Source organism: Pezoporus flaviventris, unplaced genomic scaffold (assembly GCF_033815535.1).
Source record: "Pezoporus flaviventris isolate CSIRO_AGI_PZ_B2104156 unplaced genomic scaffold, CSIRO_AGI_Pfla_v1 ptg000164l, whole genome shotgun sequence".
In the NCBI taxonomy this organism is placed as follows: Eukaryota; Metazoa; Chordata; class Aves; order Psittaciformes; family Psittacidae; genus Pezoporus; species Pezoporus flaviventris.
The window spans coordinates 992,481-1,064,569 of NW_026892712.1; the positions used below are offsets into that span (position 1 = coordinate 992,481).

The following is a 72,089-nucleotide window of genomic DNA, read 5'->3' on the forward strand; positions in this document are numbered from 1 at the left end:
ACAAGTCTCAACAGCATTAAAAGGCCATTCAAAAAATTCAAAACTCTCAAATGTAAATGGTCTGGGGGGACGACTAGGAGGGTAAAAGGATGTCTCCTTCACAGGTTGAGCACCTGAGGAGGAGAAAAAAGATGTGTAATTGCTAAGCACCTCCATCATATACCTCCCAAAGTATAAAGGTGGTGACCACACTGGGAACATAAGCCAGATCAGTTTCATGATCAATGATTCTATTGTATTACAAGTCATTACCATAAAGTACAATGGGATAAAAACCTTAGCCCAAGCCCCACACTTGAAAAACACTAATACAGCAAATACCGGATGGACGTAAGATATGATATACTGAAACTGTGAGATCAAGAGGAACAACCTTGAGAGCCAATAAATCAGCATTGTGACGAGTGACTATCAATCCAGTCAGATCTGTTCTTATCTCAACCCCTCGTGCCCCACGTTGGGCGCCAAAAAGAACTGTCGTGGTTTAAACCCAGTCAGGTAACTTGTTCACTCACTCCCAGTGAGTGGTGCCGAGCTGACAACAATCGAGGTCCGTGTCCGTCTCCCCCCCCTGCACCGTGGCTCTCCCCTCCCCCGCTCTCGGAGGAACGGGGAGGAGGATCAAGAGAGTGCAACTCCTACGGGTTGAGACAAGAACAGTCCAGCAACAAATCGCCACCGCTACTATCAGCTAAAACAATGATAAGGGAAAATAACAAGGGAAGAGAATACGATACCCCCAGCCAAGAAAGCGAGTTCCACCCGGAAGCCCCTGTCCTTCCGGGTAACTCCCACTTACCCCCCACCCCGGGCATGACGTGCTGTGGTATGGAATACCTCCCTGGCTAGCCCGGGTCAGGCGCCCCGTCTCTGCTTCCTCACAGCTTCCCCTCCTCCCTGGCAGAGCATGAGCCTCACAGAGTCCTTGGTCAGGGTAAACATCACTTAGCAACAACCGAAAACATCGGCTTCACCAACACTGTTCTCAAGCTAGAAGTCAAAACACAGCACTGCACCAGTTAACACAAAGGAAAAACATGACTGCTACTGCTGAACCCAGGACAATCTGTTTTTCCTTTTTTTCTGGGGCTTGCTCCCTCTCCTCCCCCAACTTGTCCTGATGGTCCCGCAAGTCCTGCAATTGTTTATCTAAGGATTTTGTCCATTGCCCCCTGTTCCACTCATTTTGCAGCTCCAGTGGGAGCGATGCAAGCGGTGGTGTATGTGGTGGAGGTGGGTATTTATTTGGAGTTACATTCTCCTCCTTTGGAGACTCCCACCCCAGCAAAAATTCTTGGAGATTAAGTTTAGGGGCAGTAGCAACATGAAAAGGGTTAACATCAGTTTGTTTCGGTTGCTCAGTAGCCGCTACTGGCTCCCGAGTATCAGCTGGAGCTACCGCCGGTAAAGGCGTTGTCGACACAGGATAGGGGAAAGGTGCAAGGTCCTCAAACTTTCATACTGTACTGCGCATTGGTTTTTGACTAGAATGTTTTATGCCCGAAATAGACGACACTGCCATGGCTATAGCACCGGGTGCTGAATCTAATGTAGGTGCCAAGCCCTGCTGTTGTGAAGGCGAGTCAGAGAGAGCTTTAAAAACAGATTTTGCTGCCTGTTTCTCAGCCTTCATTGCAGCTAGAGTCCCTTTTAGTAGTAACCAGGGGGCAGCCTCCTTAAACCCACAAGTAACTTGATCCCACAGGTGTGCCCCAATTTTTTTCCAAGTCCCGAGATCAAAAGCTTCATTAACCCCCTTGATGAGCTCTTTTTCTTTACTCCAGAGCAACAATCTTTTTAACAGATTATTGTCATATTCTATCCCTCTCACTGAGAGGATATGCTGGAAGAGCTTAAGGATGACCATTTTTTCTTTACTTAATTGGTTCCCCATCCTAACCCTCTTCCAGACCCCGTCGGCTGTTACCTTATTTGCACTGCGCAGTGCCTTCCGGGCTCACTAGGCTCCGTTCCGAGTCGACTACCTCCCGATCCTGGTCCTGCTGGATCGAACCCAGCCAACATGCCTGCGGCTCCCCGTTTTCCACTTTCTTTGGTGCCACGTGCTTTAATTCCTTCAGTTTCAATATGAAAAATATGGGGGGTCCCTGTTCGGGCGCCATTTGCCGCAGAAAATATATGGACTCAGTCAGAGATCAATATGATCAGACAAAAGCCATTTATTACAAAGCTTTAACCCCTTAAATACTATTTCTTACATGCACTTACAGTGATTTGGCATATTATGATTGGATACATGTCCTGAAGACCCTTTGCAACTAGCATATAATTGGTTAAGCACAGGTGTGAGAACTTGACCTCGAAAGCTTGCCAACAGTCCACAGTTCTCATTAACTCAGTGAAATCCAGCTTCTTCTTATCTTGTTTGTTTAGGCTTCCTCAGGCCTCTCATGGCCTTGCTGTATCTTTCAGGATTTTCAGAGTTTATGTACCAATTATCCATTCTCCTGTGAGAACACTGTCTCCACATATTTCCAAGCATGTTGTTAGCTTTGCCTAAGGGAGTTTTTTTGATTTGTGGGGATTGTGCCTGGCAAGGTATCCCAAAACATCCCCTTGGTGGAACATGTTATTTGGGACGTCTTAGTCTTGTAGGTCCATCGGTATCTCTGTTCAACAAAACTAATTTGGTTCGATCTCGTAGATTTCTTACTAAGCTGGAGAGCACCTGTCAGACGATTGGCTAGCTCAGTTGGGATTTAGCAGCTGGCTGTGACCTTTACTGTATAGCTTAGCACAATTGTTAATCACGTTGTTGTGTTCTTACTTATTGGTTGTGGAACTTTTTCATGTTGGAAGGCTTTGTGTATGAGGTTCATTCCGAAGGCTTGGTTTGTTCAACAATCACACATTGAATTGGGCCTCGGCACCGAATATAAAGAGATCACTGCGTTATATGAAGATATTGACTAACGCGCCCGCCTCAAAACAAAAAGGGAGAATTGTTGTATGGGACTCAGCATGAGTCGGGCTTCTCAGTTAGGATAAGTAGAGCTTCAGTTAGCATAAGTAGAACTTCTCTATAAGTGGAAGACTACTAGGCCAGAGGGGAGGTTAGCCAGAGATAGGAGTGGAGGAAATGAAATTGCAACGTTAGCAATGGAATTGCAACGTTAGCAATGTTAAGAACAGATGTTAAGACAAAAAACAGGATGTAAAACTGCAGTGTATGGATGTTGAGGTTAGTGCTAAACATAGGTAACTGTTGTAACTTATATTAAGCAACTTTGTGTAAAACCCAATCAGAAGCTTGTTGGCAAGGCATGTTAACCAATCAGCGTGTAATCAATGTGTGGATTTGTGTATAAAAGATCGTGTCTGATGCTCAGTAAATGGCAATTGCTTGATCATATTGATTGTCTCTGCGTTGTCCACTACTCCCATGTCAACAGTTGGATATATTATTCAGGAATTAAGAAAGCACCAGAGCCAGAGAAGACATGGCGGATCGAAACTTCAAGACCCTTACATATGAAATTGCATCGGTCATAATTTGGACTCTTATGATAACTGGCACACAAACTTGGGGCCAGAACTTATACTTGAAATTAGTACAGAATGTTACTAATGTTTTTAACCGTAGTGATTGTTGGGTGTGTGCACAGTTGCCTAAATCAGGAGAAAGCCTGGATCTCTCATTAATTGGAGTTCCAATTCCTTACACTATCTGTATTTGAGGGAAAGGTTAAAATTTGGAATAGTTAATCCTAATCCTGGTAATAAATATTACACCTGTCCACAAAGATGTATTACACCAGGAACCAGGGTAGGAAATCTTGCTTGTTTAAATGCCACAGATGTAGGTCACCATTCAAATTCCAATTAATATAGATGATATCATAGTTCAGTGGTGGCCCATTCCTAAAGGGAAAGGATGGTATTGGTTATGTGGAAAAAATGCTTATAAGACTCTAACCCCCAACTGGAAGGGGGCATGCACCTTAGGTGCTGTAATACCCAATTTTAACCAGCCTCTCTAAAGTGGTTTTACAAAACCGAATGGCTCTAGACATGTTATTGGCATCACAAGGAGGGGTTCGTTTCATAATCAATGAAAGCTGTTGTTCCTATATAGACCGAAGTGGCAGAATCGAAAAAGATCTGGAGGAAATTTGGAAAAAAACTAAGATATTTCATGAAATGGCCATGGATGACACCTCCTGGGGTTTTGAAGAAATATGGAAAAAGTTAACATCATGGTTACCCAATCTCTCCTGGTTGAAGCAACTGGTTGCAGGAATATTGATGGTAATTATTTTAATATTGATTTCTTGTGGTATGATACAATGTTCCCTCTGGTATTGTAAACGGTCTATGATTGGAAAAGGAATGAAATTAAGCACCAAGTAGAAACTTTAAGCACTTAATGAAATTAAGCACCAAGTAAACTTTAACGGATACCCGCGGTCTATAAGCACCGTAATTTTCCAGTAACTATTAAGCAAGCAAGTAACTCTAAGCAAGTAACGCCTAAGCAAGCAAGATTTGATTAACAAACAGAAATTTACTCATTACAGTTATAAAAGTCTGTCACCAAAACCAAAATCACAAGACCAAAATCATAACTGTAACAATCTACAACATAAGTCAAATACCAGTAAAATCTAAAACCTTTACTACAAGATGCCCACTGCGTCTTGCAGGACCCAAACCACAATATGCTCCCTGCTTCTTGTGATTGTACACCGGTAAAACCAAAACCTTTTCTACAAGACACACACTGTGTCTTGCAGGACCCAAACCACAAGATGCCCTCTGCTTCTTGTGGGTGTATACCAAACAGCCACTAGCAGCCGGGTATACACCTTTACCCACGAGATTTCCTATCTCGATTTACGGAAGGCTTCCACACCATGCGTACGCTTACCAAACCAATTTACCAAACCGAGATGCCCCCTGCACCTTACAGACTATACAAAAGAAAAGAATACCTTTTATGAGATGGTCCTTGTCTGCTCCCTCAGCAATCCAAATGAGTCGAGGGGTCCCTCTGAGAAAAACTCCCGCGGGCCCTAGGGAGCCCTGTCCTCAGCGGGTCCTGCAGCCGAGCAGAGAGGGTCCCATCTGGGGTGCCAAATTGATTCGGAGAAAACTCCAGGAACAAACTTGCCAACAGAGTTTGAAGTTGACAAGCAGGTATTCTTTATTGCGGTGCTGGGAGACACGGGGGATAGCTCTTCTTAATGTGTGTCCCCGAATTGCTATAGAGGTCATCCTTATATGGTCACTGAGCATAATACATCATTTTCCAAAAAGTTTCTGGCATGCATACAAAAATGTGATGGTCTTTAAGGGCTGTTTGCTTAACTGGGGGTCGTTTAAGCTTAATTAAGATTACAGACATAGCAATCATCCTGGCCTTCTACTTATCAGTTAGTTTAACTGCTCTCATCCTGGACATCTGCTAGTCCCAGACACTCCCCATCCCCAAGTCCTGTCCTTCTATTCTGCTTTTCTCACACCTTTTGTACTGAGGTCCTGAGGGCCTGAAACTATGTCAACTACCTTCAAGCACCGCAGTTATTTTCCATTACAAAGCCATCAAACTTAAAATTACTTAGAACTGATTACATTTTGTACTTTTGTGCCTCCTTGTCTCAGGACAAAGACACCATAGTCCTGATGCTCCCTTTCCTGCTGCTGGCTGTGTTCCCAAAACTCCTTGCCAACACCCCCTGTGTAGGAAGGTGCTTCCACATGGACAGAATGGTAATGCCTGGAAAGGCAGAGCAGAGAGAATAAAAGCTCAAGAGTGCTGAGGAATAACTGGCTACCTCTGCTATAGCAGAAGATTATGGCTAAAAGTGCTCTCTCCATCCTTTGCTAACAGACCACCATGTCTGCTGGTGCTCTCACTTGCACTTCTGAGCAGGTCACTGCCTCCAGGCATCAAGAAGCAGGAAGCCTCACAACTGGGATGGCCTAACAGCGCCTAACAGCACTCTTACCAGTAACGCCCCAGGGAGGGCACCAGCAAATTAGCTTTGCCAGAGCTCCTCAGAACTAGAGGTGCCCCCAGTCCTACCACGAAGAGATCCCCAGCCCTACCTGTCACAGGGCGCAACCCTGCTGATGGGACTCACACCCCATCCTCATGCTCATTTCCCTGGTGGGGATCCAATGGCCGTGGAGCACCTGGTGCCGCCGTCAGCACCAGCACCACCCCACAGACCTCACCTGTGAGACAAAGAGGTACAAAATGAAATATAATATTTTGTAAATAAGTAAATTCAGTTCTAAATAACATTAAGGTTGATGGCTTTGTAACAATAGCAACGGAAAGTAACAGGTAAATGTTTCACAAAAACTAGTCAGAATACAGCCAAAGAACATAATGAGAATCCTTATACAAGATAAATCGCTGTAGTTGGCATAGTTTTAGGTCTTTATGGCCTTAGTACAAAAATAACTGTAAGAAAACCAGGACAGAAAAACAGGACGTGTAGATAAAGAGTAGCTGAAACTAGCAGATGTCCAGGATGGGCTGCAGCTAAGCTAACTGATAAGTAGAAGGACAAGATGATTATGTCTGCAGTGTTACTGAACTAATTAAGCTGGTTTAAGCATTTATCTACTGCGCATGCTTCAAAGATTGCCAGAAGTGATGAAGATTGTTGGAGGAAGTAAACGACCTCCAAAGACCACTACCAAGTTCTTGTGTGCATGCGGAAATGGGCGTAGAATTATGTAAAGCAGTTCTCAGATGGTTAATGAATATGTATGACATTTAATGATTATGTATGTTAAGCAACAATATAACCACAGTCTGTTTCAGGTTTGGCTGATATATGCTAGGAGGAGCTATCCCCTGTGTCTCCCAGCGCTGCAATAAAGAATACCTGCTTGTCAACTTAAAGTTTCTTGGTGAATTCTTAGCAAATTCTATGAATCACCTGTCCTTGCAAGCATCACAGCTGCTCCAAACGATCTCCTCATCCCCGTCCTCCTCCGGGCTGCTTGCTTCGTTGTGGCCCTCTTCCCAGTCCTTGTAGGAAGAGACCTGGGACCACTTTCCACCAGCCACCTCCTCCTCACGGTCCTGCTGCATCTGGGTCACCAGCACGTCCAGGCCCAACAAGGAGGCCCGTGGTGTCAGTGCCTTGAAGACATGCTGCTTGGCAGCAGTGCTCCCCTGCTGCAGCACCAACCCATCGGCCTTGGCATCCGGGCTCCTCCCCACCAGCCAGTGCATAACTCCTCGGTTGCCTCAGCCATGGCCATCACCATGAAGCGCTACCATGCAGGGAGGGCTGGCAGGCGTGACCCAGCTTGTGGTTGCCTTAGCGACCGTATACCGACTCCCCGAGCACTGCCATGGCTGCCCCACAGTGCTCCACGAAAAGAGCTGCTCTAGCCACTTGCACCATGGACACAGCAGCCGGAACCTATAGGGATGACAACCACCATAGAGTCCAGGGCTGCTAGACAAGATGCACTGCCAATCCCTTGTCAGACTTCTGGAGTGGAGAAACGGTATGGGGTCATGTGGCCACCGGAGGACTTCCGGGTCTGGAGGGTGTGGTCGGAAGCTAGCGAGCACGGTACTGGGACAGCCCTGCACTGGGTGGGGGAATCATGAACCAACCGGGTGGGAAAGAGCTTCAGATCATCAAATACAACCTTTACCCCAGCACTGCCAAATTCACCACTAAACCCCATCACTAAGAGCCTTGTCTACATGGTTTGTGAACGCTTCCAGGGATGGTGATTCCACCACTGCCCTGGGCAGCCTGTCCCAATGCCCGATAGCCTTAGGGTAGCCAGGATGCAGCACCACGTGCTCAGTGGCCAAAGCAGGCTGCTCCTGGCCACCCAGGAAGAGCTGCAGCATAGGGGCAATCTCCTCCAGCTTGGTGTTCTCGTTGTGGTTCAGGTACATATTCCTGCCAGTGGTCAGTTGCCACTGGTCACTGATGAGCATGGCCCCCATGGTGAGGTTGTGGAAGGTCACCAGCCAGCCCTGCCAGGGGAAGATGCCCTTCTCAGCCAGCAGGTGCCTGATGATGTGCTGCATCTGCCGGGGGGGTGGGGGGCTCTTCAGCTTCCCACACACTGCATGGGGCAGAGCAGGGCTCTGGTGAGCCCCCTGAGGCTGCCCTAGGGAGCATCCCCTTCAGCTGCCCAGGCAGACCGCTGTCATCTCCCCACTCTGCTCCTCGCAGCTCCTGCTTCTCTTCTCTTACCTGGCTTGCAGATAGGTGCCTCCTTGCCAGTTCCAAGGCTCACCCACATGCGGTTCTCATCACACTTGTATGTCCCTTTGGAAGGAAACCAGAGTCAACACCACTGCCCTGCATGGGGGAAAGCCCTGCAGCCAGGAAGGCACAGAGGTACTTGTACCCCCTGAGCTTGGGTGAGTAGGGGAGCTACTTGTACCCCCAAGGAAGCCGAGGGGATGGGACAGAACTGTGTTATCCAGCACTGGATCAGGGGCAGCTCCATGCAGCCCCTGGAGCAGAGGAAGACAGCACTTTATCTTGTGTAGGATATGTAGTAGAGAACCACAGATGGAGACAAGCCTCTAGGCAAATTAACACTAAAATACCACAAGATCAGTCCTCTAAGAAATGTAATTCGAATCTTTCCCTCAGGGGAAAGATAGAAGAGGGAATTTATTTACAGTAAATGGTTGGACCTGATACTTAAGAGTTACCTGTAAGACCTTGCTGGGGGAAATACTCCACAACAATATCTGTTAATAATAACACCCTGTCCTGGGTTCAGCAGTAGCAGTCATTTTTCTCCTTCTTAGTAGCTGGTGCAGTTCTGTGTTTTGGACTTGCAGCCTGGGAACGCTGATAGCACCGATGTTTTTAGTTGTTGCTAAGTAATGTTTTCTCTGACCAAGGACTTTCTGAGTCTCATGCTCTGACAGGGAGGAGGGGAAGCTGGGAGGAAGAAAAGACAGGACACATGACCAAAACTAGCCAAAGGGGTATTCCATACCACAGCACGTCATGCCCACTGTATAAACTGGGGGCAGTTACCTGGAAGGGCTAGATCACTGCTTGGGTTGGGCTGGGAATCGGTCAACGGGTGGTGAGTGGTTGTATTCTCTTCCCTTGTTATTTCCCTTATCATTATTAGCATTGCTGGTAGCAGTAGTGGTTTTGCGTTATACCTTAGTTACTGGACTGTTCTTATCTCAACCCATGGGAGTTACATTCTTTTGATTCTCTTCCCCACCCCTCTGGGAGTGGGGGAAGAAGTGCGGGGAGTGAGGAGCGGCTGCATGGTTCTGGGTTGCCAGCTGGGCTTAAACCATGACACACCCAAATTCTGATATGTGCCCAAAGATATGGAAACATATCCTATCCTAAACTTTTCTTTAAGGGTCCTAAAAACTATACCCCTGAGTTTACAATATCCCAAAAAAGACCAGATCAAAATCAAATTTTAATTAACTGTTCTTATAGGGAAACTTGCCAACTTAGTCTTGCAGTGACCGAACCAAATACTCTAGCATTTTACTGGAAACAAGGACTTGATAGAATAACAATTAGATTGAGAGTGGAAGTCACCACACGTACCACACCTACTCCCTTCTCCCCTACAGACTTCTCCCCTTTAGAATGCGCAGTCAAATATCACAACCTCTCATTTGCAGGACCTTATGTGGTAAGGCAATCAAATGAACAAAAATTGATGCTAGACCCCAAATACTCTTTAAAGGAAGTGGTGGTAAAGCTACAAGTTTTATTAACCAAGGCCTTATAGGATGGAGAACCTGGATTCAGTCTAGAACACCCTGTACTAGACTTAGAAGGGATTTGACAGGATGGTTTGGATCAGGAATGTGAGTCTTAAACTCCATTGATCAAAAAGTCTTAAGAACAGTCACTTCAGAGTTAGGAAATCTAGAAATTCCTCTCAGATCATCTCTCCTTACCATTGCTGAAACACAGCAACTGGTAAGTAATCTTACAACGGTGTTAGCAGAACACACCTCCCAGGACCTATATCACATTACTAACTTCCTAGGGAATTCGCGAGGAAAAGTGTCCCTAACTTTAAGCTGTATTCAGTCACAACTTTGGTTACAATCTGTTGCAGTGACTACTATTAGGGAAGGAGAAACAGGACTTTTGCCACCAGAGGTACAAATGATTATTGCTCGAAATTATACTACCACAAAGTTCAAGAAAACATATCAAGCATGGTGGAAACTAGTAAATTTCACATATAACCCATTTCAAAGAGAAATTACTGCTTTTGTATTGACAATTGAACATGTCAAAGTATTAGATATATTTCCTGTATTGTCTCTAGGGACCATACACCGGGATGTTGCAGTGAGACCAATGGGCCGCAATGTATGGGCAAGATTTAACACTAGGACCCAAAACTGGCAAACTATAAGTACAGAGGCATGTACCCCAAAAGAACAGTTAGGGTTTATCATCTGTGAAAATGCTATAACTGAAAATGAAGATCTCTGTCTTGATACTGAGGATAGTACTTGCATTTTCAAAATGACCCCTGTCACTCATGCAAGCTCCCAAGTTTATTATATTGGAAAAGGGAACTAACTTTGAGCAAAACTCTGTAATTTTAGCTCTTTGGGGGACTAACCTCTAGCAAGAAAAGTGGAGCAAAGAAGCGGAACAAAGGGGACGAAAACGAGAAGTAGAAGAAGGAACTGAGAAGTGAGGAGAAGGTCGAAAGGAAGATGTCAAAAAGGCAGACTAACCAATTAAAAACTTGCATTGTGCATGTGGACAGCAGCAACTAACCAATCGCATTGTAGCTCTGAGCGTGTGGACATAATCTAAAACGTATATAATTGTAATCTGAAGTAAAAAGGTCTTCGACTTGCAATCAGAGTCCGTACCTTCAATCCCCTCAAAGAACTGCGTGTGAGAATGTAACAATTGATAGCTGTATTGAAGAAACAAATGCTACTAACTTTTGTGTGTGCAATTTTACCAAAATCATTGGATGTGATTTTAACTACACCATCCCTGTAACTACTAACCAACTAATACAAGATAACTATGTGTAATACCATGATATATATGTGTATACCTGTTCTACAAATTGGAATGAAAACAGAAATGCTAAAGAAAATCTTGTATCACCCAGACCTCAAGAAGATGCTACAGAAGGTCAATGAAACTTCCCAACAAGCAGTACGGACTGTTAAGCATAACATAGAAGAAATTAAAGAAATCATCACTTACACCAAGAAAACTGGAGTGCACCACTGGTGGGAAATTTTCTTGGTAGGGACAAAATGGCAATCTCCTACAGCAACTCAACTTTTTAATATTCTGGTCCACCCCATTCTTGTGCTACTACTGACTATGGCTTTATTAACAATTGTTAATTTCTGGATGTGGTGGAAAGTTTGTACGGTAGCTCAACAAGTGTGCATACTATGGACTGTGCAAAAGAATTTGCACAATTTTAAAAAAAGGGGGGAAATTGAGACCAAACCATTAGGCCTTAGCAGAAATAACTTTACTTTTTAGCATGAGTATGGCTTAGCACTTAAGTGTGACTGCTTGCTCAACAGGGAGCCCCTCTGAGAGTGAGAACCTGAACTTCTGGTGAAGCATGATAAACAGTGCATTAGAATTCGGGCCGGTAGATGGCTTGCATCTGCTTCTGTAAATCACTTCTAAGCAGGACATCCCTAATGGTAAGATATAACAATTTGAACAAAGAACTAAGTACATAGCTCACAGGTATTAGCAGTTGATCAATACTACTAAAGCTAAAAGGTAAACACCTGTAAGAACCCTGATTAATACCAACCAATAGACTGTTATTGTAGCCCTAACCCAAGTGTGCAGTAGGATAAGAGAACTACAGTTATATAACTTACCAAATTGTATGTGTGGTTGTTTTAGATAAAATGATATTGTCGTGGTTTAAACCCAGTCAGGGAACTTGTTCACTCACTCCCAGTGAGTGGTGCCGAGCTGACAACAATCGAGGGCTGTCCCCCCCCCCCACCGGGGTTCTCCCCTTCCCCGCTCCCGGAGGAACGGGGAGGAGGATCAAAAGGGTGCAACTCCTATGGGTTGAGACAAGAACAGTCCAGCAACCAATGTACAACACAAATCACCACCGCTACTATCAACTACAACAATGATAAGGGAAAATAACAAGGGAAGAGAATACGATACCACCAGCCAAGAAACGAGTCCCACCCGGAAGCCCGTGTCCTTCAGGGTAACTCCCAGTTACCCCCCACCCTGGGCATGACGTGCTGTGGTATGGAATACCTTCCTGGCTAGCCCAGATCAGGCGCCCCGTCTCTGCTTCCTCACAGCTTCCCCTCCTCCCTAGCAGAGCATGAGCCTCACAAAGTCCTTGGTCAGGGTAAACATCACTTAGCAACAACCGAAAACATCGGCTTCACCAACACTGTTCCCAGGCTGGAAGTCAAAACACAGCACTGCACCAGTTAACACAAAGGAAAAACATGACTGCTACTGCTGAACCCAGGACAGATATCAAGATGAGAATATAAAGTTAAAAAAACCCTGTAATTTACTGTGCTTTGGAGATGTGTATGGAAGTTTGAACCCCCATGTGCTCCCAGCACCAATAAAGGTCTGTGCTTTACTGTACAGTATGTACTGTGAAGTGATTTCTTTGAATCAGGACAAGCCCCATCCCTGGGTGCTGTGCCCAGGCCCTGTTCCTCCCCATCACCAGAACTGTGCAGCTGGCAGTACCGGTTGCAGCAATACTTGACCAGGTGCTCCACTTATCCATGTTCAATCTCCGCAGGCTTTGCACAGCTCCACTCTGCAGAAAGAGGAGGTTCATCCGGTCCAGAGGACCCAGCCCAGGACAAAGTCCCCACCTCCAGCAGGTCCCTCCCCAGTTCCATCATTCTTGCCCCATGCCTGCTTCCTGCCAAGATGCTCCTGGCTTTGTCCATGCCCCAGTGCTCCCACCCTTGCCCTGGAAGTTACTGGTGGCATTTGCTATCTCCAGCACAGGCCAAGCCAGGCCAACAATCAGCAGCATTGCAGGTCTGCAGGGAAGAAAGGGCACACTCAGCAGGGGACTCCTGCCCCCTGCTCCCAGTCTGGGCTCCACCAAGACCAGTGCCCTGGCCAGGCTCATGCCCTGTCCTGGGGGCTCCGGGCATTAGACAGCCTGGAGAAGTTGCCTGGGTCAAACCTGGACCCTGCTGCTGTGGAGGACAAGGCTGCAGTGCTGGGGCCTGGAGCACCTCCAGGTCCTGACACAGTACGGCCAGGTCCTCAGCCAGACAAGCAGGACAGACACAGCACCAAACACATGCAGGGGCACAGCAACATTTTAGACATACATGTATATGCAAAGCTTCTTGTTTATCTCCTAACCATAATATTGCAGATTCTAAAGCATCTAAACGAATCATCATCTGTTCATCAATTGTGGTTTGAATAATAAGTTTATTAGTGACATTTTGCAAAGCCTGGCTAACAGTGTGAGCTATTTGTACTGATTTTGTTAGTGATGCTGTAGCAGTAGACGCAGCAGCTAATATTACGATAGCCAATATTATAGTAAATAAAAGCCAACCTATAAAATGCTTAATTCTACGCTTTCTGTCTTGAATATCTGTTTGTAACAATTGAACAAAGTGATCAAAACCTCCTTCACTTTCCCATTCTCGGGTGAGATTCACTGGTAGTCATGCAGAAGCTCTTCGATTAAAAGGTATGATACAAGCATTTTCTGTGACATCAATAGGAGAAATAAATGTCTTAAAACTTTTTTTTTCTGCTTTTATTTCATAGGTTAAGTTCCCTGAATTAATAGTTAAGCCCATCGCAATTCCCAGCACATATGGATGTGTAGTACAAATGCATGATTGATTCCAGGAATGAATATGGTGTGCTATCTTAGAACTAGCATGTATTCTAAACAAATCAGCTCCTGTAATATTAATAAAAGGTAGGGTCAATCTTCACATATAAGTTTTAACGTTTGAACAATTGTGAGAGGCAAATAATTGTAATACAGGGCCAGATAGACCCCCATTATAGAATCATAGAATAGTTAGGGTTGGAAAGGACCTTAAGTTCCAACCCCCCTGTCATGGGCAGGGACACCTCACACTAAACCATGCCACCCAAGGCTTCATTCAATCTGGCCTTGAACACCGCCAGGGATGGAGCATTCACAACCTCCCTGGGCAACCTATTCCAGTGCCTCACCACCCTAACAGGAAAGAATTTCCTTCTTATATCAAATCAAAACTTCCCCTGTTTAAGTTTTAACCCATTCGCCCTTGACCTGTCACTACAGTCCCTAAAGACGATTCCCTCCCCAGCATCCCTATAGGCCCCCTTCAGATACTGGAAGGTTGCTATGAGGTCTCCACGCAGCCTTCCCTTCTCCAGGATGAACAGCCCCAATTTCCTCAGCCTGTCTTCATACGGGAGGTGCTCCAGTCCCCTGATCATCCTCGCGTCCCTCCTCTGGACTTGTTCCAACAGTTCCATGTCCTTTTTATGTTGAGGACACCAGAACTGCACACAAATACTCCAGGTGAGGTCTCACAAGAGCATAGTAGAGGGGCAGGATCACCTACTTCGACTTGCTGTTCATGCTCCTTTTGATGCAGCCCAGGATACAGTTGGCTTTCTGGGCTGCGAGCACACACTGCCAGCTCATGTTCAGTTTCTCATCAACCAACACCCCCAAGTCCTTCTTTGTAGGGCTGCTCTGAATCTCTTCTCTGCCCAACCTGTAGCTGTGCCTGGGATTGCTCCGACCCAGGTGTAGGACCTTGCACTTGGCATGGTTAAACTTCATTACACCTTACAAGCATGTCAAGGTCCCTCTGAATGGCATTCCTTCCCTCCAGCATATCAACTGAACCACACAGCTTGGTGTCATCGGCAAACTTGCTGAGGGCGCACTCAAACCCACTTTCCATGTCAGCGACAAAGATGTTGAGCAAGACTGGTCCGAACACTCATCCCTGAGGGACACCACTCGTTAGTGGTCTCCAGCCGGACATTGAGCCATTGACCACAACTCTTTGTGTGCGGCCATCCAGCCAGTTCTTTATCCACCGACTGGTCCATCTATCAGACTGATGTTGTTTGAGAGACAAGGATGTTGTGTGAGACAGTGTCGAACGCTTTGCACAAGTCCAGGTAGATGACGTCAACTGCTCTACCCCGTCCATCATTTCCATAGCCCCATCATAGAAAGCCTCCAAATTGGTCAGGCAGTATTTCCCCTTAGTGAAGCCATGCTGGCTGTCACCAAGCACCTTGTTGTTTTTCATGTGCCTTAGCATGCCTTCCAGGAGAACCTGCTCCAAGATTTTGCCAGGCACGGAGATGTGACTGACTGGTTTGTAATTCCCTGTAATTATGACAGATTAAATTATGAAGAGTGCCATTAGGGCCCCAATCAATGACCTCTCCTGCTGCCCAATTTATCATTTGGGGTTTCTCCCCCAGAGAGGAATTCCATTGAACTTGGCATAATGACTTACATACTTTCAGGGAACAAACAGGCAAAGAGGGCTGTCCTGTATTGTTAACATAACCACTCACTACTCCAGGCAGCATTATTTCAGTAAAATTAGTCTGATCTGAATCACTTGAACCCCTATAACATGTGCTATACCAGCGAATCCTACACACCATTCAAGAGTCTGATTTGTTTTGTATTTGTTAACACAAGTCGGAGGAGTATCCGTATAAAATGTACCATTCTTCAATGCTACATTGTCACTTAAATCATTAGGACTGGGTGGAATTAATTTTCCACCAAGCCATGTTTTTTCTTCGTGTAAAATTGGTGTTTCCTTGTTCCACCATGTAACAGGTCAGAATAATGGAGTATTTAATAAATCTGCCCAGTATACTTGTCCATTACCCATGGTCACACATAATAGAATACATATTACAAAGATTTCTGTCATTGTCATTTCTTTATGTTGTTGAGTTCTGAGGCTTTATACATTTCGCTGGCAGCCAGTATGGTCCTGTCAATAGCTGTACACAGCCGTGTCATCGACCCCATGTCAGCAATGGCACTGGTCCTTTTCACTCATTATCATGTAGGTCTTTATATTGAGACAAGGGGGGCACAAAATCACCAAACGGAATATAGAAACCTTTAGAATTAGTTTTAAGTAATGTTAAATTTGATGGCTTTATAACAGTAGCAATGGAAAATTACTGAGGTGCATGATACATAGAGAAAAAAAAAAGAGTACAGCTAGAGAACATACTGAGAATTCTCACAAGATAAATCGTTATAGTTGACATAGTTTAAGAAAAACAGTCTAGAAGAACAGGACACAGGGATAAGGAGTATCTGGGAACGGCAGGGGTCCAGGATGGACTACAGTTAAACTAACTGATAAGTAGGAGGATTATTATGTCTCTGGTGCTAGCGAACCAATTAAACTGGTATGAGCATCTACTGCACATGCTTCAAAGGCTGCCAGAAGTGATGAAGATTGTTAGAAGAAGTAAATGACCTTCAGAGACCACCACCACAATTCTGTACGCATGCGGGGAACTTTCTGGAAAATGATGTAAGGAATTGTCCATCAGACGTCACAAGCTCTGTACTGCAGAAAGAAAATCAAAACTAGACAAATTTAAAAAATTTAGTACAAATTGTGCTTTTGGTAACTCTTCGTGTGGAGAAAAGCCATGCATTCCCCTTTTCTGATTTTGCAGCATGCGCTTTAAGGTAGAATGCATGTGCTCCACAATGCTCTGTCCCGTAGGTGAGTGAGCAATACCAGTTTTATGGAGAATACCCCAAGTTCGTAGACAATGTTGAAAGGTGTTGAACTGATTTCCTTTGGAAAGCCCATTGTAGCAATAGCACGGAGAAGATGCTGGCGCACATCTCAGGCCTTTTCACCAGAATGTGCTGTAACAACACAAAAACTAGAAAAGGTATCAACAGATACATGGACATATTTTAATCTGCCAAATTCAGGGATATGTGTGATATCCATCTGCCAAATGGTGCTGGGGACTAAACCTCTAGGTACAGCCGATAACTGTGCCCCTAGGGGTGCTACAGCTTGACAAACAGGACATGCTTTGACAATGTTGTGTGCATCATGAAGAGGAATATTAAACTCCTTATGTAAAGCATGTGCATTCTGATGATAAAAATCATGCGATATTTTTGCCTGTTTGTAGTTATTTGGTACCTGAGATACTGCTGTTAATGCATTGGTGCAATGATTGCCGTCGACAATACTCCCAGGAAGTGAGGTATGTGAATGTACATGTAATACAAAATAAGGTTCCGTCCTTTCAGAACAAAGAGATTTCAAGGTTATTAACAAGTGAAACAAATGTTTGTTAGACACAGCTTTTCTATATGCAGAGTCAAGATGTTGTAGAATACCATGAACATAATAAGAATCTGTGACTATGTTTAATGCAGTCATTGAAAATTTAGACATTGCTTCAACAGCTGCACAGAGTTCTACAATTTGTGTGGAGCCTGTCTGTTTTACCACGTGTGATTGCCATTCATGTGTATCATTTTGCCATACAACAACCGCATTATGTGATTTATCAGTTCCATCAATGAAGGCAGTAATGGCTGGTGAAAAAGGCTCAGGAGAACACAGAGGAACTGCAGTTATTCGTAGAAGTTTAAAGGACTGTAACAATTTATGGCTTGGTACATTATAAACAAACTGTCCTAAAAAATCTGCTAAGGTGACTTGGAAATTTAGAGAATTTTGCAGTAGCAATTCTACATAAGAGACTTGCAGCTCAAAGACCAAAATATCTGGGTCCTTTGTGAACATAGCTGTACATCGACATCTTGCTCGTAAAATTATTTCTGCAATCATATCTACTCTAGACCAAATCGGTTTTGGAGATGTGTGAGGGAGAAAGACCCATTCTAAGGTAATCAACATGTTATCATCAAATTGTTCTATTAATCCAAAAGCTTGAAATTCTACATTAAATAGGAAACACTGCAATTTTAAATTCTTTAGAAACCAACCTCCATAAACATTTTGTATCTTGTCTTCTACTGTCTCTAATGCGTGTTTTCCACGTATTGTCAATTTTCTTGTTGAAGTCAAATCAGAATCACCTTTTAGTAGGTCAAACAAGGAGGCTAATGTTTCTGTTGTGATATCTAGTAAGGGTCAGATCCAATTAATTGCTCCTAACAGCTTTTGTAAATCATTGAGAGTGTTAATATTATGGTTAATTTTCACCTTCTGTGGTGTAACACTTTGATCAGCTACTCACCAGCCAAGATATTGCCACAGCGAAGCAAGTTGTACCTTTTCATCAGCTATCTTTAAACCTGTGGCTTCTAATTGCTTTGCCAAGAATGAAAAACAGGCGTGTAATACCTGTTCATCTAAAAATGCAAGCAAGATGTCATCCATATAATGATAAATTAGAACAGCAGGAAATTTAATTCTTACGGGTTGTAAAACAGTGGCTATTACATACTGACAAGTGGTTGGACTATTTTTCATACCCTGTGGGAGCACTGTCCATTCATATCTTTGCATAGGTTCACCATAATTAATAGAAGGGAAAGAAAATGCAAAATATTTAAAATCATCGGGATGAAGCTTGGTGGTAAAAAAACAGTCTTTCAGATCAATAACAATTATTTGATATTCATGTGAAATGGCTGCAGGCCATGGAATGCCAGGCTGCAATGCTCCCATATCTTCCATGACAGCATTCATTGCCCATAAATCTTGTAATAAACGCCACTTCTCAAACTTTTGGGGAATAACAAAAATAGGAGTATTCCAAGGGCTTGTAGAAGGCCTAATATGCTGGAATTCTAATTGCTCTTTTACCAATTGTCTTGCATGCAGCAATTTTTCTGATTTGAGGGGCCACTGATCCACCCAAACAGGCTCTGTCATTTTCCAGGATAATTTAAGAATGGGCTGCTGCACATCAATGACACTTCTTATAAATTTGTTGTAAGTGTTAAACCCCACTGTTTTAAAAGATCCCTGCCCCACAAGGTACAACTTGATTCCAACACAAAAAGTCTGATATAGCCAATTTTTCCATCTGGTCCTTTAACAGTCAATAATTCTGTGGACTGAACTGGAATTTGTATACCTCCAATCCCTTCTATGGTTGCCATAGAATCTGTGGTAGGCCAATCATCTGGCCATTGATTTTTTGCTATAATTGCAATGTCTGCTCCCATATCTACCAACCCAGTCATTTGTATTCCATTGATGCACATGGTAAGAATCGGATGATCACCTGTTACTGTCTGGGTCCAATAAATTAATGGTTTTCCTGTACTACCAAATCCATAGGCTCCTCTATTTTCTTGCTTACCCTCAATATTTTCTAGTAAATCTGGCAAAGGCACCAACTGAAGGCCGTTGCCCTTTTGGAACATGACAAGGCGGGTTTGGTGTCCATAACATTATTTTTTTAACACCAGTATAATCTTAATCGATAACACCAGGAAGCACAAATAAACATGATTTCATTGTGGAAGAGCGTCCTAACAGCAAAGCATGAGTACTGAATGGCAGTGGTCCCTTGCATGTGGTATATATTACATGCACTGCAGAATCAGTTATGTTGAGAGATTCGGCAGTGATGACATCCAGGCCAACGCTACCTTAGGTGGCCTTTGTACAGGCGGGAGATGTGTGTCCAGCAGAAGGGGTGTCGGTCCATCCAGCAAGGAGGCCATGGCCCTGTTGGTTTTCAGGGCACTGAGCCTCATGCCCTGCTTCCTGTTTCCCTGTGGTGGGAGGGTATTGCCCTGGGTGTCAAACTTTGAATGGCATTGATTAGCCCAGTTAAATCCCTTTTTGCATCAGGGGCAGGGTTTATTAGGTTTCTTTTGCTGTGGTCTATTACTATGAGGACAATTTCGCATAATATGACCCTCTTGTCCACAAGAAAAACACTTTACCCCTGCCCTGTTTACTGTGAGTTGTTGTGCCAATGCAGAGGCAAGCATGTCACATTTATACTGTTCTGTGCCAACGTGGGCACATGCCTTAATAAAATCTGCAAGAGTCACAGCTTTATGAGAAAATTTAACAGACTCGAGAATGCGATGGCAGTCAGCATTAGCATTTTCTACTGCTAATTGTTTTAACAATGCATCTGCTGCTTCTGTCAAATCTACCTGCCTCTGTATGGCACGTTAGTCTATCTATGAATTGAATATAGGGTTCCTGTGGCCCCTGTCTTATTGTGCTAAATGATTTATCTGCCTTTTTAGTATCTGGAATTTTTCAAAAAGCTTTAATAGCCAGCTTGCCAACTGCTTTGAGTAAATCATGTTGCAGTTGTGATTGTGCAGTAGTAGAAGCAAACTGCCCTTCCCCTAGTAATTGGTCAGGATTTATAGGTTGCTGTCTCTGCATAGCAGCCATTGCTGCAGCTATACACAACTCCCTAAATTCCACATACCAGAGAGTATATTGACCAGCAGTAAGAATAAGCTTAAAAATTAACTTCCAATCATGTGGTATCCATATGTACGCTTCTGAAATCGCCTCCAGTAAATTTTCCATATATGCAGATTGCAACCCGCTCTCCGTTACCATACACCACAGTTCCTTAATTATATCATAACTCAAAGTTTCAAACTCAGGAGGTTGTCCCAGACGCACAATAACAGGCATAACTTGTAATAAATCAGACACAGGTAAATGCTTTAACAATTCCTCATCCCGATTCGCTACGATATCTTTCAAGGACACTTGTAATTGTGTACAGCTAGCAGTTGTTCTAACAGCCAAAGACAGAAAAACTTGAAGCGGATATGGAGGAGGGCAGTAGGCCTCTTTATACACAGCTCGGGAGGCTCGAAGGATTTCAGGTGCCATCGGAGCTTTTGCTGCAAACTCCCGAATGGGAGTGAGGGGAGGATATAAGTCAGGTGCCTGTCGCGGATCAACCGGGCCTGTATCAAAAGGATCATTTGATTTCTCTGAGTCAGAATTAGCACCATCAGTCTGATGAACGTGCATAGGCTCCTCATAAATATGTTCTGGAGTTTCATTTGTATCAGTCATGTCAGCATTATCAAGTGCAATTAAAACATTTTCTCCCTCAGGTATCAGGTGATCTGAGAGTACTGTAATTGAGTCAGTTTGTGAAAGATTATCATCCACTACCCGTGGCTGAGGAGAGCACAACGCAGCAAAAACGATGCACCAAGTAATTAAATAATCAGGATTAATATCATGGTCATCGGATTGTACAGTTTGTAATTGCTGTCCCACACGCTTCCAATCCCATATTTCATAAGAGCCTGTAGGAGGGTGCCAAGGACAATTACGTTCTATCCATAACAGTAAAAGAGTCACTTTCGGGGGGGCCACACGATACCCTTTCTCCTTTGTAATCCACATCAACATTTGAGGATGTAATTGCTGTGATTTAGTTGCATTCTGCCCCATTACGCTACCCCGGCTGCCTCCTTATACCCGTGCAAAATACCTGCAGGGAAGGATGGACGCATCGTCATTCTCTCTCCCATTCAGCTCACTGGTGGTACATTGCTCAGTGAGTGAAGAATCCCTGTTCAGGGCGCCATTTGCAGCGAAGTATGAGACAGAGACAGCATGCATGAGCAAACTGAATCACTTTTACTGAGTTTCTTGCCATATTTATACAAAATCACAGAGGCTGTTTTTAGACAAGCTATTTAAATATTATCCTTGGTTTTGTACTAGCTAAACTTTGATCAGTTCCAACACTACAATTTACACCATCCCTGCTTATCAGCTCATGTCCTCCCGTATAGTATATGCTGCATACCGATGTTTGCTATTCACATCTGTGATGTTTTATGGCTGCTCTGGTTACATCCCTCATGTCTTCAACTGCCTGAGTTTTTTGGCAGGCCACCTGCATTTCCTCATAACCACATCTCTCTCCAAGCATCTATGTACCATCAGCAAAGGGAAGAAATGGCACCCAGCACCTCCCAAGGGCCCAGCCTCAGGCAAAGGTCTCTGAGAAGGAAGCCCTAGTGAGTTTTGTGTGATTCCATCCCAGAGCCCAGCTACCCTGCAGCTTCTACCACAGGGACCAGGAACAACATAGATATAAGGAAAGCAAGTACCTGGAAAACATAGGGTTAAAATACTTTTAACTTAACTTAGGTCTAAGATAGAGAACAATGTTTGTGTTGTAAGCCTGTGGTGTGATAACAGAATTTAGTAGTCTTACTAACAAGAGTGAATTGTTTCCTTTCATCCGTCTAATGAGTGAATTATTTCTTACCATCCTTCTAATTATCAGTTAGTTTGGAGACAGTGACTCCGGAACATCTGCTAGCTTGGGAGGCAATAAATTTTGTAGAGGAAGGTCACACTGTTTTAAATCGTTGCCAGCTATCAGAAACTTGCAGATACGGCTGGTTTCAGCTAATTTGTGATTACTGGGTGTCGTGGTTTAAACCCTCGCCAGACAGCTCGTTCACTCACTCCCCCCCTTCTTGCCCTCCCCCTACTCCTGGAGGTATGGAGAGGAGAATCGAAAATAATGCAACTCACACAGGTTGAGATAAAAACAGTTTAGTAACTAAGGTATAACACAAATCACTACTGCTACCACCAATAATAATAATGATAAAGGAAATAACAAGGGAAGAGAATACAACACCTCACCACCAGCCAACCGATAACTCACCCCCCCAGCCGACCAAGCTCTGACCCATACCTCCTCCAACCCTGCAGTCCCAGACTTTCTGGGTAACTCCCAGTTACATCCTGGGCATGACATGCTGTGGTATGGAATATCTCTTTGGTCAGTTTGAGCCAGGTGTCCTGTCTGCTTCCTCCCGGCTTCCCCTCCTCCCTGGCAGAGCATGAGGCTCACAAAGTCCTTGGCCGAACCAAAACATCAGGCCGAAAGTCAAAACACAGCACTGCACCAGCTACTAAGAAGGAGAAAAATGACTGCTACTGCTGAACCCATGACATTATCCACCCCTTATTCCATACCATTCACGTCATGCTCAGATCCCACATTTTCAATATACCATCACTCTTATCTTAGTGCATGGACCAGTCCCTATAAAGCTGCTGAGTCCATCTGGTCCATGATGTCAGGCTCCATCTCTTGTAACAGTCTTCCAGAGCAGGAGAGGCTTTGTGCAGTGTTCACACTCATTAATAATCTATGCAACAGTGTCCATTGCTAAGTCCACCCCTCAATCATGAGTATGTTGCATCTCTGTTCTGATGGCCTGAATGTCATGGGCCCACCAGGCTCAAAATAATTCACTGTCCCCTTCAGCAGTTTCTGCAGCTTGTTGCTGGGGACTCCATACAGCTGCCTTCCATCTCCAATGCTTCCAAAGCACTGGAGGGGCTCAGTGGACTAGATACTTGCCCATACTGTCCCACACACCCTGCCACTCATGACTGTCCAGCTTTGAGGAAAATCTCCTGGTCCCCCTATATCCTTGTCTACCCCCAGACAAGACCCAAACCTGACACTGCTTAACTTTTGAGATCAGACAAAATGGTCGTGGGTAAAACACAGTCTGTGTGTGTGCCAACATGCTGATCCCCATCACAATCAGCAGGCAGGTCCCAAGGGTACCCAAAGGCCATTCAAAACCTTCAGAACTCTCAACTGATGCTGCTGTACTTGTCACTGAGGCTGGTGTAGCTGCTGTGCTTGCCGGCTCTCCCACCACCAGCTTCTCTTTTTCTGAGTCCAGTTCTTCCTCCCTCTGCCTTGCTGGGAAATGCTGCGTGGTCTCCTGCATCCTCCTGGGGCTCGGCGGGCGGCTTCCGGGGAATGATCTCGGCCGTCGCGGGCTGGGCTCGGCCGCGCGGCTCGGCTCCTCCGCGGGGCTCGGCTCCTCCGCCGCCTTCTCCGTCTGCTCGGCAGCCGCCTCCTTCCGCTCCTCGACCGCCCCGACCTTCTCCACCGGCAGCCGTCCCCTCGCGGCCTCCGGCCCCGCTCCCGCCGCCGCTTGGTCCCCGGGGCCGCTCTCCCGGGCCGCTTCAGCAGCCGCCGGCTCCCGGGGCCACTCGCCCTCGGCTCCCCGCGGCCTCACGAAGACGGAGGCGAGGACGACAGCCAGGACGGTGAAGAGCAGCCTGACGGCCAGGTACAAGTCCACGGCCACGTCCGTCTTGCCCTGCTGCTGGAGCAAGTCCGTATTACAAGTCATTGCCATAAAGTACAGTGAAACAAGAACCTTAGCCCAAGCCTCACTCTTGATAAACACTAACACAGCAAATACCGGGTCTAAGTAATGTACTACATTCTGAAACTGTGAGATCAAGAGGAACAACTCTGAGAGCCAGTAAATCATCATTGTGACAAGTGATTATTAATCCGGTCAGATCTGTCGTTATCTCAACCCCTCGAGCCCCACATTGGGTGCCAAAAAGAACTGTCGTGATTTAAACCCTAGCCAGACAACTCGTTCACTCACTCCCCCCCTTCTTGCCCTCCCCCTACTCCTGGAGGGACAGAGAGGAGAATTGAAAAGAATGCAACTCCCACAGGTTGAGATAAGAATAGTTTAGTAACTAAGGTATAACACAAATCACTACTGCTACCACCAATAATAATAATGATAAAGGAAATAACAAGGGAAGAGAATACAACACCTCACCACCAGCCAACCGATAACTCACCCCCCCAGCCGACCAAGCTCTGACCCATACCTCCTCCAACCCTGCAGTCCCAGACTTTCTGGGTAACTCCCAGTTACATCCTGGGCATGACATGCTGTGGTATGGAATATCTCTTTGGTCAGTTTGAGTCAGGTGTCCTGTCTGCTTCCTCCCGGCTTCCCCTCCTCCCTGGCAGAGCATGAGGCTCACAAAGTCCTTGGCCGAACCAACACATCAGGCCGAAAGTCAAAACACAGCACTGCACCAGCTACTAAGAAAGAGAAAAATGACTGCTACTGCTGAACCCAGGACACTGGGGCATCCAACTGTGCCAAAGGTGAAAAGTGCACCCTGAGGAACTGTTTACTTCATCTTGAAGACCTCTGCCCACGACCATCGGAGGGCAGTGCCCAAGCGCCAAAAGGGAGGAGACTTATGATAATGAGTACTTAAACTAATTGTAATATCCCCACTGAACTCTCGGGAACCTAATGATTATGCATGTCTGTGTGAAATAAATATCTGCTTGCTTAACCCCTCGGCGTGCAAGTTAGGAGGAGTGATCCCTCTTGCACCCGGAGCCATAATAAACATACCTTCTTTATAACTCTCTCTGAGTTGTAGAATCTGATTCTGTGCTTCAATTTGGCACCCCAGATGGGACAATCTCTGTCCAGTTGCGGGACCTGTTGAGGACAGTACTCCTCTGGGCACCCCTGAGATTTCTCGGGAGGACTCCCCCACTCACCCAGACCACCACAGGGTCAGACAAGGACCATCACTAGTGAATCATCAGGTATGTTTGAACCAGGTAAAGGGGATACCTATAAGTCATAATTTTGCATCCTACATGAGGTAAAGAGTGCAGGTGCTTGCCCCAAGGGTTTGGTGTATCAATACACAGGTGGTAGGTAAGGGCATATACCTGGATGCTGGTATACACCCACAAGAAGCAGGGGGCATCTTGTGGTTTGGGTCCTACAAGACACAAGGGGTGTCTTGTGGAAATGGTTTTGGTCGACTTATTTTAGGTAAAGGCGTATACCCGGCTGCTAGCTTCCATTTGGTATACACCCACAAGAAGCAGGTGGCATCTTGTGGTTTGGGTCCTACAAGAAACAGGGGGTGTCTTGTGGAAATGGTTTTGGGTCTTATTGGTATTTGACTTATTTTGTGGCCTGTTACAGTAATGATTTTGGTCTTGTGATTTTGGTATTGGTGACAGGATGTTATAACTGTGTTATTAATTGTTGCTTGTTTGATTGAATTTTAGTCTCTGTCTCAAGTGTTGTAACTGTGTGGAGTGTGTCTGTGACATCCCGTGTGTATATGAATGTGAGAAGTGGGTGATTGAGAGATGGGCCCTTGTGTGAATGAGTGTTTTGTGTGACTGAGACGTGGCATAGCTATGAAGAGAGTGTGGAGTCCTGATCTGCGGTTCTGTGTTCCATTACAAGATCCTTCATGGGATCCTAATAGGGGAGCCCATATGAAGATGTTAAATGCACATAGAAATTGGATTATTACAGGCATGGAATGAGGTATTCCAAAAACAATTACTTGGGTGGTCCTATATGCTGTCTGTCAAGGACCAAAAGAAAGCCCCTTGGAATTTTTAGACAAATTAAGGACACTATGAGGAGACACACCCCCTTGGATCCAGGATCAGAAATCGGAATTCAGCAGTTAATAACCTTGTTTATGGGACAGTCCACAAGTGTTATCAGAAGAAAGTTGCAGAAATTAAGGATGACTGAAAGTAGGAATTTGGAGACTTTACTGGATGAGGCATGGAGAGTGTACAGTAACAGGGAGGAGGAGGATCGGAGAAAAGACAAGCGGGCACTGGTAGCAGCACTAGAGGGAGGCAAAGGATTCAGAGCTGGAGAGCCTAGGAAACATTTGGGAAGGGATCAATGTGCGTTCTGTAGACAGAGGGGACATTGAAAAAATGAATGCCAGAAAAGATGAATAGGGAACGGAAGGATACAAGCTTCAGTTAAGGGGGATTAAGGGGGACCGGGGGAATCTACCCTAGGGGATCCACTAGTTATAATAAAGCTAGGGAAACAACAACAGGGTGTGGAATTTTTAGTTGATATGGGAGCAACTTTTTCAGTTTTAAATCAAGCCTTAACACCTATAGATAATGATTTTGTAACAGTAAAGGGAGCTACTGGCCAGAGTGAAAAGGCATATTTTTTGAAACCTCTCAAATTTAAATTGGGAAAACAATTGGGCATATACAAATTCTTATACTTGCCTGACTCACCAAAACCTCTGTTAGGGCGAGATTAGTTAGAACAATTGGAAGCAGAGATAAAATTTGAAAAAGGAAAAATAGACCTTTGGGTGGGGGATGACCAGTTGGTTGAAGTTCTGAGCCTAGCCCTCATAAATACTCCAATTGATTCAGGAATACCTGAGGAAATTCAGAGCCAAGTGTATCCGGGAGTATGGGTTTCAGAAATACCAGGAAAGGCAAAGAATGCCCCCCCCCAATAATAATCAAACTTTGACCAGGAGCACGGCCTGTGAGAATTAAACAATACCCCCTCAGAATGGAAGACAGGGAGGGAATCGGACCAACTATTGACTGGTTCATCAAATATGGGTTATTAAAGGAGTGTGAATCAGAATATAACACCCCTATTTTACCGGTCAAAAAGTCAGATGGGAATTATCAAATAGTGCAGGATCTTAGGGCTATTAATAAAATTGTGGAAGATCTACACCCAGTTGTTGCCAACCCAAATACATTATTAACTAAATTAGGACCTGAATTGGCTTGGTTTACCGTGCTGGACCTAAAAGATGCTTTCTTTTACATATCCTTGAGCCCAGAGAGCCAGTTGCTGTTTGCATTTGAATGGGAAAACCCGGACTATGTGAGAAAGACACAGTTAACCTGGACTGTGCTACCACAGGGATTTAAAAATAGCCCCACTCTTTTGGGGAACCAATTAGCCAAGGATTTGGAACAATGGGTGCAGCCGCAAGGAGTCAGAGTGATATTGCAGTATGTAGATGATCTGTTGGTAGCCACTGAAACACAGGAAGGGTACATGGAATGGACAATCAGCCTGCTAGATTTTCTCAGACTTAATGAGTATCGTGTTTCTCCGCAGAAAGCTCAAGTGGCCCTACAGCAAGTCACTGAGATCACTGCAGGCCAGTGAACCCTTGGGACAGCAAGAAAGGAAGCTAGAAATGGGGAAAAATGGGTTAGAAATGGCCAAAAATGTCTGAAACCATGAAAGAAGTGGGTAAAAATTAGTAAGACAAATAAAAAAACGGCTTAAAATGGATTGAAACGTAGCAAAAATAAGATAGAAATGGCCAAAAAAGGCTTAAAATGAGTTTCAAATAGGCAAAAAGGGGATAGAATTGGCAAAAATTGTTTAGAAATAGCCAAAAGTGACTTAAAAAGGGTTAGAAATTGACAAAAAATGAGGTAGAAAAGTGTTGCAGAATGGCTCCAAGAGCAAGGCCATGGATCCTTAGAGGCCTTGTGTGAGCAAAGCAAGGTGTAGGCCTCACAGGTAACCGGATACCGGATGTGGGAGGAGAATGTGAAGGAAGCTGTGTAGAACTAACCAATACTGTTGTGACTAGTAGGCGTGGCTAAACACCGCGCAGATATAAGCGAAGTGCACCACAAATAAAGCAGAAGCTTGCTTATCACCCGTATTGGATTGGTGTGCCTTGCTTCTCCTCACCGCTAACAAATGGCGCCCAACATGGGGCCAGGACTACAGGGCCCCAGTTACCGGGGACCCGGAATACCGGGCCCTGGCTACCGGGGACCCGGAATACAGGGCCCCGGCTGACGGGGACCTGGAATACAGGGCCCTGAGTAACAGGGACCCGGAACAGCGGCCGGGGAGCGCGGGCAGTGCTACTGCGGTGGCGTGACTGACCCGGGTGCTTGGACTGACCGAAAGGAGTCCGCCGCTGGGACGAACCAGATACTGCTGCATCGGGAGGACGATCCAGTCTTGGACGATCCAGAAGAGGACGATCCAGAAAAGGCCGGCCATGAAAATGGAGCGAGAGGTAGCCCCTGATTTATTACAGTGCTTTTTATAAAAGCGGGGAATTAAGCCTGAGACTCTAAAGCAGCTAGCAGGTCTAGTGGCTGTAGGGAAGGCTAAGGGATTTTTGTAGATCCTAATACAGTTTTTGAGGAGAGTGAGTGACGAAAGTTTGGTGATGAACTATTTGACTCAATGCTTAATGATGATAAAACGGCAAAGAAACTCGGTAAACCACGGAGAGAAGTAATAAACTGCACAAAAAGATACAAGGCAGAAAAGAAAACTGCCGCTGTAGCAACGGAGAAACTAGGAACAGATGTCCCCAGTCGGTTGAAGCCTGCTGGGGGAAGATTACAACTCGTTTCCCCCAACTCGCGGGGCGCTCCCTGTGCTTGGAGCACAGGGTTCCCCCCCCCCCCCTCCTTTTCTCCCCCTCCTTCTTCATCAGAAGGTGCAGCGGAGGAGGTGCAACTCCCTGCTCCCCCACCACCCCAGTTCCGAAAGTAGGGACTTTGAAAAGGACAGAGAGAGTATATTAGAAGGGATACACATGATGAATGTCGAGGAAGCTGAAAGGAAGAGGGTGGTGCCTCGGCGCCGTATCGATTGGGGTGCCATTTTGAAGCACGCAGTAGAAAATAGAGATTATGCGCTAGCGGGAGATTTGGAGGAACTGCGAGCCTTTCCAACCCATTATGCCCTAGAGTGGAAATTTTTAACTCAGTTACGGAGGAGCCAGGTTTCCAGATGGCCACATACCAAAGGAGAGACATCTGACAAGAAAGACATAGCTGCGAAAAATGGAGACCCTGAGTTAGGCCCAGGATCAGCCCTTGAATCCCCTGAATCCGAGCCAGATTTATATCCTCTGCTTCCAGACTCTGACTCTTTGTCTCCGGGGTCGGTCTGCTCGGACTCACTGGCCCTGGAGACGCTCAGCTGTAACAATGGTTAATCAAAGATGCGATCATTACTGGTGAATTTTCTGCAATGGGCATCTCTGCATATCCTGTGTTTACTACACAGCAGGGACTAAAGAGTGGGAAGCTCTTGATCTCAAAATAGTTAAGGAGGCCTGACAAACAGTGACCAGGTCGGTCTGCTCAGCTCATCAGCAACTACTCACTGGCGTTGGAGACGCTCAGCTGCAACAATTGATGAAAAAGCTTGAAGCCCTCGAGACTCGGATTGACACATCTCCATCAGCGCCTCCACCTTATCCTCCGTAAAACCCCTTCCTTAAAGAAGGCAAGCAGGGAGAGGAGGTGGGAGAGGTATCGGGGGGCACAAATCCTGCGCACTGTTGGCATGGGTTAATCAAAGATGCAATTATTACTGGTGAATTTTCTGCAATGGGCATCTCTGCATATCCTGTGTTTACTACACAGCAGGGGGCTAAAGAGTGGGAAGCTCTTGATCTCAAAATAGTTAAGGAGGCCTGACAGGCAGTGAACACGTATGGGTTAAAATCCTCTTATACTCAAGCTGTATATGTTATGATTTTTTCTTGCAATTGACAGGGGGAGCCCATACAGTTTCTCTGTGACACTCATGTACTAGAAGTTGGTAAATATAAGTATGTCCAGGTTTCTATCAACCCTTGGAGACCTTTGTAGATACTGCTGGCCACTTCTTCCAGCAAAGGCTGGCCACCTGTGTTGGAATGAGTGTGCATTTTGGTCAGTATAAAAGCCCAAGCCTCATGCGATGTGGAGGAGGCAGAGCCTCTGCGGGGACGCCTGCCAAGGTTGAGCCTGCCACCTCACACTGCAATGATGCTTCTCGGAGCTGGTTTGCTATTAGTCTCCACAGGGTCCTTGTGCCATGTTCTGTACGTGGAACTGTAATGGGAGTAATGGTTGTCTGGATTTTGTGCTTCAAATATTGTAGTTGTGTGGCGTGTGCTTGTGGGATCCCATACGCGCGTGTTTGTTTGTGTGCTGAGGGCAGATGGTTTTCTGTGTATTTTTTTTTGTTGTTGGGTTCACGTAAAAGCTTTTAACGGGTAGCTGTTTAACATTTCGGGCATGAAAGGGTTAATGTAAAAGTGCGGCTACCGGCAGGTATTTATGCTTGCTGCTGAAGCAGGCAGGCCGCTATAGATGCTGCCCAGCAGGCTGGCTTTTGCAGGGATAAAAAAAAAAAAAAAAAAGGGGGGGGGGGAGAGAGAGTAATGATGCTGCAAATATGCAGTTTAACCTGTCTACTTCTCAAGAACTCATAACCTGGGGGAGGGGGTATATTTGTGTCCTCCTGCCTACAGGTCCATGGCGACTACCTGCAAAGTTTGTCAAGCCTTGCCATGAGCTGGACAGATGAATGGAGAAACCTGATGCCTCAGCTACAGGAGCTGACCGTGATTACCCCAAGCAGAATGAGATAGAGGAAGAGAAAGAACAAATACCTGCAAAACATCACTTGGGGACAACTGAAAAGTAACATCCTGAATATGTGTGCTTGTAAAGTAGCTATTATTAGAGATTGTGATTTTGTATGTGAAACCACCTGTATTTACTAGCTAGTTGCAAATAAGAAACTACACCTTGTATTGTATAGATTTGTCACTTGTAAAAGAGATGTTAGAGTATGGAAATTTGCAGTAGCTGCTAGAAAATGCTAAGGCAAAAGCTAGAAAGATTTTAATACAATGGTAGTGTTATAAAGCAGGTAATGGAACAAATTAAGAGGGGGGGAGAATTCCACTGGTAAGAAATTTCTTTGGCTAGTCCCTCGCTACCACCAGCATCTTCAACATGCTGCTGCACCCTGTAATAGTTACTCTGCTAATGTAAATGTGTGTGTGCCTTGCTGTAGTAGCAACTTGTTACTGGATAAAACAAAAGGGGGGAGATGTGGAGACAGTGTTCTCACAGGAGAATGCATAATTGGTACATAAACTCTGAATAATCCTGAAAGATACAGCAAGGCCCTGAGAGGCCTGAAGAAGCTTAAGCAAGCAAGATAAGAGGCTGGAATTCACCAAGTTAATGAGAACTGTGGACTGTTGGCAAGCTTTCAAGGTTGAATTCTCACACCTGTGTTTAACCAATTATATGTTAGTCACTAAGTGTCTTCAAAACATGTATCCAATCATAATATGCCAAATCACTGTAAGTGCTTTGGCCGGGGCCTCGGCTCAGTTAAACAAGCTAGGCTGCTGGCTTGCTAAGCAGACAAATGCTACATCGAAGGCAATTTCTGATTTGTTGTTTGTTGTTGACTCTCTAAGACATGCAACACTGCAGAACTTTTTGTTGTTGGAACAGGGACATGGATGTGAACAGTTTGATGGAATGTGTTGTATGAATCTTTCTGATCATTCTAATTCCATACACACACAGCTGAAAACCCTGGCTCAGCTTACCCAGCAATTGCAAGTGAGCAATGACCTACAGATAACTAAATGGTTGTCCTCATGGGGCATTACAGGTTGACTTAAAACACTGCTATTTGAAGGATTGCGCTTATGTATCATTGTTATTTTAATCATTGTAGTTGTTAGACTTGCTTATAGTTGTGTGATGAAACAAGTGAACAGAATGACCCACAATGTTTTGCTCACACAAAAGAAAAAGGGGGGAATTGTTGCAGAAGGGCTCCAAGAGCAAGGCCATGGATCCTTAGAGGCCTTGTGTGAGCAAAGCAAGGTGTAGGCCTCACAGGCAACCGGAAACCAGATGTGGCAGGAGAATGTGAAGGAAGCTGTGTAGAACTAACCAATACTGTTGTGACTAGTAGGCGTGGCTAAACACCATGCAGATATAAGCGAAGTGCTCCACAAATAAAGCAGAAGCTTGCTTATCACCCATATTGGGTTGGTGTGTCTTGCTTCTCCTCGCCGTTAACAAAAAAGGACATAAAAAAAGGCTTAAAATGACTTAGAAATGGGCAAAAATGGGTTAGAAATGGGCAAACTGGGCAAAATTCTAGTGCAAAGGACATTATATGGAACAGAGAGGCAGATAGAGCATTCGATCAGCTGAGGAAAAGATTAATGGATGCCCCTGCTTTGTGGCTACCAGATATTACCAAACCTTTCTGTCTGTTCTTACATGAGAAACAGGGCATAGTTCTGGGGGTCCTAGCACAAAACTTGGGACCCTATCGAAGAACAGTTGCACACTTCTCCAAACAACTGGATGGAGTGAGTAAAGGATAGCCCAGTTGCCTGAGAGCAGTAGCAGCAGTCGTGTTGAACATCCAGGAAACCCATAAGTTTATGCTGGGGCAAAAAATAATAGTGTTGGTATCTCACACTGTGTCAGCAGTGCTAGAAATAAAAGGAGGACATTGGCTTTCACCACAAAGATTCCTTAAATATCAAGCTGTCCTGGTAGAGCAGGATGATGTAGAAATAGTGGTAACTAACATTATCAATCCAGCATCTTTCCTCACTGGAAATACAGGGGATTCAGTATCACATGATTGCTTGGAAACAATTGAAGCAATCTATTCCAGCCAGCCAGACCTAAAGGAGGAACCACTGGAAGATGCTGAAGATTCCTGGTTCACTGACGGAAGCAGCTTTGTCCAACAAGGCATCCATAAGGCAGGGTACGCGGTGACTGCTACTGACCAGGTAATAGAATCAAAAGCCCTTGCCCCAAACACCTCTGCACAAAAAGCAGAAATAATACCTCTAACTCGAGCATTACAATTGGCCAAAAATAAGAAGATTATTATTTGGACAGATTCAAAATACTCCTTTAGAGAAATCCACACTCATGGAGCTGTGTAGAAAGAAAGAGGACTTCTATCTACCCAAGGAAAATATATCAAACATGCTGAAGAGATACTCAAGCCATTAAAAACCGTACAACTCCCTGAAAAGGTGACTATCATGCATTGTAAATCCCATCAAAAAGGAACTACTGCCCGGAAATTAGGTAACGCTATGGCAGATCGTGAGGCTAAAAGAGTGGCTGAGGAAGGCAATTTAGAAGTGCAGTCATTGGTCCCAGATGGTAAAATACAAATTGATTGTGAGCCTAAATACTCCAAGGAAGATCAAAAGTTAATTGATGATTTAGAAGGAAAAATGGAAGAAAGTGGGTGGGCAAAGACTCCACAAGGTAAGATGATAATACCATCTGCACTACTGTGGGCAATAGTCATGGCAGAACAGCGGAAATCCCACTGGGGAGTAGAGGCCCTATACAAATACTTGAACAAACTTATGATAGCCCAAAATTTATATACCACCATCAGGAAAGTAACAAAGCAGTGCGAGACCAGTCCTAAGGTTCAGTTCGGTCAAATAGGGAAAGGAAATTATCTGGGACAACAGTGGCAAATTGATTACAGATTCACCTCTGTAACCGAAGTGGGAAGGTCCATTTCAGGTGTTGCTGATTTCTCATACAGCAATTAAGATTAAGGAACAAGCATCGTGGATACAGATGGATCTGTACTCAGTTGCCTAGATCAGGAAAGAAGCCAGGTATGCCTTTAATTGGCCTGCCTGTCCCCTTTAAAATCAATTGGAATGAATTATGGAAAGTCCCTGTCTATACCAACAAGAACCACACAAATTTACAGGTTTTGAGGATTCAAGCCTCGAATATATCAGAAGCTAAATGTGCAACCACTAACAAAACCTGCAATCAGGGTAATACATCAGTAGGAAATTATCCATATTGTAGCTGGACAATGCAACTTCACCTCCAGAAACCTATGACTAACTATTGGAATGTTCCTAAAGGGAAAGGATGGTATTGGTTATGTGGAGAAAATGCCTATAAGGCTCTGCCTCCAGACTGGAAAGGACCATGCACACTGGGCGCAATAGTTCCCAATTTTACAGTTATTGACATCCATCCCTCTGGAACCTGGATTCGGAGTTTTATTAAAAGAAACAAACAAGGATATAATCCCATAGCTGAAAGAAACACTGGGTTCCATAGTTTTATTAGATGGCTCATCCCATCCCATCTTTAGGTGTTAGCAAATTAGAAAAGGCAATAGTAAATAACTCTGCTGCAATAGAGGAAGTGGAAAATCGAACTACTGATGCTATTTTAGCATTACAAGAAGAAATAACCAGCCTATCTAAAGTGGTACTTCAAAATCAAATGGCAATAGATACATTGTTAGCATCCCAAGGAGGAGTTTGTTCTGTAATCAATGATAGTTGCTGTTCTTATATAGATCAAAGTGGCAGGATTGAAACTGATTTAAAGGAAACCTGGAAACAAACTAGAGCATTTCATGAGGTGGCCAAGGATGACACCTCTTGGGGCTTTGAGGAGATATGGAAAAAACTGACCTCATGGTTACCGAATCTCTCCTGGTTGAGGCAGTTGATTGCAGGAATCCTAATCCTAATTGCTGTAACCCTGTCGTAGTTTAAACCCAGCCACACAGCTCGTTCACTCACTCCCCCCCCTTCCTCCCTCTTTCTTTCCTCCCCCCCTCCCCCCCCCCCCCCACTCCCAGAGGGATGGGGAGAAGAATTGAAAGAATGTAACTTCCATGGGTTGAGATAAGAACAGTCCAGTAACTAAGGTATAACACAAATCACTACTGCTACCACCAATGATAATAATGATAAGAGAAAATAACAAGGGAAGAGAATATGATACCACTCACGAAAATGAGTCCGACCCCTAAAGAGAGCCCCGTGCCCTTCCGGGTAACTCCCAGTTACCTCCTGGGCATGACGTGCTGTGGTATAGAATACCTCTTTGGCTAGCTTGGGTCAGGTGTCCTGTCCCTACTTCATCCCGGTTTCCCCTCCTCCCTGGCAGAGCATGAGGCTCAGAAAGTCCTTGGTCAGACTAAAACATCAGTGTTATCAGCTCTGTTCCCAGGCCAAAAGTCAAAACACAGCGCTGCTCCAGCTACTAAGAAGGAGAAAAAAATGACTGCTACTGCTAAACCCAGGACAAACTCTGATTGCTTGTGGCATGATACAGAGTTCTTTTTGGTGTTGTAAAAGGTCCAAAATTGATTATGAGGATTGGTAAAGACATAAGGTTAGACAACAAGTCGAAAGTGGTAAATACTTTGCCAAAACTCCTGAGTAAAATGGAGCTATACAGCAAAAGAATTTGCAAAGGTAAAAGAAAAGGGGGACTTGATATAAGGAAAGCAGCGATCATGAGATGGTCGAGTTTGAGATCCCCAGGACAGTGAGAGGAGTGTGCAGCAAGCTCAGTGTCCTGGACTTCAAGAGAAAAGACTTTGGCCTCTTCAGGAACCTGCTTAGGAAGGTTCCATGGGATATTGCCCTAGAGGGCAGGGGGGGCCCAAGACTGTTGGCTGATATTCAAGGATCATCTTCTACAAGCTCAGGAGTGTTGTGTCCTAACTAGAAGGAAGTGCAGCAGGAGGGCCAGGAGACCTCCTTGGATGGATAAGGAGCTCCTGAGGAAACTCTGAGGGGAAAAAAGAGGCTTGTAGAAGGTGGAAGCAAGGACAGGTGGCATGGGAAGAATACAGGGATGTTGTCCAGGAAGCCAGGGACCAGGTTAGGAAAGCTAAGGCCCAGTTAGAATTAAACTTGGCTAGGGATGTGAAAGGTAACAGGAAGAGATTCGATAAGTGCGTTGTAAATAAAAGACAGACAAGGGACAATGTAGGCCCCCTCAGGAAGCTATCAGGAGAACTGGCTACCCTGGATTTGAAGAAGGCTGACGTTCTTAATGACTTCTTTGCCTCAGTCTTCACTGGCAAATGCTCTGACCACACTACCCAAGTCTTGGAAGGCAGACGCAGGGACTGTGAGGATGAAGACCTTGTGCACACTGTGGGAGAGGATCTGGTTCAAGACCATCTTAAGAACCTGAACGTGCACAAGTCCATGGGACCTGATGAAATCCATCCGCAGGTCCTGAAGGAGCTGGCAAATGAAGTTGCTAAGCCACTGTCCATCATATTTGAAAAATCACAGCACTCGGGTGAAGTTCCCAACAACTGGAAAAAGGGAAATATAACCCCCATTTTCAAGAAGGGGAAAACGGATGATCCAGGGAACTACAGTCAGTTTCACCTCCATGCCTGGCAAAATCTTGGAGCAGATTCTCCTGGAAGGCATGCTAAGGCACATGAAAAACAACAAGGTGCTTGGTGACAGCCAGCATGGCTTCACTAAGGGGAAATCCTGCCTCACCAATTTGGTGGCCTTCTATGATGGGGCTACAGAACTGATGGACAGGGGTAGAGCAGGTGATGTCATCTACCTGGACTTGTGCAAAGCGTTCGACACTGTCCCACATGACATCCTTGTCTCTAAATTGGAGAGACATCAATTTGAAAGGTGGACCACTTGGTGGACAAAGAACTGGCTGGATGGTCACTAACCCTAACCCAGGTTCCAGAACATACATGTCAATAATAGTAAGATTGGGGATCATGGCACCTAAGGAGGATGCCCTCTTCCAGTTGGGGGGTAGGGTCTTATAAGTATTTTCTCCACATAACCAATACCATCCTTTCCTTTCAGGAATGGGCCATCACTGAACCGTGATACCATCTATATTAATAGTGTGAATCCACTTTGAATAGTGACCACACCTGTGGCATTTAAACAAACATAATCTCCTACTCCGATTCCTGGTGTAATACAACTTTCTATACAGGTATAATATTCTTTACTTGGATTAGGATTAACTATCCCAAATCTTAACCTGTCCTTTGGACGTAGGTTGCTATTGTTCACCCACAAATTAGTCCAGGAGATAGTGTTGGGAATTGGAAGGCCAATAAACAGTAGGTCCGAATTTTCTCCTGATTTAGGCAACTGTGCACACACCCAACAATCACTACGGTTAAAAACATTAGTAACATTCTGCACTAATTTCAGGTATAAGTTCTGGTCCAAAGTTTGTGTGCCAGTTATCATATGAGTCCAAATTATGACCGACGCAATTTCATACGTAAGGGTCCTGAAGGTTTGATCTCCCATGTCTTCTCTGGCTCTGGTGCTTTCTTAATTCTTGAATAATGTATCCAAGCAGGTTGTTCCTTTATCTTCACTGCTGTAAAGGTGGTCAGTAATATCCGGTATGGTCTGCTCCACTTCTCCTCTAGAGGATCTCCTGAAAAATTCTTAACATAAACCCAGTCTCCAGATCTGAAAGGGTGAATCAGATAATCCAAACCTCTTGCTTTTTTCCCTACTATTATCTTATTTATCTCCTCCAATAGTTTTCCCAGACTGATCAGAAACTGTCAGAGATAGCCTTCTCCCACTTCCTGAAGACTTTCTCCTTTAAACTGGGACTGATATGGTCTTCCATACAAAATCTCAAATGGACTGACCTCTTCTTTTGACCGAGGTTTAGTTCGAATTCTTAATAGAGTCAGTGGTAACGCCTGGTACCAATAGAAATTCGTTTCCTAACATATTTTACTAATCTGTTGTTTAATCAGATGGTTCATCTTTCGTACTTGCCCACTGGCCTGAGGCCTATATGGAACATGTAGTTGCCAATCAATTTCTAATTTTTTGCTAATTTCTTGTGACAGTTTTGCACTAAAGTGTGAACCCTTGTCAGAAGAAATTGCTGCTGGTACTCCGAAACGAGGTATTATTTCATTTAATAATGTTTTAATCACCTGTCTTGCATTATTTATCCTACAAGGGAATGCTTCTGGCCAGCCTGAAAAAGTATCCCTTAACACCAACAAATATCGATAACCCCCTTTACTTGGTAATTCAGAAAAATCTGTTTGCCACTGCTGTCCCGGAAAACTTCCTCTCCCAATTGTCCCAATTTGATTTCTATTTTCAGTTTTAGGATTATTCTTAAGACATAACTGACATTGTTTTGTCACTAATTGAACGGTGGTGTATAGACTCCTTCCTACAATTTGTTTGTCTAAATATTCATACAAAGAGTTGCTACCCCAATGAGTTTTATTATGTTCTTCCTGAACTAACTCCCAGAGTTGGTTATAGGGGATTACAATTCGCCCATCAGGTATTTGAGCCCAAACCTCTTTATTTTCTTGTCCCTTTAGATCCTCAATCAATTTTCTATCCTCTTTTGAATGCCTAGGTTTAGATTTTTCAATTGTTAGTTTGCCATCAGGGATTAAGGACATGATTTGAGGTTGTTCAGGTGCTGGTTTGGCTTCAAAATCAGCCAAATTATTTCCAATTTCCTGATCAGAGTCACCTTGTTGATGTCCTTTACAGTACATAATAGCTACTTCTTCAGGTAGCTGAACAGCTTCCAGTAATTGTAGAATTTCTGTAGCATGTTTAATCTGTTTCCCTTGTGTGTTCAAAAGTCCTCATTCTTTCCAGATAGCACCATGTGCATGCACCACACTAAATGAGTATTTAGAATCAGTCCAAATATTTACCCTTTTATCTTTAGCCAATTCCAGGCTTCTCATTAATGCTATTACTTCTGCCTTCTGGGCAGAGGTGTTCACAGGTAAAGGTTTAGCTTCTATTACCTGTGAAGTGATGGTAATGGCATATCCTGCCTTTCATTTACCATTTTTCCTGAAGCTACTACCGCCAGTAAACCAAGAATCAGCATCTTCCAGAGGTTTTTCTTTCAAATCTGGTCTGTTCGAATATACAGTCTCTATGGTGGTCAAGCAGTCGTGTGTTAGTGGTTCTGTCGATTGTTCCTGCAAAAAGGATGCTGGATTCACAAAGTTAGTGACCACAGTTCTATATCATCCTGTTCTACAATGGTGGCCTGGTATTTTAAAAAACGTGAAGGAGATAACCAGTGGGCTCCTTTCTGTTCCAGGACTGCTGATACCACATGAGACACTAGCACAGTAATCTTTTGTCCCAAGGTGAATTTGCGAGCCTCTTCAATATTCATGACAACTGCTGCCACAGCCCTTAGGCATCCAGGCCATCCTTTGCGCGCTTCATTCAGCTGCTTTGAAAAATACACCACTGCCCTTCTGTATGGTCCTAGTTTCTGAGCAGGGACCCCCAAGGCTATTCCTTGTTTTTCATGGGAATATAGCCAAAACGGTTTAGTCACATCCGGAAGTCACAGAGCTGCAGCTCTCATTAACTCTATCATCTTTAAATTTCTAAAAGCCTCCTCTGCTTTATCAGTCCAGCCCAAAGAGGGAGGGTTTCCCTTCAACAGTTCATGTAGTGGTCTTACCAGAACACCATAATCATGGATCCAAAGTCTGCACCATCCAGTCATTCCCAGGAAAGTCCAGAGCTCCCTTATGGTCAACGGTTGTAGAGTCTGGCAAATGGCTTCTTTTCTAGCAGTTCCAAGTTCTCTCTGTCCTCCTGTTATTTCATATCCTAGGTAGAAAACTTGGGTTTGGATTAGTTGGGCCTTTTGTCTGGATACATGATAACCATTCAGTCCCAGAAATTCAATAATCCCATCATTCACTGGACACATTCCTCCTTTGTTTCTGTGGCATTTAACAGGTCATCCACATATTGTAACAGAGTCCTCGTCTGAGCAGGTGGCTTTCATAATCCTAATTCTCGTGCTAACTGATTTCCAAAAATCGCTGGACTGTTTTTGAAACCCTGTGGTAATACTGTCCAAGTTAATTGAGTTTTTCTTCCTGCATCAGGATTTTCTCATTCGAAAGCAAATAATTTTGGCTTTCTTTGGCCAATGATAAGCAAAAGAAAGTGTCCTCTACATCCAGGACGGCAAACCATTTCTGATTATTATTCAATTTAGTCAATAAATCATACGAATTAGCTACTACTGGACAAATATCCTCTGCAATTTTGTTGATTGCCCTGAAAACTTGAACCGATCTGCAACTTTTCCCATCATATTTCTTTACTGTCCAGATAGGACTATCATATTCCAATTCACATTATATTAATTGTAAGCAGCGAGGAGAAGCAGACAGGCCAACCCAATATGGGTGATAAGCAACTTATAGTTTATTTGTGACGCAGTTCACACATATATAGCAGTTGTATTCAGCCACTCCTTCTTGGCATAACAATATTGGTTAGCCCCCACAGCTTCCTCCACATTCTCCTAACAGGTCCGGTCTCCGGCCACCTGTGGGGGCCACCCCCTGCCTTGCTTGCACAGTCCTCCAGAACTCCATGGTCCTGCTCTTAGAGTCATTCTGCAACAATTAATAATCTATACTTTAAAATTTATCAGTGCTTTTTTTCATTCCCTTTGATCTTCTGATATTAAGGGATACTGTTTTATTCTAATTGGGCAGGGCCCCCATTTTAATTTCCACTTTAACAGGCAAAGTATTTTTTTGCCTTACCTGGAACTTCAGATGCCCGTACTCCCACATATACCTGATTAAGGATTTCTTTTATTTCAGGGAGGTCCTAGTCGTGCTTTAAACCCAGTCAGGTAACTTGTTCACTCACTCCCAGTGAGTGGTGCCGAGCTGACAACAATTGAGGTCCGTGTCCCCCCGTCCCGCCCCCCCCCACCGGGGTTCTCCACTTCCCCGCTCCAGGAGGAACGGGGAGGAGGATCGAAAGAGTGCAACTCCCACGGGTTGAGACAAGAACAGTCCAGCAACCAATGTACACAAATCACCACCGCTACTATCAACTACAACAATGATAAGGTAAAATAACAAGGGAAGAGAATACGATACCACCGGCCAAGAAAACGAGTTCCACCCGGAAGCCCGTGTCCTTCCGGGTAACTCCCAGTCACCCCCCACCCCGGCCATGACGTGCTGGGGTATGGAATACCTCCCTGGCTAGCCCGAGTCAGGCACCACGTCTCTGCTTCCTCCCGGCTTCCCCTCCTCCCTGGCAGAGCATGAGCCTCACAAAGTCCGTGGTCAGGGTAAACACCACTTAGCAACAACTGAAAACACTGACTTCACCAACACTGTTCTCAGGCTGGAAGTCAAAACACAGCACTGCACCAGCTACCACAAAGGAAAAAACATGACTGCTACTGCTGAACCCAGGACATTATCCACCCCTTATTCCATACCATTCACATCATGCTCAGATCCCACATTTTCAATACACCATCGCTCTCCCATATATATACATCCATATACATACAGACCAAGAGGAAAAGATCATTTTCTTAGTGCATGGACCAATCCCTATAATGCTGCCGAGTCCATTCGGTCCATGATGTTCCAAGTTCATTCTCTATAGGGATGATGGCTGGAGGGAAGTCAGGGCCAGTCGCTGGTGACCTGGAGACATCTAGGTGATGGGCTATAAAAGCATTACACAGCAGGCAACAGCATACAATTGAGTTCACTGGCTGTTTTCCCCTAAAATCAAATCCCCTTGAGGTATACATCGGACTTCCCCATTTTCCCGCATTACCCACCAAGTATATCCAGGTCCCTGAGCAAAAGCAATCCCACGAGTGGGTTTGCCTTTACCTGAAGCAGGAATAACCCAGACTGTCTTCCCCAGCAAATTCTTCATATGCACCACGGGAACATTGTCCCCCTCTACAATATGTAAAAGTTCTGACTGAGCTGGGCCGGCCCTGTTGGCAGATCCTCTGGTGTTGACCAACCAGGTGGCCTTTGGTAAGTGTGTATCCCAGTGCTTGAAAGTTCCCCCACCCCTTGCTCTCAGTGTAGTTTTTAACAGCCCATTGTACCGGTCGATTTTCCCAGAGTCTGGTGCATGGTAGGGGATGTGATATACCCACTCAATGCCATGCTCTTTGGCCCAAATATCTATAAGGTTATTCCGGAAATGAGTCCCATTGTCTGACTCAGTTCTCTCTGGGGTGCCGTGTCGCCACAAAATCTGTTTGTCAAGGCCCAGGATAGTGTTCCGGGCAGTGGCATGGGGCACAGCGTATGTTTCCAGCCACCCGGTGGTTGCTTCCACCATGGTAAGCACATGGCGCTTGCCTTGGCGGGTTGGTGGCAGTGTGATATAGTCAATCTGCCAGGCCTCCCCATATTTATACGTCAACCATCGTCCTCCATACCAAAGAGGCTTTAACTGCTTGGCTTGTTTAATAGCAGCACATGTTTCACACTCATGAATAACCTGGGCAATAGTGTCCATTGTTAAGTCCACCCCTCGATCACGGGCCCATCTATATGTTGCATCTCTGCCCTGATGGCCTGAAGTGTCATGGGCCCACCGGGCCAAAAATAATTCACCTTTATGTTGCCAATCTAAGTCCATCTGAGCCACTTCAATCTTAGCCGCTTTATCCACTTGTTGGTTGTTCTGGTGTTCCTCAGTGGCCTGACTCTTGGGTACAGTACATTTTTTACATCTGGTCCGGTCCGGATTGGTCCAAGGGCTACTGCATGAACTATCTCGCGTTTAATTTGCTCAAAGGCTTGTTGCTGCTCAGGGCCCCATTTAAAATCATTCTTCTTCCGGGTCACATGATAGAGAGGGCTTACAATCGAACTGTAAATCGGGATGTGCATTCTCCAGAACCCCACTGCACCCAAGAAAGCTTGCGTTTCTTTCTTATTAGCTGGTGGAGACATTGCTGTTATCTTGTTGATCACATCTGTGGGGATCTGTCTACGTCCATCTTGCCATTTTATTCCCAAAAATTGAATCTCCTGTGCAGGTCCCTTGACCTTATTCCGTTTTATGGCAAAACCAGCTTTCAGCCGGATTTGGATTATTTTCCTCCCTTTCTCAAAGACTTCTTCCGCTGTATCGCCCCACACAATAATGTCATCAATGTATTGCAGGTGTTCTGGTGCTTGCCCCTGCTCCAGTGCAGTCTGGATCAGTCCATGGGAAACGGTAGGGCTGTGTTTCCACCCCTGGGGCAGTCGGTTCCAAGTGAACTGGACACCTCTCCAAGTAAAAGCAAACTGTGGCCTGCACTCGGCTGCCAAAGGAATTGAGAAAAATGCATTGGCAATATCAATCGTGGCATACCACTTGGCTGCCTTTGACTCTAGTTCATACTGAAGTTCTAGCATGTCCGGCACGGCAGCACTCAATGGTGGTGTGACTTCATTCAGGCCACGATAGTCTACTGTTAGTCTCCATTCTCCATTAGACTTTCGCACTGGCCATATGGGGCTATTAAAGGGTGAGCGGGTCCTGCTGATCACCCCCTGACTCTCCAGTCTATGGATCAGCTGATGGATGGGAATCAGGGAGTCTCGATTGGTGCGATATTGCCGCCGGTGCACTCTTGTGGTCGCAATTGGCACTTGTTGTTCTTCAACTTTCAGCAACCCCACAGCAGAGGGATCTTCTGAGAGACCAGGCAACGTGGACAGCTGCTCAATTTCCTCAGTCTCCAAAGCAGCAATACCAAAAGCCCACCGGTACCCTTTTGGGTCTTTGAAGTACCCTCTCTTGAGGTAGTCTATGCCGAGGATGCATGGAGCCTCTGGACCAGTCACAATAGGGTGCTTTTGCCATTCCCTCCCAGTCAGGCTGATTTCAGCCTCCAGCACAGTCAACTCTTGGGATCCTCCTGTTACTCCAGAAATATAGATGGGTTCCACCCCTTGACAGCTTGATGGCATCAGGGTACACTGTGCACCGGTATCTACTAGAGCCTTATACTTCTGTGGGACTGATGTGCCAGGCCATCTGATCCACACAGTCCAGTAAATCCGATTGTCCCCTACCTCCACCTGGCTGGAGGCAGGGCCCCTCTAATGGTCGTCACAGCATTGGACACTTAAGTCGTGGTGAAAGGGATTATTCTTCGTTATCACAGGAGCTGGAGTAAAATCAGCTCTTCCATTCCATATGGGACGATCAGTCTTGGCCCTTGCTCCCCTCTTCAGTTCACTCCCCCGTTCCTCCAAAGCTGAAGTAGGTTTTCCATCCCACTTTGTCATGTCTTCTCCGTGATCCAGCAGGTAAAACCATAGGGTACCCCGTGGCGTATACCTCCTGTATCTCCTTTCTTGAACAATAGGACGCCTTTTCTTAATAGCTGAGACGTGTGTTGGTACACGTGAGGAGCTGGATAAATCAGATAGATCGTCCCTCAATTGTTCGAGGTCCTGGGACAGTTTTTTCACAGCTGAGATGATGGAAGGGGTGAGATTGTCTTCGAACTCTCGGAGTTTATGAACCATTTCATCCACTGTTAGTGGTACTATGTCATTGCAGGTTACTGTTGCTAGTGAATAGGCATATGATGACGGTGCATTCCGTGTAAGTTTTCGCCACATGGGTCGTGTACATTCAACTTCATCTGGATCTATAGGTGTATCCCCGTTATTCGGCTTGATGTGATAGAGCATCTCTACGATGGCTGATTCCCACAGAGACTGGATGCCTTTGTCTATAGTAGTCCACTTGGCCGAACGACTCGTAACATCGTCCTTGTACGGAAACCTTTCTTTCACAGCTGTCAAGAGCTGCCTCCAAAGGCTGAGGGACTTTTTCTCTCTTGCAATAGCTTTGTCAATTCCCCCTTCTCTAGCAAGTGATCCCAGCTGCTTGGCTTCTGTACCTTCTAGTTCGTGACCATCGGCCCCATTGTCCCAGCATCGGAGTAACCAGGTGATGATGTGCTCCCCTGGTTGACGGGTAAAATCTTTTCGCATATTCCGCAGCTCGGTTGAGGTCCGAGGTCGAGAAGTTACCTCTTCTTCTTCTTCTTCTTCGTCATGTGATGATGACTCCTGATCAGATTCTGGACCTGGTGGTGAATTCATTGGTTCTTCATCTCGCTTCACCCTTTTTGCCTCCTTTTTGCTTGTTCTCTTGCGTACAGGGGCAACCGATATTGGTACGAATTGGTCCTCTGGCTTGGCTGCAGTGATTATCGCTGTGGTTTGAGTAGCAACTGTACTTGTGACTGGGGGTGGTGTAGCTGCAGTGCCTGGAGCTGGGGTAACCGCGCTGTCTGTTGCAGTTGAAGTGTGAGCAGCTGCTGTACTTGCCACTGGGGTAGCTGCTCTGTTCATTGAAACCAAAGTTTGAGTAGCGACTGTACTTGTCGCTGGGGTTGCTGCAGCTGCTGTGCTTGGAGCTGGGGTAACCGCGCTGTCTGTTGCAGTTGAAGTTTGAGCAGCTGCTGTACTTGCCGCTGGGGTAGCTGCTCTGTTCATTGAGGCCAAAGTTTGAGTAGCGACTGTTGCTTTGCCCTCAGATCCGCCGACATTCTTTTCCTTTTGAAGGTGCTGGATAGTGTTGAACAAGGCCCTGTAAGCATAGGCCAAGCCCCAGCACATTGCCATGATTTGTTCATCTCTGGTATGGCCAGAATGACCACACACCTCATTTAAGTGTTTTACTAATTCTTCTGGATTTTGCAGTTGTTCGGTAGTGAAATTCCAAAGTACTGGAGGGGCCCACTGACCTAGAGACTTGCCCATACTATCCCACACACCCTGCCACTCATGGCTGTCCAGCTTCAGGGAAAATCTCTCGGTCCTCCTACATCGTCGTTTGACCCCAGACAAGACCCAAACCTGACTCTGCTTAACTCTTGAAATCAGTAGTGGGCAAAACACACTCTGTATGCGTGTTAGCATGGTGATTCCCATCATCATCAGCAAACAAGTCTCAACAGCATTAAAAGGCCATTCAAAAAATTCAAAACTCTCAAATGTAAATGGTCTGGGGGGACGACTGGGAGGGTAAAAGGATGTCTCCTTCACAGGTTGAGCACCTGAGAAGGAGAAAAAAGATGTGTAATTGCTAAGCACCTCCATCGTATACCTCCCAAAGTATAAAGGTGGTGACCACACTGGGAACATAAGCCAGATCAGTTTCATGATCAATGATTCTATTGTATTACAAGTCATTACCATAAAGTACAATGGGACAAAAACCTTAGCCCAAGCCCCACACTTGAAAAACACTAATACAGCAAATACCGGATGGACGTAAGATACGATATACTGAAACTGTGAGATCAAGAGGAACAACCTTGAGAGCCAATAAATCAGCATTGTGACGAGTGACTACCAATCCAGTCAGATCTGTTCTTATCTCAACCCCTCGTGCCCCACGTTGGGCGCCAAAAAGAACTGTCGTGGTTTAAACCCAGTCAGGTAACTTGTTCACTCACTCCCAGTGAGTGGTGCCGAGCTGACAACAATCGAGGTCTGTGTCCCCTCCCTCGCCCCACTGGGGTTCTCCCCTTCCCCAGGCCCGGAGGAATGGGGAGGAGGATCGAAAAAAGTGCAACTCCCACGGGTTGAGACAAGAACAGTCCAGCAACCAATGTACACAAATCACCACCGCTACTATCAACTACAACAATGATAAGGTAAAATAACAAGGGAAGAGAATACGATACCACCGGCCAAGAAAACGAGTTCCACCCGGAAGCCCGTGTCCTTCCGGGTAACTCCCAGTCACCCCCCACCCCAGCCATGACGTGCTGTGGTATGGAATACCTCCCTGTCTAGCCCGGGTCAGGCGCCCCGTCTCTGCTTCCTCCCGGCTTCCCCTCCTTTCTGGTAGAGCATGAGCCTCACAAAGTCCTTGGTCAGGGTAAACATCACTTAGCAACAACTGAAAACATCGGCTTCACCAACACTGTTCCCAGGCTGGAAGTCAAAACACAGCACTGCACCAGCTAACACAAAGGAAAAAACATGACTGCTACTGCTGAACCCAGGACAGTCCTCCTTTTTGCTTTTCTGTTGATGATGCCCGGATTGACTCCACAACTCGTTAAAAGTTTTAAAGTAGGTATGCTTTTTATTCAGCGCTGAGACGCACGGGGATAATTCCTCAAAGTCATGCGTGCCTCAGTGTTGTTTCCCTCTACATTTATTCTCTACAGTTATGTATATTCATAAGGTTGCACAATACGCCTATACATATTCATGTCCTATCCGCGCTTCGTATTATAATGAGCCAGAAGGTCCTCTGCGCCTGCGCAGTGCCCCCTCTGGTCATGGGCAGGGGTCTCAAGATGAAGTAAATGAGTCTTCCTCCTCTGGGTAGGGGTCTTCAAGATGAAGTAAATGAGTCTTCCTCTTCTTGCACTTTTCACCTTTTTTAGACTTTACGTTTGGCCTTAGAGTTTGGTCAGTGTCCCAGCTGTAAATCCTCTACTTCTCCCCTTTATCAGTAGAGTTTGATCAGTGTCCCAGCCGTAAATCCTCTGCTTCTCCCCTTTATCAGTAGATTCAGGCATCTGCTTATTAACAGGACCGGAGGTCTCTGTTCTGCTTAGCAAGCATTTACTACAGATAGTCCTTTTGTTTAAACAAATTCCTCTAACCCCCTTGTATAACCCCCCTGTACAACCCCCTTGTACAACCCCTTGTACTACCCCCCTGTACAATGGTCAACCCTCTGTATCATTGAATTTAAGATAAAAACAATCAATTAATTGCAGTTTTGAGTTTAAGTCTAAATTCCATTTTGCCTTCTTTAAATGTTGCTTCTCGCCCTAATGAAGATTTTAGAGAATTTGGCGTGAATAAAAATTTATGCATTCCTATTTGTTTTCCCAGTTTGTACTTTAAAGGTTTCAGAAAGAATGTCTTTCTTTTTTCTTTTTTTTTTTTTTCCTGCTTTTTCTTGGAGGCCAGTAGCTCCCACATCTGTAATTAATTCTTTTCTCTCTGATTTAACACCAAATAAGTTGCTACTGTATCCACTAAAATTCCTAAAATTCCACTTTATTTCCTCTAGTCCATAGTTTTAATTTAACCAGTGGATCAGCTAGGGTAGATTCCCCAGGTCCGTCTCAGTCTAGTTCCAATTCAGTCACAGGAGCCACCCCACGGCACTGCCCCCCCCCCCCCCCCCAGGGCAGTCTCACTTCCAACGTCCAAACTCCCCATAGCACGCACACCGATCTGGTTGCACAGAAGAGCCCACTCCCCCAACCTCTGCCCATTGTCACTCCTCCATGCTCAAACACAGGAGCTGCTTGAGCTCCCCCCCTTTCCCCCTTGGTTTTCCCTTTTTTTTTCCACAGCTGCTCACCCTGCTCTGCAGGGGCTGCAGATGCCTGCCTCTGCAACAGCACTTCTGGTTTAACCCCTTCTTAACTCTGAATGTGAATATGCCGCTTGTTGCCAGTGACAGCAATCTCTTCCTCCTTATCAATATCAAATAGGACGGATACAGAGGCTGCTTCTCTCGGAGGTACCTGTGATACATAATTTTCAACTTATGTTCCTGATTACTGTTTTTTTAACATCTTTCCCCAATATCACAGGCTGAACAACATCTCTTCAGCTTAACTTTCAGTTTTTCTCTGTCCTTTTCCAAGGCCGAAATTAAGGAATCTGGCAGAGCTATATTAATTTTGCATTCAGTCTGTCACTCTGTGTGATTTCTTAAAGTGAAAAACATATCTGCATACATTACTTCATCCCATTTTCCTTGCCCCCTCAAAACAACATTAATTGTAACAATGTATTATAGTTCAGAGTTCCATTTTTAGGCCATTTTTCCTGACCTTCCAAAGTATACAAAGGCCACGATTGGTTACAATATTTTACCAATGTTTTCTTATTTACCGAGCCCCCAGGAGACTCTCCAAGTTCTTTCCAGTGTGCCAAAATGCACCCAAAAGACTCTTTTTCAAGATGTCTTCACTCTGCTGATTTTCCATTATCAATCTCACATTCACACACACACACACACACACGGGATGCCACAGACACACTCCACACAGTTACAACACTTGAGACAAAGAGAGACTAAAATTCAACCAACCAAACAACAGTTAATAACACAGTTATAACATCCTGTCACCAGTACCAAAATCATTACTGTAAAAAGCCTCAAAGTAAGACGAATACCAGTAGAATCAAAAGCAATACTTCCTAACCCCTATGGCTCAGACCATCCCCTGCTTAGTTATAACAGTCTGTCACTGATACCAAAATCACAAGACCAAAATCCTTATGTAACAAGCCACAAAATAAATACCAGCAAGATCCAAAACCATTTTAACAAGACACCCCCTGCATCTTTCAGGACCCAAACCTCAAGAAGCCCCCTGCTTCTTATGGGTGTATGCCAGTAAAATCCAAAACCATTTTCACAAGACACCCCCTGCATCTTGCAGGACCCAAACCACAAGAAGACCCCTGATTCTTATGGGTGTATGCCAGTAAAATCCAAAACCTTTTCTACAAGACACCCCCTGTGTCTTGCAGGACCCAAACCTCAAGATGCCCCCTGCTTCTTGTGGGTGTATACCAAACGAACTCTAGCAGCCGGGTATACGCCTTTACCTAAGAGATTTCCTATCTCGATTTACAGAAGTCTTCCAAACCATGCATACGCTTATCAATTTACCAAACCAATTTACCAAACAGAGATGCCCCCTGCACCTTACAAGCTATATAAAAGAAAATTTACCAAACCAATTTACCAAATCAGTTTACCAAACTGTGATGCCACCTGCACCTTACAAACTATAAAAAAGAAAAGAATACCTTTTATGAGATGGTCCTTGTCTGCTCCTGCAGTGATCCGAATGAGTTGAGGGGTCCCTCTGGGAAAAATTCCCGAGGGCCCTAGGGAGCCCTGTCCTCAGAGGGCCCTGCAGCCGAGCAGAGAGGGTCCCATGTGGGTCGCCAAATTGATACAGAGAAAACTCCAGGAACAAACTTGCCAACAAAGTTTTCAAGTTGACAAGCAGGTATTGTTTATTGTGGCGCCGGGAGACATGGGGGATATCTCCTCCTAACCTGTGTCTCCCCATTGCCACACAAGCCATCCTTTTATAGCCACTGGGCATACATACATATTCATGAGGCTACTTACGGATTACATCATTTTCCAGAAAGATACCCGCATGCATACAGAATTGGGGTGGTGGTCTCTGAGGGTCATTTACTTCCTCCAACAATCCTCATCACATCTGGCAGCCTTTGAAGCATGCGCAGTAGATGCTCATACCAGTTTAATTGGTTTGTTAGCACCAGAGACATAATAATCCTCCTATCCTCCTACTTATCAGTTAGTTTAACTGTAGCCCATCCTGGACACCTGCTGTTCCCAGATACATCTTATCCCTGTGTCCTGTTCTTCTAGACTGTTTTTCTTAAACTATGGCAACTATAATGATTTATCTTGTGAGAATTCTCAGTATGTTCTCTAGCTGTACTCTTTTTTTTTTCTCTATGTATCATGCACCTCAGTAATTTTCCATTGCTACTGTTACAAAGCCATCAAACTTAACATTACTTAAATCTAATTCTAAAGGTTTCTATATTCCATTTTGTGATTTTCTGCCCCCTTGTTTCAAAGGTAGTTCTGTGGGGGGTGTTTGTGATCTGTGCTGAAAAAAAATAGGCCTGCGGATGCACTGGGTCTGGCTCTATGCCTCAGTCTGACAGCTGGGTGACAGCGTGCGATAACTGCGTGTGTCTCTAGGTGTAAGCGGCGAGGAGAAGCAGACAGGCCAACCCAATATGGGTGATAAGCAACTTCTACTTTATTTGTGACACAGTTCACACCTATATAGGAGTGGTATTCAGCCACTCCTTCTTGGCATAACAGTATTGGTTAGCCCCCCACAGCTTCCTCCACATTCTCCTCCCAGGTCCGGTCTCCAGCTACCTGTGGGGGCCACCCCCTGCCTTGCTTGCACAGTCCTCCAGAACTCTATGGTCCTGCTCTTAGAGTCATTCTGCAACAATTCCCCCCTTTTCCTTTGTGCAAGCAAGGCATTATGGGTTATTCTCTTCACCTGTTTTATCACACAACTATAAACAAATCTAATAGCTACGATGATTAACCTAATCAATGATACATAAGTGCAATACTTCAAACAACAGTGGTTGACTCAACCTGTAATGCCCCATGAAAACAACCATCTAATTATTCTTAGAATACTGCTCATTTACTATTGCTGGGTAAGCTGAGCCAGGGTTCTCAGCTGTGAGTGCATCGAATTAGCATAATCAGAGAGACTCATACAACACATTCCATCAAACTCTTCACATCCATGTCCCTGTTCCAACAACAAAAGGTTCTGCAGTGTTGCATGTCTTACAGAGTCAACATTAAAACAAATCAGGAATTACCTTCGATGTAGAATTGCCTGCTTAGCAACTCAGCAACCCAGTCTGCTTAGTTGAGCCAAGGCCCTGGCTGAAGCACTTACAGTGATTTGGCATATTATGATTGGATACATGTTTTGAAGACCCTTAGTGACTAAAATATAATTGGTTAAACACAGGTGTGAGAACTCAACCTTGAAAGCTTGCCAACAGTCCACAGTTCTCCTTAACTTGGTGAATTCCAGCCTCTTATCTTGCTTGCTTAAGCTTCTTCAGGCCTCTTATGGCCTTGCTGTGTCTTTCAGGACTATTCAAAGTTTATGTACCAATTATGCATTCTCCCGTGAGAACACTGTCTCCGCATCTTCCCCCTTTATGTTTTATATATGGTTTGGGTGACCCTACTTGAGCAGGGGATCTGGGCTAGATTATATCTCCAACATATGTCAACTAGAGGCTGCCTGGGCCTGCCCCTTTTTTCTGCTGTATGGCTCTCTGATAACAGGCTGTATAGCTCTCTGATCCTTCACATCAAGGTCTGGCATGGCATGTGTCCCCACCCCTCCACGCCTGCTGGGTTGCAGCCAGCAGCGGAGCTAAAGGTTCTTCTTGGTGGCAAACACAGAAGCCAACCCAGTCTTGCCCTTGATTGTGGTAGCAGGCATTTGGTCAGCCTCAGTCCTTGCACCTTGCTGTCAATGCACAGTTTCACCTGCTTTATCCAGTGACAAGTTGCTACTACAGCAAGGCACACACAAATTTACATTAGCAGAGTAACTATTACAGGGTGCAGCAGCAGTTGAAGATGCTGATGACAGCGAGGGACCAGCCAAAGAAATTTCTTACCAGTGGAATTCTCCCCCCCTCTTAATTTGTTCCATCACCTGCTTTATAACACTACCATTGTATTAAAATTTTTCTAGCTTTTGCCTTAGCATTTTCTAGCAGCTACTGCAAATTTCCATACTCTAACATCTCTTTTACAAGTGACAAAACTATACAATACAGGGTGTAGTTTCTTATTAGCAACTAGCTAGTAAAGACAGGTGGTTTTATACACAAAATCACAACCTCTAATAATAGCTACTTTACAAGCACACATATTCAGGATGTTACTTTTCAGTTGCCCCCAAGTGATGTTTTGCAGTTATTTGTTCTTTCTCTTCCTCTATCTCATTTGCTTGGGGTAATCATGGTCAGCTCCTGTAGCTGAGGCATCAGGTTTTTCCATTCGTCTGTCCAGCTCATGGCAAGGCTTGACAAACTTTGCAGGCAGTCACCATGGACCTGTAGGCAGGAAAACACAAATATACCCCCTCCCCCAGGTTCTTGAGAAGTAGACAGGTTAGACAGGTTAAGTGCAGCATCATTATTCTCTCCCCCCTCCCCTTTTTTTTTTTTTTTTTTTAGTCCCTGCAAAAGCCATCATTACTCCCACTACAGTCCCACGTACAGAACGTGGCACAAGGACCCTGTGGAGACTAACAGCAAACCAGCTCCGAGAAGCATCATTGCAGTGCGAGGTGGCAGGCTCAAACTTGGCAGGCGTCCCCGCAGAGGCTCTGCCTCCCCCACATCGCATGAGGCTTGGGCTTTTATACTGACCAAAATGCACACTCATTCTGACACAGGTGGCCAGCCTGTGCTGGAAGAAGTGGCCAGCAGTATCTACAGTATCTACAGAGGTCTCCAAGGGCTGATAGAAACCTGGACATTCTTATATTTACCAACTTCTAATACATGAGTATCACAGAGAAACTGTATGGGCTCCCCCTGTCAATTGCAAGAAAAAATTATAACATATACAGCTTGAGAATAAGAGGATTTTAACCCATACGTGGTCACTGTTTGTCAGGCCTCCTTAACTATTTTGAGATCAAGAGCTTACCACTCTTTAGCCCCCTGCTGTGAAGTAAACACAGGATATGCAGAGATGCCCATTGCAGAAAATTCACCAGTAATGATCGCATCGGATTCAGGGGATTCGGGGGCTGATCCTGCGCCGAAATCGGGGTCTCCGTTGCTCGCAGCTGTGTCTTTCTTATCTGATGTATCTCGTTCGGTATGTAGCCATCTGCAGACCTGGCTCCTCCGTAACCGAGTTAAAAATTTTTTTTTTTTTTTTTTTTTTCACTCTAGGGCATAGTGGGCTGGAGAGGCTCGCGGTTCCTTTAAATCTCCCGCTAGCGCATGATCCCTATTTTCTACTGCGTCCTTCAAAGTGGCGCCGCAATCGATCCGGCGCCGAGGCACCGCCCTCTTTCTTTCGGATTTCTCGACATTTATCATGCGTATCCCTTCTAATATACTTTCTCTGTCCTTTTCAAAGTCCCTACTTTCGGAACTGGGGTGGTGGGGGAGCAGGGGGTTACACCTCCTCCGCGGCACCTTCTGATGGAGGGGGAGAAAAGGAAGGGGGGGAGGGGGAGAAAAGGGAGGGGGTGGGGGGGTGGGGGGAAACCCTGTGCTCCCGCGAGTTGGGCGGAACGAGTTGTAATCTTCCCCCGGTTTCAACCGACCGGGGACGTCTGTTCCTAGTTTCTCCGTTGCTACCGCGGCAGTTTTCTTTTCTGCCTTGTATCTTTTTATACAGTTCATTACTTCCCTCCGTGGTTTACCGAGTTTCTTTGCTTTTTTATAATCATTAAGCACGGAGTCAAATAGTTCATCACCAAACTTTCGCCACTCACTGTGCTCAAATACTGTATTAGGATCTGCAAAAAAAATCCCTTAGCCTTCCCTAGCCACTAGACCTGCTAGCTGCTTTAGAGTCTCAGGCTCAATTCCCCGCTTTTATAAAAAGCACTGTAAAAAGTTCAGGGCTCAGTTCCCCGCTTTTATAAAAAGCACTGTAATAAGTCCAGGGCTACCTCTCGGTCCATTTTCATGGCCAGCCTTTTCCGAATCGTCTTCTTCTGGGTCGTCCTGTAACCTCAGTCTCCGGATCGGCCTCCTGACACAGCAGTGTCTGGTTTGCCCCAGCGGCGGATTCCTTTTGGTTAGTCCAAGCACCCGGGTCCATCACGCCACCGCAGCAGCATTGCCCGCGCTTCCCGGCTGCTGCCGCCGGCGCCGCTCACTCGCCGTTCCGGGTCCCCGTCGACCAGGGCCCTGTATCCGGGTCCCCGTTAGTCGGGGCCCTGTATCCAGGTCCCCGTCGACCGGGGCCCTGTATCCGGGTCCCCGTTTAACCGGGGCCCTGTATCCGGGTCCCCGCTAATCGGGGCCCTGTATTCCGGGTCCCCGCTAGTTGGGGCCCTGTATCCGGGTCCCCGTCGACCGGGGCCCTGTATCCGGGTCCCCGCTAGTCAGGGCCCTGTATCCCGGGTCCCCGCTAGTCGGGGCCCTGTATCCGGGTCCCCGTCGACCGGGGCCCTGTATCCGGGTCCCCAGCGACCAGGGTCCTGTAGTCCGCGTCCCTGTTCGGGCTCCATTTGTAAGCGGCGAGGAGAAGCAGACAGGCCAACCCAATATGGGTGATAAGCAACTTCTACTTTATTTGTGACGCAGTTCACACCTATATAGGAGTGGTATTCAGCCACTCCTTCTTGGCATAACAGTATTGGTTAGCCCCCCACAGCTTCCTCCACATTCTCCTCCCAGGTCCGGTCTCCGGCTACCTGTGGGGGCCACCCCCTGCCTTGCTTACACAGTCCTCCAGAACTCTATGGTCCTGCTCTTAGAGTCATTCTGCAACATCTAGGAGGTGCTAGAATAAAGAAACCTGGGGCTTGCTGCTGAGCTCGGTGCTTACGGAGAGTGATGAGCGGTTCTATACGTCGGTGATACCTGAACTCCGCACTTTTCTCTCTGAGGTAGCTCATGTGCTGCCTTTGCGCGCCTCCGTCCTGACGGCCCCGCTGGTGCGGCTTTGCGGCAGGCGGAGATCGTGGCCGGGAGGAGTGGTCGGAGGGGGTAGCCAGGGAGTGGGGGGTGGCGAGGGGATGGCCGGTGGTGGTGATGTGGGTGTGTGGCTGAGTCTCAGGGTGACCTGCCGCGGTCCATGGTGTCTATGAGCTCTGCCAGCCTGCGGAGGTGCCCAACGGGGCCCCTAGGGTGGTTCCGGCTTCAGAGGGTGAACCCGATAGGAGCTGCGGGTCCCCCAGGGCAGAAGGAACAGAGGGCAGGGGACCGGGACTGCTCTTGCAGGGACCGGAGCGAGTCCCCAGCTTTGGTTCCCCGGGTCAATGGGCTCTGGCTCCTGGCTGCCCACATGTGACTCAGCCCCTATCCTGCAGGAGGTGCAAGTGCTCGGCAGCAGTTCTGCAACCTGGTGGGCCTAGTGGCTGGCTTCAACAAGCATGGCGAAGCTGTGGATGAGCTGTACAAGATGCGGTTTGGCTTTATGGAAATCGGGACTGTTACACCCCAGCCCCAGGAGGGGAATCCCAGGCCCAGGGTGTTCTGGCTGGTGGAGGACAAGGTGGTTGTTAACAGGTGGGACCGCCTTGACCATGATCTGATTTAGTTAATTTTTTTATTACAATTGATTAATATCAAGAGGCAATAAGCAAGCAGTGCTGGGTGTGCCGGGGAGTCTCCGCTCCACCCAAGATGCACACCAAGATTTCTGGGGTACAGTCTCTTATACTCCTTGGTCTTGGGTTTCAGCCAATCCTGTCGTCTCCTTCACCCGAATATCGACGTGGTTCCTTTTCATTGTTCTCCTCCTGTTGCTGGGGTCTTATCTTCGGGTGAAGAAACTTCTTAAAAAGTTATTGAATTCCTTGGTAATGCATTAACAGGGGATGTCTATCACAAGCTTAACCACCATCTTAGCCCCCCTAAATTCCATTTCTTATATAGTTACTTATTCAATACACAAGTTTCACCTCATCCTGTGACAGGATGTATTGCTTGATTACCTAACCCCCTTAAGGCATTCAAGCAGTTAAACAAAGTACCCCTTTAATTAGCAAAGGGTTTGAGACATTCAAGTAGTTAAACAAAGTACCCCTTAAAGTAACAAAGCATTTGATTAAGAAGGATTATTCCTTTGTTTCTTCTTCTCTTTCATCATTGTATGGACAGGAAAATCTAATCATTCTTATACATTCTACACATGATAAAATGATTTCAAGGATTTTCGATTCCACCCAAAGTACAATGATGACAAGGACTCCTAAGTTGCTGACACGAATCATTCCTATATATCTGACAGACCCGAGGGTGCTGCTCTGCAGGGTCCCATGGGCTGTCTGCCCGGAGGGGAGCAGGTGATTTTGGGTGGTCCCAGTTCTGCTGTGGTCTGCACTGTGGTGGCTTTTGGGTTGGATGTGTTGAGCAGAGCTGAGGGGCTGTATGTCTTCCCATGTTTCTGTGTCCTGCTCAGGGCTTCTGGATGCCAGCCTAGCCCTGAACCTTGCCTGTTCTGGTGCAGGTATGGATTCAACAACCACAGCCATGCTGCAGTGGAGTGCAGGCTGTGGGCCCACCAGTAGACACAGCCCTGGCTCGCTGGTGGTGAGATAAGCGTATAAGCCTTTGCTCTTGAGGTCTGTAGGGTGGGTTTGGGGGTCTCCCAGTGTCCAGGCACAGGAGGGCCCTGTCCAGAACAAGGTGCACTTGGACAGCAGGAGCCCTCTTGAGGCTTTGGGCAGGACACGTCTGTTGAGACTAGCCAGAGGTGGACAGTTTCTGAGAGTAGCCTCTGCTGGGTGGCCAGGCTCCAGTGGTGCTGGAGGTGCTGATTGGGGCAGCTGTGGCGATGCTCCTGTGGCTGCAGGACAGTCCCAAGCCCACCCCCATGAAACACATGGGTTGCATATCCCCATCTTGATTTTTAGCTGGTGTTGGGGCCTCCTTTGTCAGGTGCTCTGGGCAGTGGATGGTCCTGCTGCCCTGGTTCAGCTGTGTTTCAGCGGGGATGCCCCTTGGAGTCAAAGTGGGCAAGAACAAGAGCTCCATCAATGCTGCAGCTGAATACGTGGCTGGGGTCTGGATGCTGGGCTCTTTGGCTGACTACCTGGTTGTGGATGTCTCCAGCCCAAACACCCCAATCCATACCATTGTACAAACAATTATTATGTAACGTATCTGCAGGGCAGGTGTTCTGACAGACAGGGTATGCCACAAAGTGACCACACACTAGCTGTATAATATGCAGAGTTTATTAAACAAGCACACTAAAGCAAGCACACTAATGTGAATTAGGTAATTATCTCTCTCTATATAGAGAGTGAATAAGTCATTACCATATAGAAAGAAAAGAGGTTAAGAAGAAATACATCACCAATTACCACTGAATTATCATCTGGGTCCATACTTCCAGCTGGGAAGCCCTGTTGCAGCTGATGCCAGGAGTCTCAGGTATATTGAGAAAATTCCTTTGTGGTGTGTCCACCCATAGGTGAGGCTTCTCTCATGGCCACAAGAGGGTCCCGCTTTTATACCCTTATGAAAACAACTGGCTTTATGCCATATCTCTAATCAGTTACTTGTGGGACCATGCAGTTTCTCATGATCTCACCGTTGGCCAGACGCCCCAGTGCAGCCAAGTATGAAGGTCATAGAACAGCTGCACACCTATGTTTTCCTGCCTCTTTCTGGCAAACAGTCATGATGAACATAACCATATATACTCTGCCAAATACACTGTGGCAAACAACATCCTTTGCTACAGCTCTCAGTCATGAGAGGAGAATCAACTCCCAGCCAGGTTCCCATCCATTTGGTCCTTTGATTCCCAATCATGACGGAGACACAGAAGACACAATGTCTCACACTTGGTACCATAGACAGCAATTCCATATTGTTAACGAGTGTGACAACTATTATGCATATTGAGGGATGCTATAGTTATATCCCCAAATACTACTACTCAGATTGTATACATTTTCAGTACTATTAGCACAGTGAATATAAGAACAAGGAAGGTTACAACATTTGATAGCAACAACATTAGCATTAGCTATAGTTACTACATCTTAATCCATTTGATGTTGTACAAACAATTATTAGTAATGTTTTTCTGAGAAACTGGTTGTCCAACTCTGTACTCCTGAGGAAAATGTTGAACTTGCTACAACAGCAGGGTTCATTCACGTTGAATGCAATTATCTTTTCTGCATGATCTGGTGTCACTCTTCCATCTCCAGCGCACAAGCAAGATGTCAGTCCTTTTCAGATATCTTCCTGGGGTAATGGCATCACCCAAAGGGGCCATAAGATGTATGAGGATGGCTAGGATCCATAGTTTCTGTAAAACACAAAACTAAAACATAATGGTATTATTCTCTCAAATAACATTTATTCACAGGGGCATATTCCTATTTTTCTTGTCTGGATTTAATCACTAATACTGCATTGTTTTTTTCCATTGGCACTATATGTGGTACGGTCCTTTGCTATATATGTTGGCAGATAGGGCACTGGGCTATCACCGTTTTAATGATATCCAAATTTATAATGATTCTGCAGTCCTGGGCCCTCCTTTAAGTGGCCTTCTCTCCAAGATGACCGCATTTCTTGTGCGCCCATTTGGCCAAACCCATCTGGTGCTTGTGATGAGGGTCTTCCACCATGACTGGAGAGATTTTTGCTTATCCATCTGCAACAGAATTATACCATCATTCTAGGGTGTCAGCTCCACAGTGAGCATCTACATGGAATACTGTGACTCGAGTTCGTTGGACAAATGCCCAAATATCTTGCCATGATTTCTTCCCCCATATTTCATTGGAATGAATTTTCCAGTCATGTGTGGCCCAAGTTGGGAGCCAGATAGCTAAACCATTAGCGACTGAGCATGAATCTGTAAAAATATGACATTGTCCTAGTTCTTCTTCTTTAATTGCCACATATATGGCATATAATTCATCATAGGATTATTAAAGGCAGTGGTAGTTCATTTTAACAATGCCATATCTAATAAATCTTTAATAGTTTGCTGTCCTGGGTTCAGCAGTAGCAGTCATGTTTTTTCCTTTGTGTTAACTGGTGCAGTGCTGTGTTTTGACTTCTAGTTTGAGAACAGTGTTGGTGAAGCCGATGTTTTCGGTTGTTGCTAAGTGATGTTTACCCTGACCAAGGACTCTGTGAGGCTCATGCTCTGCCAGGGAGGAGGGGAAGCTGTGAGGAAGCAGAGACGGGGCGCCTGACCCGGGCTAGCCGGGGAGGTATTCCATACCACAGCACGTCATGCCCGGGGTGGGGGGTAACTGGGAGTTACCCGGAAGGACAGGGGCTTCCGGGTGGAACTCGCTTTCTTGGCCGGTGGTATCGTATTCTCTTCTCTTGTTATTTTCCCTTATCACTGTTTTAGCTGATAGTAGCGGTGGTGATTTGTTGCTGGACTGTTCTTGTCTCAACCCGTAGGAGTTGCACTCTCTCGATCCTCCTCCCTGTTCCTCCGGGAGTGGGGAAGGGGAGAGCCCCGGTGCGGGGGGGGGGGGGAGACGGACACGGACTTCGATTGTTGTCAGCTCGGCACCACTCACTGGAAGTGAGCGAACGAGTTACCTGACTGGGTTTAAACCACGACATTTGCAAAATATCTTCATGTCCTCCTGGTATACGATATTGTTTCACTGTGATTACCTTGGTGGCAGATGGGATTTGTATTGGGGGCATTTTAACTTTCCCAACTAGAACTGGATGAGCCAGCACATATGTCCTGGTTCCGAACTGACACTTACCATCAGGTAAGCATAAAGTCAATGCTTTTAAAATGTCAATTCCAATTATATATTCAGGGACAGGAGCAATCAGCACTGAATAAGTTTGTTTGGGCAGAGTGCCAATTTTCATCTCAAATTTTTGTCTGTACTGCTTCGATTTGTTTGCCACCTAATCCAGTAATCAAAACCTTTTGCCTTTTAATTCTTTTTAGGATTACCATAAATTAGAGAGGCCTCTGCTCCAGTATCAATGAGGGCCTTAACCATTTGACAAGATCTATTTTTCCAATGAATTTGAAGCTCTACATGAGGACGATGATCTGTTCTCGCCCATCCTTGTACTGGAGCTTGGCCTTTTTAAGCGGCGAGGAGAAGCAGACAGGCCAACCCAATATGGGTGATAAGCAACTTCTACTTTATTTGTGACGCAGTTCACATATATATAGGAGTGGTATTCAGCCACTCCTTGGCACAACAGTATTGGTTAGCCCCCCACAGCTTCCTCCACATTCTCCTCCCAGGTCCGGTCTCCGGCTACCTGTGGGGGCCACCCCCTGCCTTGCTTGCACAGTCCTCCAGAATTCTATGGTCCTGCTCTTAGAGTCATTCTGCAACAGGCCTTCATCTCAGTCCATTTTTAATTCTCTCAATTTTTTTAACAATTTTACATCTGGCCACGGATAAAGATCGGCATACTGATCCCATCCCCTTTCATCCCCTGGAACTGTTGACTTGCCAATGGGGGGGCCCTCCATTGGTAAGTGTACTGTCCTGTTGAGGCTCGAAGGGGGGAGCAGAAGGTCAAATTACTTCATCCGTCATGTCATCAACTTTGAGCTTGATTTGTCTACCCTTTTCATAGATTTATGTAACCCATGTTGCTTGTACAACCTACACATTTCATTGGTGGAAATCCCATCAATCTTATCTTGAACCATCCCCTCTTCCAGCAAGGCACTGATTTAAAGAATCAGTTAAGAACTCGTCAACAAAGTTTTTAAGTTAACAAGCAGGTATTCTTTATTGCGGTGCTGGGAGACATGGGGGATAGCTCCTCCTAGCGTGTCTCTCCCGAAGTGCTACACAAGCCGTCCTTACATAGTCACTAACCATGCATATTCATTATGTACTTGCATATTCATGAGGTTACTTATGTATTACATCATTTTTCTAGAATGTTTCTCCCACATACTCACAAAAATGTGGTAGTGGTCTTTGGGTGTCGTTTACTTCTTCTAACTGATACACGAATAGACTCCACAACTCATTAAAGTCTTTGAAGCATGCGCAGTTGAGAAATGCTTATGCCAGCTTAATTAGTTTAGTAACACCACTGACATAATAGAATGATTTCTTCGTGTCCTTCTACTTATCAGTTAACTCAGCTACAACTCATCCTGAACATCTGCTAGTTTAAATAATCTTTATCTACACATCCTGTTTTGCTTCCCATAAATTTTGGATGTTCTGTTTTGCTTACAATAAATACTGTAAAAGGTCATGAGGTCCTAGAACTACGTCAGCTATGGTCATTTATCTTATACAAGGATGACCACTAAGCAGAACTAAATTTACTTGCTTATAATAGATTATATTTCAGCCCATATTTCTCTATTTCAGTCCCCCCTTTTCTGTTCCTTTGCAAATTCTTTTGCAAAAGTTTCTTAAATCATTCCATTGTGTTCTAGAGTTTTTCTAAAATATTCTCCAGTTTCTATTTGATGTTTAACTTTGTTTCTTTTCCACTCCTCGTAGTTCATTACTGTTTGTTTGCAACACCAAAAGGAGTATTGGACCTTTACATATATAATCAAAACCATCACTATTATTACCAATACATTTAAAAACAATTGTCTCAAACAGAAGTAATTGGGTAACCATGATCTTAATTTTTCCCATATTTCCTCAAATCCTCACAAGGTGTCATCCTGCACCATCTTATGAAATATTTTCATTGATTACAGAACAAACTCCTCCTTGGGATGCTAACAGTGTACCTAATGTCAGTCGATTTTGGAGCACAACTTTACACAGGCTGGTTGTTTCTTCTTGTAATGCTAGAATAGCATCAGCAGTTCGATTTTTCCATTTCCTCAATTGCAGTTGAGATATTTACAATCACTTTCTCTAATTCACTAACACCTAGAGATGGAATAAGCCATCTAACAAAACTATGGAAAGTAGTGTTTCTTTCTGCTATGGGATTATATCCTCATTTGATTCTTTTAATAAAACTAAGAACCCAGGTTCCAGAGGGATGAATGTCAGTTACTGTAAAGTTGGGAAACACTACTCCTAGTGTGCATGTTTGTTTCCAGTTAGGAGGCTGTCATGGTTTAAGCCCAGCCACGCAGCCACTCTCTCACTCCACCCCCCCTTCCTACCCCCGCTCCCAGAGGGATAGGGAGGAGAATCGAAAGAATGTAACTAACTCCCATGGGTTGAGATAAGAACAGTCCAGTAACTAAGGTATAACACAAAACCACTACTGCTGCCACTAATAATAATAATGATAAGAGAAAAAACAAAGGGAGAGAATACAACTGCTCACCACTTGCCGACTGATACACAGCCCGACCCAAGCAGTGATCTCCCACTTCCAGGTAACTGCCCCCAGTTTATATACTGGGCGTGATGTGCTGTGGTATGGAATACCTCTTCGGCTAGTTTGGGTCAGGTGTCCTGTCTCTGCTTCCTCCCGGCATTCCCTCCTCCCTGGCAGAGCATGAGACTCAGAAAGTCCTTGGTCAGACTAAACATTACTGAGCACTAACTAAACACATTGATGTTCCCAGGCTGAAAGTCAAAAACACATCATTGCACCAGTTACTAAGAAGGAGAAAAATGACTGCTACTGCTGAACCCAGGACAGAGGCAAAGCCTTATAGGCATTTTCACCATATAACCAATACCACCCTTTCCCTTTGGAAACATTCCAATAACCAGTTAAAGGTTTTTGAAGGTGAATTTGCATTGCCCAGCTGCAATATGGGTAATTTCCTACCAACATGTTGCCTTGATTAAGAGTTTTGTTAGTGGTCACATTTAATTTCTGACGTATTCAAGGCTCGAATCCTTAAAACCTATACATTTGTATGGCTCTTGTTGGTATAAACAGGATCTTTTCACAATCTATACCAATTTGTCTTAAAGGGGATAGGGAGGCCAATTAAAGGAATACCCAGTCTCTCTCCTGATTTAGGTAGCTGAGTACAGATCCAACAATCACTCTTGTTTAAGACACTAGTAACATTTTATATCAGTCTCAGGTATAGATTTTGATTCCATGCTTCTACACTTATTATTATACAAGTCCAGATTATGATCAATGTAGTCTCACATGTGTGGGTCCTGAAAACTCAACGCACCATATTTTTTTCTCCGTTCTGGTGTTTTTCTGGTTCTGCTGCCTTCTTAATTCTTGAGTAACGGATCCAAGCAGGTTGCTCTTTTAACTTGATTGCAGTAAAAGTGATCAGTAGCACCTGATAAGGTCCATTCCACTTTTCCTCAAGAGGATCACCTGTAAAGTTCTTAATATAAACCCAATCTCCTGGCTGAAAAGGATGAATAGGATAATCTAAACCTCTGGCCCTGGTCCCTAATACTCTGCTGTTTATTTCTTTTAACTGTTTTCCTGAGTTTACTAATAACTGTTGAAGGTATCCTTCTCCTACTTCTTGAAGGCTCTCCTCTTTAAATTGAGATTGGTGTGGCCTTCCATATAGAATCTCAAATGGGCTAATTCCTTCCTTTGATGGAGGTTTTGTTCTGATTCTTAAAAAGGCCAAAGGTAATGCCTGATACCAATATAATTTAGTCACTTGACATATCTTTCCAAGTTGTTGTTTAATTAAGTGATTCATTTTTTACACTTACCCACTGGGGTGAAGTCTATATGGAACATGTAATTGCCAACTGTCCAAAAGCATGTTTCCTGGTCAGGGAAGATATCCACACACACACAAAGAGAGACATATCATTCCTTAATGCATGGACCAATCCCTATAAAGCTGTTGAGCTCATCCGGTCCATGATGTTTATTTCCAATTTCTAGCTTATTTCTGGTAACAATTTGGCACTGAAATGTGTACCACGGTCAGAGGAGATAGTTGCTGGTACCCCAAAACGAGGTATTATTTCATTTAATAGCACCTTAATCGCTTCTGTCACATTATTTGCCCTGCTCAGGTACTCAAGAGTCGGGCCAACCTGAAAAAATATCTGTCCATACCAAGTAACAATAAGCTCCTTTGCATGGTAATTCAGAAAAAAATATTTGCCACTGTCCTGGGTTTAGCAGTAGCAGTCATCTTTCTCCTTCTTAGTAGCTGATGCAGTGCTGTGATTTTGACTTTCAGCCAGGGAACAACGCTGATAACACCAGTGTTTTTAATTGTCTCTAAGTAATGTTTAGTCTGACCAAGGACTTTCTGAGTCTCATGCTCTGCCAGGGAGGAGGGGAAGCCAGGAGGAAGCAGAGACAGGACACCTAACCCAAACTAACCAAAGAGGTATTCCATACCACAGCACGTCATGCCCAGTATGTAAACTGGGGGCAGTTACCTGGAAGGGCTAGATCGCTGCTCGGGTAGGGCTGGGTATCGGTTGGTGGGTGGCGAGCAGTTGTATTCTCTTCCCTTGTTATTTCCTTTATCATTATTATTATTGGTGGTAGCAGTAGTGGTTTGTGTTATATCTTAGTTACTGGACTGTTCTTATCTCAACCCGTGGGAGTTGCATTCTTTTGATTCTCCTCCCAGTCCCTCCGGGAGCAGGAAGAGGAGAGGGAGGGAAGTGAGCAAGCGGCAGCATGGTTCTGGGTTGCTGGCTGGGCTTAAACCATGACAGTTCCTTTTTGCGCACAACATGGGGCACGAAGGGTTGAGATAATGACAGATCTGACCACAGTGTGTCCAATTGTATTTGTGATAAGCATTTATTGTTTCAGATTAACAGTCACTCATCACAAGGCTGGTTTATTGGCTCTCAAACTTGTTGCTCTTGATCTCGGAGTTTCAGCATGTCATACCTTACCTACAGCCACTATTTGCTCTGCTTTTCAGTCTGCTCTGATAGGTTTTGTTGGTCCTCTTAATATACATTTTCCACCTCATAAGATGTTTACAATGCTAAAGAATAATCGGTTTGAAGATGTTACCTTTTATTCTAGTAAACCTGTTGTAGGATTAACTGTCTTTACAGATGCAAGCAAAATCAATCACACAGCCGGATATATTTGGCAAACAGATGATGGCTGGAAAGAGCAGAAGATACTTGGTCATTTTTCCAATTCACTACAAACACTAGAGCTAAGTGCTGTTATTGCAGTATTTCAGCGATGGCCTGACAGCCCTCTTAATATTGTCTGCGATTCTTTATATTCTTTAATCACAGGCTGTGGATCTTGTTAAAAACCTTATTACATCTTGTGAATACTCATAAATGTACATATTTTATTATGCATATTCACAGTCATTCAGGCTTTCCAGGAAGTCTTAGTGAAGGCAATAACAAAGTGGATAAACTAGTTGCCCCAGCATGAGCAGGACCCTCTGTAAATATTTTTCAACAAGCTCAAGCATCTCATGCCTTTTTCCATCAATTAGCAAAAATGTTAGTTCGACAATTTGGACTGTCCCTAACAGATGCCTGAGGCATTGTGCAGTCTTGCCCCAATTGTCAAGGCCAAGCAGTAGGTATAGGCCTTGGAGTCAACCCTCGAGACATTCAGCCTCTTCAGCTTTGGCAAATGGATGTGACTCATGTACCCTCTTTCGGGAAACTGAAATATGTCCATGTTACTATTGATACTTTTTCTCACTTTGTCTGGGCCACTCCCCTGGCTGGTGAGACTGCACGACATGTAATCATGCACCTATGTGGTTGTTTTGCAGCTATGGGAGTACCTTTACAACTAAAAACAGACAATGCATCTAGCTATACCTCTTCAACGCTTTCGAGATTTTTGAATACTTGGGGTATTTCTCATGTCACTGGTATTCCTCATTCTCCTACAGGACAAGATATTATTGAATGAACACATCAAACTTTGAAACAATTGTTGGAAAAACAAAAAACAGGGGAAGAAGGACTTACACCAGTAGCAAGGATACAGAAAGCTGTATATGTTACGAATTTTTTGCGATTGACAGGAGACTTTAATGACCCCCCCACCATAATATACATGGTCAGGCACTAGGTTCAGGTTATATGACTAAAACTCCCAATATTCTGGTCGAGTATAAGGACTTGGAAACCGGCATTTGGAAAGGTCCTTCAGAAGTAGAACTAACTGGTCGAGGTTATATGTGTATAATTACAGATTCTGGTCCACGGTGGGTGCCAGCACGATGGATGAAACCCTGGAAAGAGCCAGCACCACCCCAGGACAACCCCCCTTGTCAGTGATTGAATTAATTGAAATTTCAGCTTAGGACTTCTGTTTTATGGATGTTTTCAGTCTTTCTTAAAGTGAAGAGAGCAATCTTTTTTACGTTAAAGTAAAAAAAAACCAAACAAAACAAACCACCCCCCGACCCCCCCAAACCTACAGCGAGACAAACACGGGATACAGGCATATTGTGTGTGTTTTCGGTGGTGGGAAGGTCTTTCGTATGCTCTTATCAGGGGTATTGGGCATACGATGTCTCATTTAATACAGTCTCTATGTGATACTTATGAACTAGAAGTTGGTAAAAATAAGTATGTCCAGGTTTCTAACAACTCCTTCCAGCACAGGCTGGCCACCTGTGTCGGAATGAGTGTGCATTTTGGTCAGTATAAAAGCCCAAGCCTCATGTGATGTGGGGGAGGCAGAGCCTCTGCGGGGACGCCCTCTAAGGTTGAGCCTGCCACCTCACACTGCAATGATGCTTCTCGGAGCTGTTTTTCTGTTAGTCTCCTAACAGGGTCCTTATGCCACGTTCTGTATGTGGGACTGTGTAGTAGGAGTAATAATTGTCTTTTTGTGTTTCAAATATTGTACTTGTGTGGAGTGTGCTTGTGGGATCTGTCGTGGTTTAAACCCAGTCAGGCAACTCGTTCACTCACTTCCCCCCCTTTCTTGCCCTCCCCCTGCTCCCGGAGGGATGGAGAGGAGAATCGAAAAGAATGCAACTCCCACGGGTTGAGATAAGAACAGTTTAGTAACTAAGGTATAACACAAATCACTACTGCTACCACTAATGATAATAATGATAAAGGAAATAACAAGGGAATAGAATACAACACCTCAGCACCAGCTGACCGATAACTCGCCCCCCAAGCCCGACCAAGCTCCGACCGATACCTCCTCCAACCCTGCAGTCTCCCAGCCCTTCCGGCTAACTCCCAGTTACATCCTGGGCATGACGTGCTGTGGTATGGAATACCTCTTTGGTCAGTTTGGGTCAGGTGTCCTGTCTCTGCTTCCTCCTGGCTTCCCCTCTTCCCTGGCAGAGCATGAGGCTCACAAAGTCCTTGGCCAAACCAAAACATCGCTATCAGCTCTGTTCCCGAGCTGAAAGTCAAAACACTGCACTGTACCAGCTACCAAGGAGGAGAAACATGACTGCTACTGCTGAACCCAGGACATTATCCACCCCTTATTCCATACCATTCACGTCATGCTCAGATCCCACATTTTCAATATACCATCACTCTTATCTCAGTGCACTCTTATCTTAGTGCATGGACCAGTCCCTATAAAGCTGCTGAGTCCATCTGGTCCCTGATGTCAGGCTCCATCTCTTGTAACAGTCTTCCAGAGCAGGAGAGACTGTGTGCAGTGTTTACACTCGTGAATAATCTGGGCAATAGCATCCATTGCTAAGTCCACCCCTCGATCATGAGTCCATCTCTGTGTTGCATCTCTGCTCTGATGGCCTGAAGTGCCATGGGCCCACCAGGCTCAAAATAATTCACTGTCCCCTTTAGCAGTTTCTGCAGCTTGTTGCTGGGGACTCCATACAGCTGCCTTCCATCTCCAATGCTTCCAAGGCACTGGAGGGGCCCAGTGGACTAGATACTTGCCCATACTGTCCCACATGCCCTGCCACTCATGACTGTCCAGCCTTGGAGAAAATCTCTTGGTCCCCCTATATTGTTGTCTAACCCCAGACAAGACCCAAACCTGACTCTGCTTAACTTCTGAGATCAGACAAAATGGTTGTGGGTAGAACACAGCCTGTGTGTGTGCCAACATGCTGATCCCCATCACAATCAGCAGGCAGGTCCCAAGGGTACCCAAAGGCCATTCAAAACCTTCAGAACTCTCAGTTGATGCTGCTGTACTTGTCACTGGGGCTGGTGTAGCTGCTGTGCTTGCCGGCTCTCCCACCGCCAGCTTCTCTTTTCCTGAGTCCAGCTCTTCCTCCTCTGCCTTGCTGGGAAATGCTGCGTGGTCTCCTGCATCCTCCTGGGGCTCGGCGGGCGCCTTCCGGGAAATGCTCTCGGCCGTCGCGGGGCTCGGCTCGGCCGCGGGGCTCGGCTCTTCCGCGGGGCTGGGCTCTTCCGCGGGGCTGGGCTCCTCCGCGGGGCTCGGCTCCTCCACCGCCTTCTCCCGCTGCTCGGCAGCCGCCTCCTTCCTCTCCTCGACCGCCCCGACCTCCTCCACCGGCAGCCGTCCCCTCGCGGCCTCCGGCCCCGCTCCCGCCGCCGCCTGGTCCCCGGGGCCGCTCTCCCGGGCCGCTTCGGCTGCCGCCGGCTCCCGGGGCCGCTCCCCCTCGGCTCCCCGCAGCCTCACGAAGATGGAGAGTAGGGCGAGGGCCAGGACGGTGAAGAGCAGCCGGACGGCCAGGTGCAAGTCCACGGCCACGTCCGTCCCGCCCTGCTGCTGGAGCCCGCCCGTATTACAAGCCATTGCCATAAAGCACAGTGAGACAAGAACCTTAGCCCAGGCCCCACACTTGATAAACACTAACACAGCAAATACCGGCTCTACGTAAGTTACAACATTCTGAAGCTGTGAGATCAAGCGAAACAACTCTGAGAGCCAATAAATCGTCATTGTGATGAGTGACTATTAATCTGGTCAGATCTGTCGTTATCTCAACCCTTCGTGCCCCACGTTGGGCGCCAAAAACGAACTGTCGTGGTTTAAACCCAGTCAGGCAACTCGTTCACTCACTTCCCCCCCTTTCTTGCCCTCCCCCTGCTCCCGGAGGGATGGAGAGGAGAATCGAAAAGAATGCAACTCCCACGGGTTGAGATAAGAACAGTTTAGTAACTAAGGTATAACACAAATCACTACTGCTACCACTAATGATAATAATGATAAAGGAAATAACAAGGGAATAGAATACAACACCTCAGCACCAGCTGACCGATAACTCGCCCCCCAAGCCCGACCAAGCTCCGACCGATACCTCCTCCAACCCTGCAGTCTCCCAGCCCTTCCGGCTAACTCCCAGTTACATCCTGGGCATGACGTGCTGTGGTATGGAATACCTCTTTGGTCAGTTTGGGTCAGGTGTCCTGTCTCTGCTTCCTCCTGGCTTCCCCTCCTCCCTGGCAGAGCATGAGGCTCACAAAGTCCTTGGCCAAACCAAAACATCGCTATCAGCTCTGTTCCCGAGCTGAAAGTCAAAACACTGCACTGTACCAGCTACCAAGGAGGAGAAACATGACTGCTACTGCTGAACCCAGGACAGGATCCCGCACGTGTGTGTGTGTGTTGAGGGCAATCAGTGTTTTATGTATTGTTGGGTTCATGTAAAAGTTTTTAACGGGTAGCTGTTTAACATTTCGGGCATGAAAGAGTTAATGTAAAAGTGGGGCTGCTGGCAGGTATTTATAGTTGCTGCTGAAGCAGGCAGGTGGCTGTAGCTACTGCCAAGCAGGCCAGCAGACGAATGGAAAAACCTGATGCCTCAGCTACAGGAGCTGACCATGAATACCCCAAGCAGAATGAGATAGAGGAAGAGAAAAAACAAATACCTGCAAAACATCACTTGGGGACTGTTGCAGAATGACTCTAAGAGCAGAATGACTCTAAGAGCAGAACCATAGAGTTCTGGAGGACTGTGCAAGCAAGGCAGGGGGTGGCCCCCACAGGTAGCCGGAGACCGGACCTGGGAGGAGAATGTGGAGGAAGCTGTGGGGGCTAACCAATACTGTTATGCCAAGAAGGAGTGGCTGAATACCACCCCTATATATGTGTGAACTGCGTCACAAATAAAGTGGAAGTTGCTTATCACCCATATTGGGTTGGCCTGTCTGCTTCTCCTCGCCGCTTACAAATGGCGCCTGAACAGGGACGCGGACTACAGGGCCCTGGTCGCTAGAGACCCGGATTACAGGGCCCCAACTAGCGGGGACCTGGATTACAGGGCCCCGGTCGACGGGGACCCGGATACAGGGCCCCGACTAGCGGGGACCTGGGATACAGGGCCCCGACTAGCGGGGACCTGGATACAGGGCCCCAGTTTAACGGGGACCCGGATACAGGGCCCCGGCCGACGGGGACCCGGGATACAGGGCCCCGACTAGCAGGGACCCGGATACAGGGCCCCAGTTTAACGGGGACCCGGATACAGGGCCCCGGTCGACGGGGACCCGGGATACAGGGCCCCGACTAGCGGGGACCCGGATACAGGGCCCCAGTTTAACGGGGACCCGGATACAGGGCCCCGGTCGACGGGGACCCGGGATACAGGGCCACGACTAGCGGGGACCTGGGATACAGGGCCCCGGTCGACGGGGACCCGGAACGGCGAGTGAGCGGCGGCAGCGGCCGGGAAGCATGGGCAATGCTGCTGCGGTGGCGTGACGGACCCAGGTGCTTCGACTAACCGAAAGAATCCGCCGCTGGGGCGAACCAGACACTGCTGTGTCGGGAGGCCGATCCGGAGACCGAGGTTACAGGATGACCCAGAAGAAGACGATCCGGAAAAGGCTGGCCATGAAAATGGACCGAGAGGTAGCCCTGGACTTATTACAGTGATTTTATAAAAGCGGGGAACTGAGCCCTGAACTTTTTACAGTGCTTTTTATAAAAGCGGGGAATTGAGCCTGAGACTCTAAAGCAGCTAGCAGGTCTAGTGGCTAGGGAAGGCTAAGAGATTTTTTTTGCAGATCCTAATACAATATTTGAGGAGAGTGAGTGGCGAAAGTTTGGTGATGAACTACTTGACTCAGTGCTTAATGATTATAAAAAGGCAAAGAAACTCGTAAACCACGGAGAGACGTAATGAACTGTATAAAAAGATACAAGGCAGAAAAGAAAACTGCTGCGGTAGGAACGGAGAAACTAGGAACAGACGTCCCCGGTCGGTTGAAACCGGGGGAAGATTACAACTCGTTCCCCCCCCCAACTCGCGGGAGCACAGGGTTCCCACCCGCACCCCCCCCCCCCTTCCTTTTCTCCCCCTCCATCAGAAGGTGCCGCGGAGGAGGTGTAACCCCCTGCTCCCCCACCACCCCAGTTCCGAAAGTAGGGACTTTGAAAAGGACAGAGAAAGTATATTAGAAGGTATACGTATGATAAAAGTCGAGGAATCCGAAAGAAAGAGGGCGGTGCCTCGGCGCCGGATCGATTGCGGCGCCACTGTGAAGCACGCAGTAGAAAATAGGGATCATGCGCTAGCGGGAGATTTAAAGGAACCGCGAGCCTATCCAACCCACTACGCCCTAGAGTGAAAAAATTTTTAACTCAGTCACGGAGGAGCCAGGTATGCAGATGGCTACATACCGAACGAGATACATCTGATAAGAAAGACACAGCTGCGAGCAACGGAGACCCCGAGTTCGGCGCAGGATCAGCCCCTGAATCCGAGCCAGATTTATATCCTCAGCTTCCAGACCCTGACTCTTTGTCTCCCGGGTCGGTCTGCTCAGACTTACTGGCCCTGGAGACGCTCAGTTGTAACAATGGGTAACCAAATATGTGATCATTACTGGGGAATTTTCTGCAATGGGCATCTTTGCAGAAAAGCATGAGGCTCACAAAGTCCTTGGCCAAACCAAAACATCTCTATCAGCTCTGTTCCCGAGCCGAAAGTCAAAACACTGCACTGCACCAGCTACCAAGGAGGAGAAACA

The 72,089-nt window shown here is 45.8% G+C and overlaps 1 pseudogene; it reads right to left on the reverse strand.

Annotated features, from left to right (window-relative positions):
- Positions 1-7,470: 7,470 nt before the first annotated feature.
- LOC133283314 (haptoglobin-like) lies at positions 7,471-14,580 on the reverse strand (annotated as a pseudogene).
- Between the last annotated feature and the right edge of the window lie 57,509 nt (positions 14,581-72,089).